Source organism: Ranitomeya variabilis, chromosome 1 (assembly GCF_051348905.1).
Source record: "Ranitomeya variabilis isolate aRanVar5 chromosome 1, aRanVar5.hap1, whole genome shotgun sequence".
NCBI lineage: Eukaryota > Metazoa > Chordata > Amphibia > Anura > Dendrobatidae > Ranitomeya > Ranitomeya variabilis.
The window spans coordinates 101,064,999-101,137,087 of NC_135232.1; the positions used below are offsets into that span (position 1 = coordinate 101,064,999).

Sequence of the window (72,089 nt, forward strand, 5' to 3'; positions counted from 1 at the left end):
ATGGAGCATCATGTGGGGACATTATACAGTATGGAGCATCATGTGTGGCCGTTATACAGTATTGAGCATCATGTGCGGTCATTATACAGTATGGAGCATCATGTGTGGCCATTATACAGTATGGAGCATCATGTGTGGCCATTATACAGTATGGAGCATCATGTTTGGCCATATTTTTTTGTTTATAATTATTGTTTATGAAAGTGTGATCAGCAGTGCTAAATGGGTGTGGTAGGGAAATGGATATGGGTGTGACTAGTTGTGAAATAGGTGTGGTCAGAGGCGTGGCCTAACATTCACCGCAGCACGCTAAGTGCGCCGCAAACTTTGTCCCTCTTTCACTTCTTTAAAAGTTGGGAGGTATGCAAAGGTGAATAAAAAATTGTAAAATTATAAAGCAAAAGAGAAAAATTGCAGGAAAAATTATTTGAGAGCACCAAAGTTACACTTAGAACCCATAGTTACAAAAAAAAGTTGCATCGAAAGGGTTAATAAAAGAAAAATGCTTAAACAAGATTAAAAAAAAGAGTCCTGATTTTTATGTTTTCTCAAATAAATTACTCAAAATAAGCTGTAAGTTTTATGTTCGAGAAAAAAAAGACATTTTCTCCGTAAATCGGACCACAAATGCCGCGTGTAGACGAAATGTGCACAGTGCGCTCCACAGGGCGCAGAGGACTACTAGGAGGACCCGTCCAATGACGTAACCTAGGTGGGAGGGGTGTACATGGAAGTGGGCGGGTGTATTGGACCATACATAAGTGGGCGTGGCCTAGTAATGTTTACCTCGGCGGCTTCCCCCTGTAGTAGGCGGAGTTATTCACATGTCTCACGCAGTGTATGCTGCGCTCTGGCTCCGCCCCTTCGGGGGACGGACGTTGTGAGGGGTTGAGTCTCCGGCAGGAAATTCCGGACCCGGCGCTCGGTTGTTGTGGCCGGTTTGCCCCGGGGCTCCCCGTGATGGAGCTGAGGTACTGGGGTAGTGACTGGGGGTTGCCCTCCGTGCATCCCGAATGCCTGGTTGTGCTGGTAAGAGCGGCGTGACCCAGCAGATGTTGCAGTGCCTGCAGTGGACAGGTGCACCCATAATCATTGTGCGATGCTCTGCACCCCCGCCTGATGTGCAATGCTCTGCACCCATAATCATTGTGCGATGCTCTGCACCCCCGCCTGACGTGCAATGCTCTGCACCCCCCTCCTGATGTGCAGTGCTCTGCACCCCCAACTAATGTGCAATGCTCTGCACCCATAATCATTGTGCGATGCTCTGCACCCCCGCCTGATGTGTAATGCTCTGCACCCATAATCATTGTGCGATGCTCTGCACCCCCGCCTGATGTGTAATGCTCTGCACCCATAATCATTGTGCGATGCTCTGCACCCCCGCCTGATGTGCAATGCTCTGCACCCATAATCATTGTGCGATGCTCTGCACCCCCGCCTGATGTGCAATGCTCTGCACCCATAATCATTGTGCGATGCTCTGCACCCCTGCATGATGTGCAATGCCCTGCACCCATAATCATTGTGCAATGCTCTGCACCCCCCTCCTGATGTGCAATGCTCTGCACCCCCCGCCTGATGTGCAATGCTCTGCACCCATAATTGTGCGATGCTCTGCACCCCCCGCCTGATGTGCAATGCTCTGCACCCATAATCATTGTGCGATGCTCTGCACCCCTGCATGATGTGCAATGCCCTGCACCCATAATCATTGTGCAATGCTCTGCACCCCCCTCCTGATGTGCAATGCTCTGCACCCCCCGCCTGATGTGCAATGCTCTGCACCCATAATTGTGCGATGCTCTGCACCCCCCGCCTGATGTGCAATGCTCTGCACCCCAACTAATGTGCAATGCCCTGCGCCCCCTCCTGATGTGCAATGCTCTGCACCCTCCGCCTGATGTGCAATGCTCTGCACTCCACTCCTGATGTGCAGTGCTCTGCGCCCCCCTCCTGATGTGCAATGCTCTGCGCCCCCCTCCTGATGTGCAATACTCTGTGCCCCCTCCTGATGTGCAATGCTCTGCACCCCCCCGCCTAATGTGTAATACTCTGCACCCCCAACTAATGTGCAATGCTCTGCTCCCCCCGCCTGATGTGCAATGCTCTGTATCACTGTGTTCTAGATGGAGGGATCTCAAATGTTCGTGTCTTGAAGGTTTATAATTTCTTCTGCCCTGAGAACAGAGTTCTATTACACAAGCAGATAAAACAATGGTTACGCTTTAAACGATTATCTAATTTGTATTTCATAAATCAAATATACGCTGCTCAAAAAATAAAGGGAACACTAAAATCCCACTGAATGAAATGTTCCAGTGGCAAATCTTTATTCATTACATAGTGGAATGCGTTGAGAACAATAAAACATAAAAATGATCAATGTAAATCAAAATATCCCACGGAGGTCTGGATTTGTAATGATCCTCAAAATCAAAGTGAAAAATCAAATTAAAGGCTGATCCAACTTCAGTGGAAATGCCTCAAGACAAGGAAATGATGCTCAGTAGTGTGTGTGGCTTCTATGACCTCTCTTCCACATCTGGGCATACTCCTGATGAGACGGCAGATGTTCTCATGAGGGATCTCCTCCCAGACCTGGATTAATGCATCCACCAACTCCTGGACAGTCTGTGGTGCAACGTGACGTTGGTGGATGGTGCGAGACATGATGTCCCAGATGTGCTCTATTGGATTCACGTGTGGGGAACGGGCGGGTCAGTCCATAGCATCAATGCCTTCATCGTGCAGGAACTGCTGACACACTCCAGCCACATGAGGTCTAGCATTGTTATGCATCAGAAGGAACCCAGGGCCAATCGCACCTGCATATGGTCTCACAAGAGGTCTTAGGCCATGTGCACACTTTGCGGTGTGCTCTGCGGGTTTATCCCACAGCGGAATTGATAAATCTGCAGGGCAAAACCGCTGCGGTTATCCCTGCAGATTTATCGCGGTTTCCGCTGCGGTATTACTCCTGTACTATTGATGCTGCATATGCGGCAATATGCAGCATCAATAGTAATGATAAAAATAAAAAAATTGGCTATACTCACCCTCTGACGTCGCGATCTCTTCGGCGCTGCACTCGGCGGTCCGATTCCAAAGCTGCTGTGCCGAGAAGGACCTTCGTGACGTCACGGTCATGTGACCGCGGCGTCGTCACGGTCATGTGACTGCGACGTCACCGCAGGTCCTGCTCGCACAGCAAACCGAAGACCGGACGGCCGCGGGCAGCGCTGAGAGGTGAGTATAGCATCATTTTTTATTTTAATTCTTTTTTTTTTTTTTACACTATTTAGGCTTCCCAGGGCCTGGAGGAGTCTCCTCTCCTCCACCCCGGGTAGCAACCGTGCATTATCCGCTTACTTCCCGCAAAGTGGGCACAGCCCCATGCGGGAAGTAAGCGGTTCAATGCATTTCTATGGGTGCAGAATCGCTGCGATTCTGCACAAAGAAGTGACATGCTGCGGGTTTTAAACCGCTGCGTTTCTGCGCGGTTTTTCCCGCAGCATGTGCACAGCGGTTTGCGGTTTCCATAGGGTTTACATGTTAATGGAAACGCTATGGAAACTGCTGCGGACCCGCAGCATCAAAATCGCCGCGGATCCGCGGTAAAACACGCGAAGTGTGAACATGGCCTTAGGATCTCATCCCGGTACCTACTGGCAGTCAGAGTACCTATGGCTAGGGCATGGCGGGCTGTGCGACCCTCCAAAGAAATTCCTCCCCACACCATTACTGATCCACTGCCAAACCGGTCATGCTGGATGATGTTGCAGGCAGCAGAATGTTCTCTACGGCGTCTCCAGACTCTGTCACGTCTGTCACATGTGCTCAGTGTGAACCTGCTCTCATCCGTGAAGAGCACAGGGCACCAATGTCGAATTTGCTAATCTTGGTCTTCTCTGGTAAATGCCAATATTCATTCACTCACTTGTGGTCGTCGGTCCCTCATACCATCCTCGTGGAGTCTGTTTCTGACAGTTTGAGCAGACACATGGATGTTGGTGGTCTGCTGGGGCTCATTTTGCAGGGTTCTGGCACTGCTCCTATTCCTCCTTGCACAAAGGAGGAGAAAGCGGTCCTGCTGCTGGGTTTTTGCCCTCCTACGGCCCTCTCCACGTCTCCTGGCGTACTGGTCTGTCTCCTGGTATCTGATCCATGCTTTGGACACTGTGTTGACAGACACAGCTACCCTTCTTGCCATAGCTCGCATTGATGTGCCATCCTGGATGAGCTGCATTACCCGATCAACTTTTGTAGGTTGTAGACACCTCCTCATGCTACTGTACTTTACCTCTAAGGGTGAGAGCAGTGACCAAAGCAACAGCCAAAAAGGATGAGAACAGAGAAATGGTCTGTGGTCACCCAATGCAGATCCACTCCATTATATGGGTTGTCTTGCTGATTGCCTATCATTTCTACCTGTAGTCTGTTCCATATGCACAACACCCGGAGAAATTGATTCACAATCAGTGTTGCTTCAAAACTGGACAGGTTGATTTCACAGAAGTGTGACTGACTTGATGTTACTTTGTGTTAGTTAAGTGCTCCGTTTATTTTTTTGAGTAGTGTACATGAAAATAAGCAACTTTGTGATATATCTTACCGGAGAGATCTGCTTCTTTCTCTCCCAGAACTGATCAGTCAGTATCAATTCTGAGGTAAAGGGCTCATTCTCATTTGCGAGAAAAATGGAAGAGTGCAATCCGATAAAAAATCGGATTGCACTTTGACTAATGTTATTCTACGACTCCCTGCTCATCTGCAATTTTTTTTCTCCTCAGATCAGACTGAAAAAAAAAAAATTGCAGCATGTTGTGATTGCCCATGTATATCGGATGAGACTCGCCAATAGAAGTCAATGGATGTGAGAAAAAAAAAGCACGGCACACGGACCATGTGTGTGTCAACTGATTTATACACACCCATCTCCTAGAAAACGCAACATTTCATCTGCCAAGTACAGTAAATTCATAGTGTGACCTGTCAGAATATAATAGATTACATACAGTAAATACACATAGAATAGATAATAAGATGTCAGTCACATATATTATCAGTGCAGTGCGTGTGTAGTTTAATGTTCATGTATTTAACTAATAGTGATGAGCAAGTATACTCGTTGCTCGGGTTTTCCCGAGCAAGCTCGTACAGTCTCCCGATTATTTGGATGTGCTCAGAGATTTATTTTTTGTTGCCCCAGCTGCATGATTTACAGCTGCTAGCCAGCCTGACAACATGTGGGGGTTGCTAGGGAATCCCCACATGTATTCAAGCTATCTCGCAGCCGTAAATCATTCAGCTGCGGTGAGGAAAACTAAATCTTTGAGCACTCACAAATACTCAGAGACCACCCGAGCGTGCTCGGGGAAACCCGAGCAACGAATATAGTTGCTCATCACTACTAATAATTAACTTAAAGAAAAAAATGGCATTGGTCCTCTGAAAATTTTATTAACCAGCAGAGGGAAAGCAGACAGCTGTAGGCAGATGTTTATAGCCTGGGAAGGGGGTAATAAACATGGAGCTTTTCAGGCTATTAATATCGGCTCACAAATGTATACTTAGCTTTTACTGGTTATTAAAATGGGGGACCCCCCAAAAAATTTTGTGGGGGTCCACCTATAATTAACAATGAGCAATGGCTGGGCAGACAGCTGAAGTCTCATATTAATAGCCTAGGATGGGACCATGGATATTGGCCCCATGCCAGACTAAAAACATCAGCTCTCAGCCGCCCCAGAAATATTGCATCCATAATATGTGCCAATTCTGGCGCTTAGCCTCCACTCTTCCCACTTTCCTTGGTGTGGTGGCAAGTAGGCTAATGGAAGTGGGGTTGATGTCAGCTTTGTATTGCCAGTTGACATCAAGTCCAAGGGTTAGCAATGGAGAGGCATCTATAAGATGCCCCCATTATTAACTCCATAGTCATAAATAAAAAAACCCACCTAGAATAAAGTCCTTTTAATTGAAATAAAGACACTGACACCTGTATTTGAAATCAAAATAAAAAAAACAAAGTTATACTCACCTTTACCCCTAATCCATTAAAGCCCATGTCCCCTGTAAAAAAACAAACAAAAAAACCAGCCATAATCCTCACCTGTCCGAAGAGATGCTAATCTACTGAAGCTCACGTCCCCTGTAAAAGAAAATAATAAACAACCATATTCCTCACCTCTCCAACGAGAAGATAATCCATTTGTCCTGCAAAGACTGTAGCTCTGCTACATCTAGATGCCATGCTGAAAGTTGGCATGATGTGAAAGTTCAGCCTGGCAGCCAGCAGAGACACTGAGCTGCGTGTCATAGCACAGTGTCAGTGTCTCATGGTGATGTGAATAAGGTGAGCGGAGTTCTTAGCCAATGAACTCACTGACGTCATTGCTAGGGAGTGAGAACTTTCAGAGTTATCAAAAGGGTTATTTTCATAATACAGCATATTCCTGGTAAAGGTATGTTCTCATAGACTTTTCTGACTTGGATTCTGAAGTTGTTCCACTTCAAAATTCATGTAAAAAATTTTCAGGAGGATTTGCATTGTTTTCTATTGTGACGTATAGAGCATTTTCAAAGTGGATAACACCTTAAGGGCTCATTTCCACTGGCGAGGAAAACGGACGAGTGCAATCCGATAAAAAATCGGATTGCACTCGGACCAATGTTATTCAATAGGTGTCTTTTCATTTGCGATTTTTTTTCTCAGCCGAAATCGGACTGAGAAAAAAATCGCAGCATGCTGCGATTTGCTGCGAGTCTCGGACGAGACTCGCCAATGCAAGTCAATGGGTGCGAGAGAAAAAACGTACGGAATACGGACCATCCGTATTCCGTCCGTTTTTTACGGATACATCACCATTCTGTGGCCGGGAACACTGTCCATGGTCCTGTAAATGATTGTCTAAAAATAGTTGCAGAGAAAAAAACGGATTGCATACGGATGTCATACGGATGTAAAACGGATGGTGCGATTAAAAATCGCATTGCACTCGCATGACAATCGCATACGCTACATCCCTTTTTTCGGTCCAGATTACGGACCGATTTGTCTCTCGCCAGTGGAAATGAGCCCTTAGAGTGGTCCTCTTACTACTTTTAACCGCTTGGTGTCTTATGAATTCTTCTAAAGAAGATAAAAGACGCTCAAATGCTCGAACATATGAGCAGCAAGTGCAAATCATTTTTATATAGAACCGCCTATGTTCATCCTTTTGAGATTGAAAAATACGTTGTGTATACATACCTTGAGGATTTTTTTTACTGATGCTTTCCCATGTACTACTTTATGGCGCTTCAAAAAGGCAAGAAAATGTAATATACAAAATATAAAAAAACAAAACAGTAGAGATGAGCAAAAGATTGGTGGTGACCCGATCTGACCTATGGTTAATGCTTGTCATGACCCAGTGTGAGGCCCGGAAAGTGACAGACACATCCAGGAGTTGCCAGTCGCAGAAGTGAAGTCCATCCAGCAATAGGACTGAAATAGAGTACCACAAATCTTCCCACTCTTCCCATCTCTATTAAAACTCATGTTAAAAAAAAAAAAAAAAAATCATGAAAAATGTTAAAATTGATGATGCTTTTTAAAAATCCTTTTAAAATTTCGGAAAAGTGGTCACATAAATCCTTGGGAATATGGAAGGGGAATGTGATTTGGTGCTACGGCCGACTTTAGCACTTTTACCTTGTGTTAGGCTGGGCTAACATCAGGTTATTGATCTCTACTCAGTGTGTACAATGGTAAAAGCTGCCAATGTCTCACTTCATGTCCTTAGGTCTCCATAATGACACTTTCATCTTTGGAATTGCAAAAAAAAAGGGATGGAATATCGCAATTTATAATGTAATGCTATACACTGGTATCCAGTAAAACATATACTGCACGGTACGTTTCAATTGTACAATAAGGCTCTATGGGACGGTCTCTTTTTCTGACTTATATGTTGATAGTCGGTCATGAACGTGATGTAACCAAGGTCTAAGTTTTGCTGAATATCCCCTCATGTTTCAATCAGAAGGGTTTGAGACGTTTGTTATCTTGGTTCTCAGTATATTACCACTTTTATAGCTTTTGTTGTTCTCTCAATACCAGTTCTCTCTCATCATTCCCAGTTTAAACACGATGGGGGACAATGTCGTCCTTCCCGGCATGTGAAAAATGTCCAAGAAATCTTGTTTGTGCTGGAAATCATTGTGCACATAGTACGAGCTCCATTTCAGCACTGTGCGGATATGAAAGTGGAAATAAGATAATTGTATTTATCATGTTTGATATTACTGTTGTGTGAATGACGTATCACATGACTATCACAGATAGAACACCTATAGGGCTAATTCAATGTCATCCAAGAAAAAAGTGAAAAGCGGCACTCGCCAGGTACTGCAGTAAAATCCTTTATTCCATCAATGTAGCAAAGAACACGGTAGGCAGGGAATGAGCAAGAGACTGAAGGACGTCGGCCGTTTTGCGCTATCAAGGCGATTGTAGGGGGTCCAAACCGTCATCATGGTAAGAAGCACCTTGATAGCGTGAAACGGCCATTGTCCTTCAGTCTCCCGCTCACTCCCTGCCTACCATGTTCTTTTCTAGACTGATGGAATAAACAATGTTAAGGTACCTTCACACTGAACAACTTAACAACAATATCGCTAGCAATCCGTGACGTTGCAGCGTCCTGGATAGCGATATTGTTGTGTTTGACACGCAGCAACGATCAGGATCCTGCTGTGACATCGTTGGTCGGAGCTAGAAGGCCAGCACCTTATTTCGTCGCTGGATCTCCCGCTGACATCGCTGAATCGGTGTGTGTGACGCGGATTCAGCGATGTCTTCACTGGTAACCAGGGTAAACATCGGGTTACTAAGCGCAGGGCCACGCTTAGTAACCCGATATTTACCCTGGTTACCAGTGTAAATGTAAAAAAAAACAAACACTACATACTTACATTCTGATGTCTGTCGCGTCCCCCGGCGTTCTGCTTCCCTGCACTGTGTCAGCGCCGGCTGGCCGTAAAGCAGGGCACAGCGGTGACGTCACCGCTCTGCTTTACGGCCGGCGCTTACACAGTGCAGGGAAGCGGACGCCGGGGGACACGACAGACATCGGAATGTAAGTATGTAGTGTTTGGTTTTTTTTACATTTACACTGGTAACCAGGGTAAACATCGGGTTACTAAGCGCGGCCCTGCGCTTAGTAACCCGATGTTTACCCTGGTTACCCGGTGACTTCGGCATCGTTGGTCGCTGGAGAGCTGTCTGTGTGACAGCTCTCCAGCGACGCTGCAGCGATCGTCATCGTTGTCTAGATCGCTGCAGCGTCGCTAAATGTGACGGTACCTTTACTGCAGAACCTGGCGAGTGCCGCTTTCTCTAGTCACCTTCCACGACAGCAGCATTGAAGGATGTCTCCCTTCCCTAATGGGGGACAGGAAGCACAAAGAGGTTAAATATCCTCCCCTTCCTGCAACCACCAGTGTTTTTCCTGTCCCCCTATGGGGCATGAAGAGGTCCTGCTGTGGTGCTGCCGTGGCCAGCGACCGGAGTACCCAGTTTTCCATTACCTATTGCCGGGCAGCTGAAGTTCGGGGGCTCCGCTCTCCTTCTTCCATACACTGCTCCCGTCTCCATGTTGCCATGTGACTCGGGACCCTCCTTTACCGCTACTCCCGCGCCCCCTCGGTGGGTAAAGCGGGGCGGTGATGTGCCGCCGGGGTCCTTTCTAGCTCCACGGCTTCCTCCTCTCTTTGTGGCGCGGACAGCGTAGTACACGCGCACTGGAAGTGACGCGATCCCGAACTTCCGGTTTACTTCTATCTAGTCTATATAGTCTTTACTACTATCACCGCTGATCCCACAGGATTCCGCTGCCACATCGGGTGTTTCCGGGGGTCCCCCCCGCACCACCTGCAGACCTTGGTGAGGAGGAGCACGATTAGATGACGCTGAGACCTCGATTATTTAATCCTGGTCGGCGATGCCACCAGGTAAGACCCTCTGTCTGTTAGTGACTGTGGACGGACAGACAGACCATGGACGGTGATAAAATTCCCCTCTCTGCCTCTGCTGAGCTCAGCGTCCTCCCTCCTACTGTAAGTAGTGGATGAAGGTCCTTTTCCCCTAGGTGGTTTAATAGGCTTAGCCCCCCCCCCCCCTTCTCTCTCTTTCTCTTAGGGAGACAAGGCCCCTGCCCCTAGAAGGGAAAAAACGTCCAGTCGCAAGTGTGGTGTATGTGCTGCCAGGCTTCCTTCCACATACATCAAGAAACTTTGCCAATCCTGCACTGATGAGGTGTTACGGGCCGAACAACCATCCCTGCTTGATAGTATCAAGTCCCTCATTAAACAATAGGTTCAGTCCTCGGTATCGGCCCTGTCCCATACCTTATTACCACAGCCCCCTCCAAAAAAGAGGAAATTAGCAGCTGTGGAGTCTGATTCAGATTCTGGTGAATTATACAATTCAAACTCAGAGGATATATGGGAGAATGAGGGCTCCACTTCCACCCCCAAAGATGATACTAAAATATATTTTTTTTCCTGAGGACATACATGACTTAATTAGAATGGTGAGGGGTACAATGGGGGTAGAGGAAGAGGAGGTGAAACAATCCATGCAGGACGAAATGTTTGGGGGCCTCAAACCTAGGAAGCTAAAAGGATTTCCCGTGCATGAAAATGTGCAGGGCCTCATTCTTCACGAATAGGAATCTCCGGAGAAGGGACTTAGTTTCCCTCTGAATTAAAAAATCGCTTCTCATTAGATGGAGATATTTCCCTTTGGGATACTCCTAAGGTAGATGTGCAGGTGTCTAGAGTGACAAAAAAGACAGCCCTCCCATTTGAGAACTCCTCTCAACTCAGGGACCCCATGGATTGCAAAATTGAAAGCCTGCTAAGGAAATCCTGGGATACCTCCACTAACCTCCTAAAAACAAACATAGCATCTACCTGTATGGCTAGATCACTGTTTCACTGGCTCCGAACCCTGAAGGATCACCTAACCCAGGGTACTTTTAGGGAGGTGATTCTGGATTCCCTTCCCCTTCTCCAGAAGGCGATGAGGTTCCTGGCCGATGCCTCGGCGGAATCAGTTCGGGTGGCAGCCAATTCCGCTGTCCTCTCTAACTCAGCTAGGAGGGCCCTATGTTTGAAATCCTGGAGTGGCGACATCACATCAAAAGCGAAACTTTGTGCCATTCCATTTCAGGGTCATTATTTGTTTGGTCCAGCCCCCGACGATATCTTAGTGAAGGCTACGGACAAAAAGAAGGCACTTGCAGAACAAAGGAAGCCCAAAAAAACGTTTTTTTCGTTCCCCCAAGATCAGAATTCCCAAAGGGAATTCAAGGGGAAAGGCAAAACAGGCCGCTGGAGTTATCCCAAAGGGGGGAAGGGCAGGAATAGCCTTGTCCCAAAACACCAGCAAACTCCTGATAAACATTGACTACTCTCGGCCTGTGGGGGTCGACTCTCGAACTTCGTCCACCAATGGAGGACCATCTCCTCAAACCAGTGGGTGCTCCGAACAATCCAGTATGGATTAAAACTAGAATTTGAGAGTCCTCCCCCTCAGTGCCTAAGGATCACCTCGTTGCAGGATCTCCATTCCCGGAACGCACTATTTTCGGGTATTCAGGATTTACTACAGGCAGGCGCAATCTCTCCTGTACCGCTACAAGAGACAGGCAAAGGCCATTATTCTCATCTCTTCTTGATCAGAAAACCTTCAGGGAAGCACAGGATCATCATCAACCTCGAGCCTCTAAATCGAGTGATCACATACAGGAGATTCAAGATGGAATCAATCAAGTCGGCAATTCCCCTTATTGCCCAGAATTGGGTGATGGCTACAATAGATTTGAGGGATGCTTATTACCGTGTTACCATTCCTCAAAAGTTCCAGAAATTTCTCAGATTTGCAATTGCCCAGGATTATCAAATCAGCCATTACCAATTCAACGTCCTCCCGTTTGGCATCTCGTCAGCACCTCGAGTGTTCACAAAAACCATGACGGAAGCGGTGATCTTCATTCAATATCAGGGGATTTGTATAATACCATATCTGTCGCCCCAACGGTCTCCCGTCTAAACTCCGATGTGACAAAAACTCTAGAGATCCTGGAAACCTTAGGTTGGATCCCGAACCTGGAGAAGTCAGACCTTCTTCCCTTAACAAAAAAAAATTTCTGGGGGTCCTGCTAAATTCAGAAGTAAGGAAATCCTTCCTGCCAAGAGAACATCGGCTCGATCTGGTACAGAAGATCTCAGAATACAGAGTCCTGAAGGCCCCCACCCTTCGGCAATCTATGTCTATCCTGGGTTTCTTAACGTCCTGCATTCAGATGGTACCCTGGGCCCAAGCCCATACAAGAGCACTTCAGACTCATGTACTCTCATCCTGGGACAGACAGCAGAACTCCCTATCCAAAAAAGTTCCTCATCACAATCACGTCAAGTTATCCCTGACATGGTGGCAATGCCGCAAAAATCTCCAAAAAGGGGTCAACTGGGACCAGCTTCCCCTAAAGATACTCACATCAGATGCCAGTCGAAGGGGATTGGGAGCTGTAGTGGAAAAGACCCACTTCCAGGGAATATGGTCTCCAGACATCAGAGCCAGCTCATCAAACTTCAGAGAGCTGAAGGCGGTAGAACAGGCACTGAATGCTGCATCGACCCTCCTCCGGTCACCATGTGCGAATATATTCTGACAATATGACCATGGTAGGGTACCTCCGTCACCAAGGGGGTACGAGATACGCAAAACTAAAAATTGGTTGCTGCAAGAATTTTTTCCTGGGCAGAAAAACACCTATCCATCACAGCGGTCCATCTAAATGGATCCGCCAACACCCAGGCAGATTTCCTCAGCAGGAAGGACGTACATCCGGGGGAATGGTGCCTAGACCAGGAGGTTTTCCTCTCCCTAGTAAAGCGATGGGGGACCCCGGATGTGGATTTATTCGCCAACAGCCGGAATGCAAAAGTAGGAACATATTTCTCCCTGAACGCCACGGATGGAGCGCGGGATGTAGATGCCTTTTCCCACCCCTGGAGGTTCAACCGCGCCTACGCCTTCCCTCCAATCCCGATTCTGGCAAGGACAATACAGAAAATTCAATCCGATGGGGTTACTACGATTCTGATCGCCCCCATGTGGCCAGGAAGGAGCTGGTACAGTGCCCTGATGAACATGACCCAGGAGAGTCCACTACCATTACCTCAAAAGGACGACCTCCTTCGTCAAGGTCCCCTGTTACATCCGAATTTACACAGGTTGAACCTGGCGGCCTTGCTACTGAAGCCAAAATAGTAAAAGCAAGGGGTCTGTCTGATGAAGTGATTCAAATGCTTCAAAAGAGCAGAAAACCAGTGACTAATGCCATTTATGGCAAGGTATGGAAAAAATTCACATTGTGGTGTTCCCCGAACACTCCAAATCCGTTCCATCCAAATGTTGCACAAATACTTGATTTCCTGCAGAAAGGCCTTGATGTAGGACTCAATCCTAGCACCTTAAAGGTTCAGGTTTCAGCTGTTAGTTCCTTTTTCGACCAGAACTTAGCTAGGCACCATTGGGTAAAACGCTTCATGGCATCAGCTATTAGAATCCGTCCCAGAATTCATAATCACACCTCCCCTTGGACCTTAATTTGGTTCTTAATAGCTTAACCCAAAACCCATTTGAGCCATTGTCAGAAGCTAGTTTGAAGATTCTTAGGCCATGTTCACACAATGCGTTTTTTACCGCGGAACCGCAGCGATTTTGCCGCTGCGGGTCCGCAGCTGTTTTCCATGCAGGGTACAGTACAATGTAACCCTATGGAAAACAGGAAACGCTGTGCACATGATGCAGAAATTCACTAAAAAAGCCGCGCTGAATAGCTGCGGTAAAAAAGAAGGACCATGTCACTTCTTTGTGCGGAACTGCAGCGGTTCTGCACCCATAGACCTCCATTGTGAGGTCAAACCCGCAGTAAAACCCGCAGATCAAAAATATATCTGCGGGTTTTATTGCGGTTATGGGTGGAGAAACCGCTGCAGCAGGAAGTGCGGGGAAGCGGGCGGAAGTGCGTGGGCGGAGTGTGTTGTGTTCCTGTATCCCGAAGAGACATGGAGGCATACCGTCGCATGGGGATCGATGTCGGCTGTTTGATAGATTTGGTGTGTGTGTGTGTGTGTCCCCATGCGACGCTAGTGCCACCATTGTGCTAAGTCGCCGTATGGGACTACTACTCCCATCCGGTATTAGGATGGGAGAGTTGTCCCTGTGTCCGGCGACTTAGCACAGTTGTAAAGTTACACAAAACACACACAATACACATACATGACACACAGTACATACAACATATAACACAGAGTATATACTCACCAACAGCACACTGGTAGGCGAAGCCCTCGATCCCCTAGAAAAAATCCCAAAATAAAAAATCAAATTCATACTCCCTGTCCGCAGAATCCATAAACCGAGTGTCCCACGCCGATCGGCTGCTCTCCGGCGATACACTGCCAGGAGCGAAGCTCCTAGCAGTGTATCGCGTACTGTTCCGGAGTTCAATGGCTCCGGCGTCTCGGTTAACGGCACTACAGGTGCGTTGAACTTTCCCACGCAGCACTGCCGTTAAGCGAGAGAGCCGGGGTCAATGACCGCCGGTAAACTCGCTCGCGCATGCGCAGTGACACACCGACAGGAACTATGGCTCCTGTCAGTGTGTTGCTGCAGCCGTGGAGAGCAGACATATCTCTGGATGTGTCTGTTCTCCATGGAAGATCTTCGTGGGACCCTCGATGGATTTCTGCAGACAGGGCCAGGGAGTGTGAATTTGTTTTTTTTTATTTTGCGTCTTTTTCAGGTCGAGGGTCTTCAGGACAGATTGAGCGTACAATAAAATATGGTCAAAAAGTGGGTGTCTTTATTTCATTAAAATATTTTTTTTCTAGTGTTTGTGGTTTTTTTTTAACCCTTTCATTGGATTAATAATGGATATGCGTCTTATTGACGCCTCTCCATTATTAACCGGGCTTAATGCCACCTTACAATAGCAAGGTGGCATTAACCCCTCATTAACCCATATCCCACCGCTACAGGGAGTGGGAAGAGAGGGGCTAAGTGCCGGAATTGGCACATCATTTTGATGCGCCTTTTCTGGGGCGGCTGCGGGCTTATATTTGTAGCCGGGGGGGGGGGCAAATATCCATGGCCCCTTTCCTAGGCTATGAATATAAGCCCACGGCTGTCTGCGTAGCCTTTCTGGCCTAAAAATATAGGGGGACCCTATGTCATTTTTTTTGTGGGGGGGGTCCCCCTATATTTTTTTTTAAATCATTTTAATAGCATTAATAATGGATAGGCGTCTTATTGACGCCTCTCCATTATTAACCGGGATTAATGCCACCTTACAATAGCAAAAATATGTGCAACTGAAATACGTGGCACTTAAATACGTGATACGTGGCACTGAAATACGTGATACGTGGCACTGAAATACGTGGCACTGAAATACGTGGCACTGAAATACGTGGCACTGAAATACGTGGCACTGAAATACGTGGCACTGAAATACGTGGCACTGAAATACGTGATACGTGGCACTGAAACACGTGGCACTGAAATACGTGATACGTGGCACTGAAATACGTGGCACTGAAATACGTGGCACTGAAATACGTGGCACTGAAATACGTGGCACTGAAATACGTGGCACTGAAATACGTGGCACTGAAATACGTGGCACTGAAATATGTGATACGTGGCACTTAAATACGTGGCACTGAAATACGTGGCACTGAAATACGTGATATGTGGCACTTAAATACGTTGCACTGAAATACGTGGCACTGAAATATCTGATACGTGGCACTTAAATACGTGGCACTAAGGCTACGTTCACATTTGCGTTGTGCGCCGCAGCGTCGGCGACGCAACGCACAACGCAAACAAAAACGCAGCAAAACGCATGCACAACGCTGCGTTTTGCGCCGCATGCGTCCTTTTTTTAATTGATTTTGGACGCAGCAAAAATGCAACTTGCTGCGTCCTCTGCGCCCGGACGCGTGCGCCGCAGTGACGCATGCGGCGCAAAACGCAAGTGCGACGCATCTCCATGCGCCCCCATATTAAATATAGGGGCGCATGACGCATGCGGCGCCCGACGCTGCGGCGCAGACCGCAAATGTGAACGTAGACTTAAATAGCTGGATAGAGCTGGATCCGCGGGCTGTGATCTGGCCTACGCTCAGCACTCTGCGGAGCGCTGTCATTCAAAACACGTCCACTCATTTTGGTGTTTAGTCCCAAAATGGAGGATGGAAGAAGAAAAGGGTTGGACAAGGAAATGACATAATTTCTTTTTTTTTTTTTTCCCCACTGCAGTTAAAGCTTTATTTGTGTCAAACACAGACAATCTGCAGAGAAAACTGCATAAAAAACCGCACTAAAAACCGCATCAAAAAACGCACCAAAAACGCACCAAAAACCGCACCTGCGTTTTCTGCCAAGAGCTGCGGTTTTTAGTGCAGAAAAAACAGCAGGGAAATCAGGAACGTGTGAACATGGCCTAACTCTTAAAACTGTCTTTTTACTGGCAATTCCTTCCACTAGACGGATAGAACTACAGGCCCTGTCTCTGCAGGAGCCTTACTTAACTGTAAGGGTATGTGCACACGTCAGGATTTCTTGCAGAAATTTCCTGAAGAAAACCGGAAATTTTCTGCAAGAAATCTGCATATTTTTTTTTGCGTTTTTTTTGCGTTTTTTTTTTTAGCATTTTGCAAGCGTAATTAGTGTTTGACAAGTGTGACCAACTTTTTACTATAGATGCTGCCTATGCAGCATCAATAGTAAAAGATAGAATGTTTAAAAATAATAAAAAAAATTAAAAAAATGGTTATACCCATCTGCAGACAGCCGATCTCCTCAGCGGCTTCCGTTCCTATAGATGGTGTGTGTATGCAGGACCTTCGATGACGTTGCGGTCACGTGACCGCGACGTCATCGCAGGTCCTTCACACACACCATCTATAGGAACGGAAGCGGCAGCATGCACCGCTGAGAGGCGGGAAGACTCCGGGGGCCATCGAAGGTGAGTATATGACTATTTTTTATTTTAATTCTTTTTTTTTTACCAATTATACGGTGCCCAGTCCGTGGAGGAGAGTCTCCTCTCCTCCACCCTGGGTACCAACCGCACATGATCTGCTTACTTCCCGCATGGTGGGCATAGCCACATGCGGAAAGTAAGCAGATCAATGCATTCATAGGTGTGCGGAATCCCCGCAATTCCACAAATTTAATGAACATGTTGCTTTTTTTTCCGTGATGCGATTTTTTTTTCGCGGAAAAAAATGCAACATTTGCACAAGAAATGCGGAATACACTGAAAATAATGGGAGGCATATGTTTGCGTTTTTTTCGCGTTTTTATCACGTTTTTATAGCGAAAAAACGCGAATAATACTGAACGTGTGCACATGGCCTAACAGATAGTATTATCCTCCGTCTAGACCCCACTTTCATGCCAAAAGTAACCTCAGAGTTCCACAGAGGGCAGGACATAGTGTTGCTCTCATTTTGCCCAAATCCTTCCAATATAAAAGAAGAATCCTTCCACACCCTTGATGTCCGAAGGGTAGTTCTCTATTACCTCCAACAGACTGAAAGCTGGAGGATTGATCGGAATTTGTTCTTTCAACACTCCGGAAGAAACAAAGGCAAGAAGGCGGCAAAAAACACGATCACTAATTGGATCAAGCATGCCATATCTCTCGCATACTCATCTCCTCCGTCATCATTGAAGGCCCATTCTATACGTTTGGTATCGACATCATGGGCGGAGAGAGGAGACGCATCTACGGAGCAGATATACAGAGCCGCCACATGGTCTTCAGTCCATACGTTCACCAGGCACTACAGACTGGATTTTAATAGGGATTTAACATTCGGCAGATGAGTTCTGCAGCCTGTTGTTCCTCCCTAAGAAATTAGTTTGTTGGTATTACTCCGATGCTGCTGTTGTGGAAGGTGACTGGACAAAATAGAATTAGTCTTACCGGGAATTCGGTTTCTAGGAACCTTCCACGACAGCACTAATTTCCCTCCCTACCTGATATTCTTATTGGATGATTCCTGCACTTGAGTGGTAACTTCATGCTACTGTGTCCAGAAAAAACACTGGTGGTTGCAGGAAGGGGAGGGGTATTTAACCTCTTTGTGTTTCCTGTCCCCCGTTAGGGCGGGGAGACATCCTCCGATGCTGCTGTCGTGGAAGGTACCTAGAAACCGAATTACCTGTAAGACTAATTCTATTTTTCGTTTTTTTCTTGGATGACATTGAATTATTTCTAACCCGAGCACCACCAATAGTTTCTGTACTGAACTGCTCCACATGTGGAGATCATTTATGCCATCATTAGGAAGGACTGGTGCCGAAATAGCTCCACTTGAATCTATGATGGTCTATAGTGCTGTTCACCCTATGGCCACAAAATAATCACAGAGACAAGTCCGTTTTTTATTTGAATCTCAGATAAAAATTACCCATATAAGTATGTAGAAAATCGGTGACAGCACATGGATGGTGTCGGTGCAATCAGTGTGCTGTCTGATTTAACATCGCAATGAATAGCGGGCGCTTTTTCAGTTGTTTTATTTATTCTTCATTTGTCACTGAGGAAACTCAGAAAAAGGGAACACAAACAATGCAGAACTAATAAGCACACCAATGAATACAACAGGATAAATTATAACTATTTAGTATACATTTTATTATATCAGTGAAACTCTGATCCAAAACACTAATGAATAATGGTTTGTAATAACACAGCAGGCCTAAGACTTTGTTCACATATCACTTTTGATTCCTGCTTTATCTATCTTGGAAGCATAAAACCATTCAAGGGGTTTTTCACTACTAGGACCACCTCTTCTTGACCTAACTGTTTAGCCCCAATAAAATAATGAAGCTTACGTTCGCCTCCCATGCTGGCGCCATTCTGTGGTGTCGGCACTCGCGGTCTCGGGGCTCTCTTGTGGTTGCATGACGCGTAGTGCCCCGTGTCCAATCAGCGCTGGCGTCACTGTCGCCTCCTTCTGTCGAATAGAACATGACGAGGAAGTCCGGGCTGCAGCTGATTTCTGGCTTCCTTTTCATGTTCAAAATGTTGGAAGGTGGAGACAGTGACGCCAGCATTGGTTGGGCACTACCGCACGAGAGCCCCGGGATGAGTGAGTGCCGACACCGCTGGAACAGCACCGACACCGCTGGAACAGCACTGACATGGGAGGTAAATATAGGCTTTATTATTTTTTCGTGGCCAAATATTTAGGTCAAGAAGGTTTTGTCCTAGTAGTAGACAACACCTTTAGTAAAGCAGTTATAGTATCCAGCCATTTGAAGGGGTTTAATTTTACCTAAACTATCATAACTTCCTATAAAATTGTCCAACAAATCCCCCACATTAGTCGCTGTATTTCAGGGGTGCTAGCCGGGCCTATACCTCACTGTAGAGGAAATAGTATTGTAGGTTGTTTGGTAAAATTCTTGCAAGGTGTCACAAGTTATCAAATGTACGACCTCTGTGTATCCATGAAGTCCTGGCTCATAAGACATGTCGTGTCCAGCACATGTGCAGTGTGTGAGTGGACAGGCAGCACCTTGCTTCACGGCGTATACACTGGATAATTCTGGGGCTCATTTGCAATCAGGTAGTGTACGACTAGTGAGATTGTGGACCCCCAACATGATAATTTACAGGTAAAGCAAGCGACTTTATTAATGTATTTTTTTTTATATAGGGCTTATTCACACATCAGTATTTTACATCCGCATTTGTATGCCAAAAACAGGAGTGCCACTTACAGAGGGAAGCTGTAATTGAAAGATTGACACCTGTTCTGTGTTTTGCAGACTGCCCTGGTTTTGGCTTACAAGTACTGGTGAAATACGGATCAAAAATACTGATGTGTGAATAAAGCCGTATACTGTAAGTGACTTCTTCACAAACCACTGAATAACGTTTTGGCAGCTGTTCAGGGGCTTGTTATTTGATGACAGACTCCCTTGGGTGATCAAAATATTTCTCACCTATCCACAAATGTTTCTACCACCAAACATTTACTAAGACATGAGGACGTGCAGTTCTGGTTGCGTCATGGTGGGTTTGCAGCGTTACACCAACATTGCGTCCTCTCCATTGCACTGCAAGCGTTAAGGCTGCATTCACACATTCATGTTTTGCTTTCTGATCTATGAACTAGCCACGGGTCTCTGACAGCCTCACAGGCATATATGGAGCTGTCACGTTCCTGTCAGGAGACCCTTGGCCAGTCTGTGCATTGTGGTCTATACTTTGGCATCGAAACATAGATGTGTGAATCCAGTCTTCGCCTGCGGGGAGCTGCAGTGTGGCCCCAGCCATGTGAGTCCAGCTGCAGTTTCCGGTACAGCCAGGAATGCCTCTTTGTAGGGTATGAAGCAGGTTGGTGGTCCCAGAGTTCGGACCCTTACTGACAGTTTAGGACATATACACCATCACTTGGTGAGATGTGAATCGCTCTTCGGGTAGGTTCATATGTATATAAAGTCATTCAGAGTTTGTTCCAGAAAACTCGGACTATTCTTTTCTGACTTGCCATCCATGTGCAGCTCTTGTACAGTCCGTTATTTACAGCTTCATTACTCATTTCCAGGACCATTTAGTTTCCTATGCTGCAGAACTGCAATGTGGCCATAAAGATCGGATGCTATACTGTGGCTCCGTATGACATCCAATTTTTATTTTTTTTTACACACAGATTTGGTGAGGGAAAATATCTGTCACCTGCACTGCCCCATTGAATAACATTGCTCCGACTGCTGTCCGTTTTTGTTTTTTTCTTTACGGACTGAAAATACATTCGTGTGAATGAGCCCTTTAAGCTATTGACTGATTAAATATCTTTCTTTCATTTCGTTCTTAAGGCTTCCATATGTTTCGGGGGCGACTTCCACCCATGGGCTGCCTGTTGCCCTCTGTGCTGTGTTTTCTGCTCTTATTTCTGTGAATTTTAATCATAAACATATTTGTTTTCTTAACTGTTATTTTGCTTTTGTTTTTTAGGCCTATGCAAAATTTGCTTGTACCCCACTAATATTAAATCCTGTGGATTATACCTGGGCAGGCTCACAAGGTATTTCTATATTTCTGACCATACTTGGTTTTGTGTATTGCATATTCTTAGGCTTCTTTCACACTTGCGTCGGTACGGGGCCGTCGTAATGCGTCGGCCCGACGTGCCAACGCACGTTGTGAAAATTGTGCACAACGTGGGCAGTTCATGCAGTTTTTCAACGCATCCGCTGCCCAGTCTATGTCCCGGGGATGAGGGGGCGGAGTTCCGGCCGCGGCTTACAAAAAAGTTACATTGAACTTTTTTTTGTGACGACGGTCCGCCAAAACACAACGGATCCAGTGCACGACGGACACGACGTGTGGCCATCCGTCGCGATCCGTCGGCAATACAAGTCTATGGGCAAAAAATGCATCCTGCGGGCACATTTGCAGGATCCGTTTTTTGTCCAAAACGACGAATTGCGACGGATGCCACACAACGCAAGTGTGAAAGTAGCCTTAAAGAGAACATGTCAAGTGATTCCTTTTCCCTGAAAAATATGGGCTTCGAGAATTACAGGCATGCTCCCTAATTGGAGATATCGAAGTCTTACGCCTAGCTGGGCTAGATTGACGGTTCTCTTATCACACATAGGTGGAGACCTGTCTACGAAGCAGAGCCAGGTGGGGAGAAACCAGAGGGGACTCATCCCACGGACTATTCTCATTTCCCCCTCTTGTTTATACTACAGTGGGTACGGAAAGTATTCAGACCCCTTTTAAATTTTTCACTCTTTGTTTCATTGCAGCCATTTGGTAAATTCAAAAAAGTTCATTTTTTTCTCATTAATGCACACTCTGCACCCCATGTTGACTGAAAAAAAACAGAAATGTAGAAACTTTTGCAAATTTGTTAAACGAAAACTGAAATATCACATGGTCATAAGTATTCAGACCCTTTGCTCAGTATTGAGTAGAAGCACCCTTTGAGCTAGTACAGCCATGAGTCTTCCTGGGAATGATGCAACAAGCTTTTCACACCTGGATTTGGGGATCCTCTGCCATTCTTCCTTGCAGATCCTCTCCAGTTCCGACAGGTTGGATGGTGAACGTTGGTGGACAGTCGTTTTCAGGTCTCTCCAGAGATGCTTAATTGGGTTTAGGTCAGGGCTCTGGCTGGACCAGACAAGAATGGTCACAGAGTTGTTCTGATGCCACTCCTTTGTTATTTTAGCTGTGTGCTTAGGGTCACTGTCTTGATGGAAGGTGAACCTTCAGCCAAGTCTGAGGTCCAGAGCACTCTGAAAGAGGTTTTCATCCAGGACATCTCTGTACTTGGCCGCAATCATGTTTTCTTCAATGACAATCAGTCATCCTGTCCCTGCAGCTGAAAAACACCCCCAATAGCATGATGCTGCCACCACCATGTTTCACTGTTGGGATTGTATTGGGCAGGTGATGAGCAGTGCCTGGTTTTCTCCACACATACTGCTTAGAATTATCACCGAAAAGGTCTATCTTCATCTCATCAGACCAGAGAATCTTATTTCTCATAGTCTGCGAGTCCTTCATGTGTTTTTTAGCAAACTCTATGTGGGCTTTCATATGCCTTGCACTGAGGAGAGGCTTCCGTCGGGCCACTCTGCCATAAAGGCCTGACTGGTGGAGGGCTGCAGTGATGGTTAACTTTATGGAACTTTCTCCCATCTCCCTACTGCATCTCTGGAGCTCAGCCACAGTGATCTTGGGGTTCTTCTTTACTTCTCTCACCAAGGCTCTACTCCCACGATTGCTCAGTTTGACTGGATGGCCAGGTCTAGGAAGACTTCTGGTGGTCCCAAACTTCTTCTATTTAAGGATTATGGAGGCCACTGTGCTCTTAGGAACCTTGAGTACTGCAGAAATTCTTTTGTAACCTTGGCCCAGATCTGTGCCTTGCCACAATTCTGTCTCTGAGCTCCTTGGCCGGTTCCTTTGACCTCATGATTCTCATTTTGTCTGACATGCACTGTGAGCTGTGAGATCTTATATAGACACGTGTGTGCCTTTCCAAATCAAGTTCTATCAGTTTAATTAAACACAGCTGGACTCCAATGAAGGAGTAGAACCATCTCAAGGAGGATCACAAGGAAATGGACAGCACGTGAAATAAATATGAGTGCATGAGCAAAGGGTCTGATTACTTATGGCTGTGTGATATTTCAGTTTTTCTCTTTCAATAAACTTGCAAAAATTTCTACTTTTCTGTTTTTTCAGTTAAGATGGGGTGCAGAGTGTACATTAATGAGAAAAAAATGAACTTTTTTGAATTTACCAAATGGCTGCAATGAAACAAAGAGTGAAAAATTTAAAGGGGTCTGAATACTTTCCGTACCCACTGTGTGTTTCTCTAAAAAAAATTGCACAGAGAGAACCTTGAACAGTACCAAAATGTACTTTCTCTTGCTTTATAGATGTTAATGAGTCACTAAGTTATGTCTTTACAAAAGAATGAACATGAAGCAGGTTGGGGACCAGATTGGTTTTATTTTAACCCTTTAATACAAATGAGAATACCAGTACACCATTACTGTGGTCAGCAGGTATGGAGGGGGCTTAACCCCTTTCTGACCTCGGACGGGATAGTACGTCCGAGGTCAGATCCCCTGCTTTGATGCAGGGCTCCGCGGTGAGCCCGCATCAAAGCCGGGACATGTCAGCTGTTTTGAACAGCTGACATGTGCCCGCAATAGCGGCGGGTGAAATTGCGATTCACCCGCCGCTATTAACTAGTTAAATGCCGCTGTCAAACGCAGACAGCGGCATTTAATTGGCGCTTCCGGCCAGGTGTCCGGAAATGATTGCATCGCCGACCCCCCCGTCACATGATCGGAGGTCGGCGATGCTTCTGAATAGTAACCATAGAGGTCCTTGAGACCTCTATGGTTACTAATCCCCGGCAGCTGTGAGCGCCACCCTGTGGTCGGCGCTCACAGCACACCTGCATTTCTGCTACATAGCAGCGAACATCAGATCGCTGCTATGTAGCAGAGCCGATTGTGTTGTGCCAGCTTCTAGCCTCCCATGGAGGCTATTGAAGCATGGCAAAAGTAAAAAAAAATGTGAAAAAAATAAAAAATATATAAAAGTTTAAATCACCCCCCTTTCGCCCCATTCAAAATAAATCAATAAAAAAATAATCAAACCTACACATATTTGGAAATATTGACCAAGAGGAAAGAGTGACCGGCACTGAAAGCACTATGTAACCAGTTTACACAGCTGCGGACATCAGTCCTCTAGGCAGGGCGGGATGCGCTTACTGTGAAGGTAGGGAGGTGCTGTCTTTACAAAGGCAACATATCCAGATGAAAGTCAAAGAAAAAAGAAGGTAGCACTCACCCAAAATCTTCAAATGTGAAAGTCCTTTATTCCATAAATAACGAAGTTCCAGACATGGTGCCGTGCAGGTTAGGGCATAATGTTAAGAGAGGGAGCGTGTGGAGACAAGACTGACGACGGCCGTTTCGCGCACAGGCGCTTCTACGGGTCCAAGTCACTTGGACCCGTAGAAGCGCCTGTGCGCGAAACGGCCGTCGTCAGTCTTGTCTCCACACGCTCCCTCTCTTAACATTATGCCCTAACCTGCACCGCACCATGTCTGGAACTTCGTTATTTATGGAATAAAGGACTTTCACATTTGAAGATTTTGGGTGAGTGCTACCTTCTTTTTTCTTTGACTTTCATCTACACATATTTGGTATCGCCGCGTTCTATCAATAAAAAAAAAAAAGCATTAACCTGATCACTAAACGGCGTAACGAGAAAAAAATTCGAAACGCCAGAATTACATTTTTTTGGTCGCCACGACATTGCATTAAAATGCAATAACCGGCGATCAAAAGAACGTATCTGCACCGAAATGGTATCAGTAAAAACGCCAGCTCGGCACGCAAGAAATAAGCCCTCAACCGACCCCCAGATCATGAAAAATGGAGACGCTACGAGTATCGGAAAATGGCGTTTTTTTTGTTGGTTTTTTTAGCAGAGTTTGGAATTTTTTTTTCACCATTTAGATAAAAAATAACCTAGTCATGTTAGGTCTCCGTGGACTGAATCCCACCTGGCACACACCGCCGCCTGCATACCACCTGGTAAGCGCTGTACATTTACCGGTATTTACTATGTGGAGGGTTATTTGGTCCCTCCCAGGGTTAACGTAGCGCGCACTTTCTGGTTGTTTCCTCATTATTTCTCTGCATACTGAACACTCTGTCAAAGCGGTGCTGTTTGCCAGTGGGGACTCACTCTAGTTTTTACCATCCGTTTCCTTTGTATGACTAACATGTATTTATGCATTGTCTGTTAAATTAATAAAATATATTTATATTATTCTTTTGCTCTGGTATACTCCTTTTTCCCTATGGTTCTTATGGAGCTAATTTGCCCTTGGGGCTTTGGGTTTTTTCGGTGCTATTTAGTGCTTTAAATCTCCCAGTTAATATGTTGCCTAGTCTTGTTATCATGTTAGGTGTCTATGAACTCGTACTCGTAGGTCAGTTTTAGCATTTAGTGAACCTAGCAAAAAAGCCAAACAAAAAACAAGTGTGGGACTGCACTTTTTTTGCAATTTCACCGCACTTGGAATTTTTTTCCCGTTTTCTAGTACACGACATGGTAAAACCAATGATGTCGCTCAAAAGTACAACTCGTCCCGCAAAAAATAAGCCCTCACATGGCCAAATTGACGGAAAAATAAAAAAGTTATGGCTCTGGGAAGGAGGGGAGTGAAAAACGAACACGGAAAAACGGAAAATCCCAAGGTCATGAAGGGGTTAAAGGCAGCGTCCACTACAAACAAAGGCAGATGCTGGCCTTGTTACATAGACAGCATGTGTCTCTGTATACTGTAATGCTATGGTATTGTAGTAAATAGAACAAATGATGAAAGGATCGCAGGTTCAGGTCTCCAGGAGACAAATGAATAGGATATAAAAAGTAAAAATTACATTCTCCTACCAGGTTTCCTCCATAAAAAAAAAATAAATCTATATTTGTTATTGTCACACTCCTAAATGTCCGGTCTATCAAAGTATAAAGTAAATTAACACGTATGGTAAATGCAGAAAAGAGGTAAAAAAATAAAAATGCCAGAATTGCTTTTTTATCAACACAGCTACTTGAAAATATTAAAAATATGTAATAAAAAACGATCAAAGCTTTATATTTACCCCAAATTGGTAATACAAAAAAATATGTGTCTCGGAAATCATAATTTATTTTTTTTTTTATACTAATTTTTGAAAATTTTCTTTAAAAAAAACCAAACAAATTACTAAGCAGGTTTGGAATTGTACTGACTTGGAGAATTATGCTTCCAGTTCTTTTTTTACCATACAATGAATGCTGTAAAAACAAACCCCAGAAGCAATGGCAGGATTGCGTTTTCATCAGTGGTTTTTGATGTTACTGCATATGATAAAATGGATGGCGTCATTCAAAACTACAACTACTCTTTAAAAACCACCCTCATTTGGCCATGTCGACTGACAAATAAAAAAGTTATGGCTCCTGGAAGAGGAAAAAATAAAATAGAGCGAAAATGAAATCTCACCCCAGTCATCTAGGGGTTAATATGAGCTTCTGAAAGTTTAAATAAAAACTTCATAGTTTTCATTCTTGCTGCATTTGATCAAAAAATGCGTAAGAAATTTGAGAAAGAAATGTGACTTCTTTAGAGTAATGAAGAACATGTGAAAATGGAATTAACATCACGTTCTAGGGACATTGCACTTGAAGAATGGGCTATTTAATATATATCCAGGTTCTGGATAGCATTACCAGTATATACGGAGATGCCCCCGCTCACATAGACGTGACTTACTGCGGAAAGAACGCTTACTAATAGTTTTCTTTGGGTGATAGGGGATTTGAGGGGATTGTGTAACCTGTTTTACAATTGAGGGGTCTGGTATTTAAACAAAGAACATTAGTTTTGACTTTTGAAACAGATGCCATGAGCATTATCTCAGCATATGCTGTATACACTGATTACACCAGCCTGGCCATTTTGATGTCCTTATCCCAGATTACAAGTCATTGCATATTACTCTCTTGTAATCAAGCATAAAGATGCCTGTATGGCATAGATATCCATTAGACCTTAGTGTTCACATGCTTGATGTGTACCTTTTGAAAATAATAGGAGATACTGTTAAATTTAAAGGGATATTCTGGGGTTACCGGAACAAGTTACCTCCTATCCGCTGGATAGAAGAGAATTGATAAATCAGTGTGTGTTTCTCAGCTAGGACCCCACCAATGGCCATTATGGGGTATTTGTTTTCCCCCACCCTCCCCTGGCTCAAAAAGTTATATGGAGCTGCTGGTTGTGCATGCATCCTGCCGCCACATTTAAGTCTATGGGAATGATCAAGTTGGCCCACCACAGCATTCCACTATATACAGGTATCTCCAGTATAATTTTGGTGTAAATTTATGGTGCATAAGTACGCCAACTAATAGATGGTATAAACTTTAACTAGACAGTCTAAAGTTACAAGAAATTTACCATCCAGTCTATACCACAGTGACAGCTTTGCCGTTTTTTTTTTTAAATTATCGTATATACTCGAGTATAAGCCGACCCCCCCTAATTTTGCCACAGAAAACTGGGAAAACTTATTGACTCGAGTATAAGCCTAGGGTGGGAAATGCAGCAGCTACTGGTAAATTTAAAAAATAGAAATAGATACCAATAAAAGTAAAATTAATTGAGACATCAGTAGGTTGTGTTTTTGAATATCCATATTGAATCAGAAGCCCCATTTAATGCTCCATACAGTTCATGATGGGCCCCATAAGATGCTCGATACAAAATATGCCCCATATAATGGTCCATGAAGTTTATGATGGGCCCCATAAGATGCTCCATACAAAAAATATGCCCCATATTATGCTGCACAAAGGTTAGTAATGGCCCCATAAGATGTTCCATATTAAAATATGGCCCATATAGTGCTGCATAAAAGGTTAATGATGGCCCCATAAGACGCTCCATAGAATAATAAGCCCCATATGCTGCTCCATAAAGGCTGATGGCCTCATAATATGCTCCATAGAATAATATGCCCCATATAACGGAGACCATCTGAGAAGCAGGGACGTGCAGAGACCGCGCCAGAAGGGGGTGAGTATGATGTGACCACTGCGGACTCCTGCCACTCCCCCCTCCCCCGCCGACCCCCTGGGACAATGAATCGAGTATAAGCCAAGAAGGGCACTTTCAGCCTAAAAAATGGGCTTATACTCGAGTATATACGGTAGGTATTTTTTATTAATTTTAAACAATAACTATATGAAAAGAAAATCCAGACACCTATCATCCACAATTATAATTAATATTTCTTGCCACTTCCTATTTTTCCCTAATGTTTTCTGCATATCGTTCTTACACTTTTCCCAAAAAGATGTTGCTTTACTATATACAGTGCGGAAAAAAAGTATTGTCAGCCACCATTTGTGCAAGTTCTCCCACTTAAAAAGATGAGAGAGGCCTGTAATTGACATCATAGGTAGACCACAACTATCAGAGTCAAAATGAGAAAACAAATCCAGAAAATCACCTTGTCTGATTTGGCAAGATTTATTTATTTTTATCCCCATTTTCTCTGGAACCTCAGAATCCTGGATTTTTTGTTTCTGCTAATAAGGCTAAGCTGAATTTGAGAGGAAAGCTGCTAGAAGTGTTTGTAATGAGACTCGGCTTGTGCAGTACTGCCCTTCCTTCCCCCCCCCCCCCCCATACTGACTGCCAGAGACGAGCGCTGAAAGCTGTAGAGTAATCACACTGGGCTCTGCTGTGCTCCAGCACACGTCATCACTCTGCAGTGAGGAGAGCACACTGTCAATGCTATATGGCAGCGTGTTCTTCTTTCTACAATGTGTTGCTGTCTGCTTATGATTGGTCAGTGTTAGAAAGAGGAAGCAGAACATACCTCCAGTGAAATCTCTCTGGTAATTCCATTTGGACTTAACCAAAATTAACTGTCTAAATGCCAAATATTTGCTTGCAACAGGGAGGAAAAAGAAAAAAAATGTTTTATTCTGCTACTATTATATCGTGTGTCCAGTTCAGCATGAAAAATTTGGTGAACGGTGCTTTTTATATCCCGTAAAGATTTAATGTTTTGTTATAGAAATTAATGTATCTGGTATTCTTCATTTAGGTGCAGTGCCCACATTAACATATGAGGACAACGTTATTACCCACCCTGTCAACATTTTAAGCTTTTTTAGAAAACAGGTGAGTTGCTCTCATGTTATTGTATAGGTTGCGCTGATTAGATTTGCAGACTGATTAGTTTTACTGTTCTGCCTTGGTATTTTCATCATAAAATGTCTTTTGTTCTGTTTCACTAACTCGGAAAACTAGACTGATTTGTGGAACTGGACTATCCCTCATCACCGCCATAATCTGATGGTATTAAATTAGAAAGAAGGGTATTTGTAAGGTAGTGGTAATTTTTCATAAAGGGAACTTGTCACCTGCCCTAGTCCTCCAAAACTGCCACCATGTCTTTATTACACCCTATAGCCACTTTATAATAATCCCCTTTTTCGCGGTTAAGTGATGGCTAAATAAAATCCATTTAGAAACTGCTCGCAATAAGCAAATTAGTACGTGACTAGTCAGGGAGGGAGTGTTAGTGCTGTGGAGTCATAGAGGGGATGAATCTGTGCTGCACTTTATGCACATGCTCAGTAGTGACCAGTGCTGTGGAGTCATAGAGGAGATGAATCTGTGCTGCACTTAATGTTCAAGCTCAGTAGTGACCAGTGCTGTGGAGTCAGAGGAGATGATTCTGTGCTGCACTTAATGTACAAGCTCAGTAGTGACCAGTGCTGTGGAGTCATAAAGGAGATGAATCTGTGCGGCACTCTATATACAAGCTCAGTAGTGACCAGTGCTGTGGAGTCATAGAGGAGATGAATCTGTGCTGCACTTAATGTACAAGCTCAGTAGTGACCAGTGCTGTGGAGTCAGAGGAGATGATTCTGTGCTGCACTTTATGTACAAGCTCAGTAGTGACCAGTGCTGTGGAGTCAGAGGAGATGAATCTGTGCGGCACTCTATATACAAGCTCAGTAGTGACCAGTGCTGTGGAGTCATAGAGGAGATGAATCTGTGCTGCACTTTATGTACAAGCTCAGTAGTGACCAGTGCTGTGGAGTCATAGAGGAGATGAATCTGTGCTGCACTTTATGTACAAGCTCAGTAGTGATCAGTGCTGTAGGGGAAAGTGAGATGTGGGAGTTTTGGCTTGCTGACTCCACAGCCTTGGTGCTAAGGGCCCCGGGACTTGTCCTGGTGTGCCAGGTGCTGACTCCGCCCTGACAGTACCTGTTCCTATCATTGAGAACCTAGTATAATGCATGGTCGACAAGTCTTCCACAGCTGGAGACTCTCTCTATAGCTTTTCTGAAAACTGGTTCATTTTAAAAACTGATGTCATTCTTTGAAAGTCATTGAATAAGTTCCCTAATTCTGGACTCAAACTCTGTCTTCTGACTGGAGTTAATTGAGTGTGGCACGGTCATGAAACATCTGTAAGAAGCATTCTTAGAAATGCCAGTCAGCCACCTGACTTTAAGTGGAAAGTTTGGTAATCCACAAAATGTTTAGTAATAACATTTTTGTTCTCATGAATTTCCACTTGCTCTGTTTGCTGAATACTCGTGCAAAAGGAATGTGGATGTGTTGGGATCAAACTAAAGTTACAGTGGAAAAAACATTGGGCTTAAAAAAGGGTTGTCCGGTCAAAAGTTATTAAAAATGCCCTCCATTTAATTTGTAGTAGACCCTGCTGAGTATTGCAGCACACATCCTGTCCTGTTCCCTTATGTTCTCCTGAATTAGAGCTGTTCTGCAGTACCCAGCAGAGGCAGCAACACCTTAATAAAGATGCGCAGTGCAACTCCATTCATTCATACTAAATCAACCCCATCATTTCATGACTTTCCTAGTTAATCTGGTAGCTTCCTGGTTATGTTTCCTTTTATTAGGCCATATACCATAACTAATTTTTATGTTATATCATAACATTAGCTTAAAAATAAATGTAATGTTTTATGTCAGAAAATATAAAAGAGAATTGGCGTTGGCTTAGGAGCCAGCTAAGATTCCAACTGTTGAAAACCATAGATTCCTCGATCAATAGCAGTCAAGGGGTTCTGATAGGTTGCCAATGCAACCAGAAGGCTAACAATTGTGTGCCATGTACATTGACCTGCCAGAGTCTAATAGGCTGCTTAGCAGTAGGTTATAAAAAAAAAAATTGCAGTGAACAAACAAAATAATAAAACATGCTATTTTATGGGGAAAAAAATGACAAAACTGGTATCGCCACTTTGTAATTATCACATTATTTACCCTGTATGATGAACACTGTGAAAAGGAAATTAAAAGCATTACTCAAAATGATGTTTTTTGGTTTATCCCGGCTCCCAAACAAAGAAATTAGAAGTTGCTTTTACCCCTGAAAATGGAAACTACAGCTTGTCATACAAAATACATAAACACAGCTAAATAGAATTTAAAAAAAAAAAATAAGTGTATTTTTCATGCAAAAGTCATAAAACATGCATAAATTTGGTACTTTTGTAATCATACTGATTCATAGAATAAATATAGCACATTGTTTGTGTTGCACAGTGAATGGCATAATTAAAACCTTAAAAAAAAGAGCAATCACGTAGTTACTGTTTTTCCCAATCAAGGGTTAATAGAAGTGGTTCAGTAAGTCATGTGCTGAAAAATAATGCCATGTGAAAAATGCAACTTTTCCTTTTGGCTTTCAGAATAACCCTGTCCTTTAGGGGTTAAATATAAAGAACAGTTGTATTAAAGTATTGACGTCTCCACAGTGTAGATTGTTATAGTCTGGGTATATATTTCACACATGTAAGATCATCTCCAGGAGAACTTAGTTTCAGTCCATTACTTTTATTAGTGACATGTAAATCCCACCTCTCCGCTGACCCCTGAATATATAGCGCACATCTCTATGAGTCCCATATGGGGGACAAAGGTGTCAGTTCAAAGATCTGGCTCCGGAATGCTTGTATCATTTTACTAGGGACTGGCACACACTTCATAACTAGTAAGAAGAAATCAGTCGGATTCCTAAGCTAGAACAGCAGGCCGCAGTAGCTTTTTGTAGAGACGCCCGCATCTCCGGTGGTCTGCTTATCCCACTGAAATTACAAAGCTTAACACCGCTTCCTATTCTGCTGGAGAGAAATGGCAGAATCTGACAAATGAAATAGAAGCAGTTGTATGTGGTTATCTCCTTTATGCCTCTTAATTAATCAGGCGCCTCATAATCCACCCCGCCCCCTCATCACAACCAATGTGAAATACGCTTGTCTTGATGAATCGGGACCCTAATGTTCATGTTTTGATACCTTGACATGTTTATCTACGGTTGGTGAAATAAGTAACGAACACGTCACCAATTTTCTATGTAAATATATTTCTAAAGATGCTATTGACATGAAATTCTCACCAGATGTCAGTAACAACCCATCCAATCCACACAGGCAAAGCCACCATAGATGTCCATAAATTAAGTTAAGTGTAAGATTTCAGAAAGAGGAGTGAAAAGAATTATCAGAAGAGTTTTTCAAGAGCCAAGGACCACCTGTGAAAAGCTGCAGAAAGACCAGGAATCAGCACGTACAATTGTTTCAAAGAAAACTATAAGTACCGTAATGCACTCAACCTCCGTGGCCTGTAGGCAGACTCACCACGCAAGACTCCATTGTTGAACAAAAAGCATGTTCAAGAGCGTTTACAGTTTACTCAACAACATGAGACAAGCCTGTGAAATACTGGGAAAATATAGTCTGGTCAGATGAGACCAAAATTGAACTTTTTGGATACCACAATATGAACTATTTTAGGACACCATACCAACAGTGAAGAATGGAGGCAGGAACATCATGGTGTGGGGCTGTTTTCAGCATACTGCACTGTCAAACTTCATGTGATTGAAGGAAGGATGACTGGACAAATGTACTGAAATATTCTTGATAAAATTCCTCTGCCATCTACCAGGATGATGAACATGAAACAAGGGTGGACATTTCAGCAAAACAAAATGAGCCGAACAGCCATGGAAGCGCTCAGTTGGTTTTATAGAAAGAAACTAAAGCTGATAAAATGGCCCAGCCAATCACCTGACCTGAATCCACCAGAAAATGTATTACAGGAACTAAACCTCAGAGTTCATAGATGGAGCCCACACAAAATTCAGGATTTGAGGAGTGTTTGTGTGGAAGAATTGGCCAAAATCACACCTGAGCAATGCCTGCGTGAATTGTGGGAATGTAGATTCAATGACCGGCGGTGACCTCTATAACATCACCGTTTGTCACTGCAGCTGCGCGCACTTCACCTCATTCTCCCATGGTTTTCAGCCTGGACAGTCACATCATGCCACCACTTAGGTTGTAAACCACATATTATGTGGAACAGTATGGCTCATCTGCACTTCGGACAGGTGAGGGAAATAAATGGTTGTTTATTATTTTGTTCTTTTTACAGGGACAAGGGCTTCAATTTGTTTTTTTTATTTTTAAATAAATGTGTAAAACAGGGTGTTGGTTTTTATTTCAAATAAAGGATTTTATTCTTGCTGTGTGTTTATTTCAATACTTACTATGGGGTTAATAATGGGGGCGTCTTATAGACGCCTCTCCATTACTAACCCCTGGGCTTGATGTCACCTCACAATACAAAGGTGGCATCAACCCCACAAATATTATCCCACTTGCCACCTCCATAGGGCAAGTGGGGAGAGCGAGGCTAAGCCCCAGATTTGGCGCATCTTATGGATGCACCATTTCAAGGGTGGCAAAGGGCTGATGTTGGTAGCCTGGGGGAGGCAATATCTCTGACACCTTCCCAGGCTATGGATATCAACTCACAGCTGTCTGTTTAACCTTTGCTGGTTTGAATTTATAGGGGGACCCTACGCAATTTTTTTTTTTCTGGGGGCTCCCGTAAATTCACCAGTAAAAGCTAAGCAAACAGCTCTGAGCTGTTATTAATTTCCTGGGAACCTTATGGGGTATTGTCCCAGATTATTAACATCAGCCGTGGTCTTTCTTGCTGTTGGTTATAAAAATTGTGCAGCAGCCCACGCCGTTTTTTATAATTCTATATTTTACACAGCATTTTACAATGTTGCAGCCAATGATTGGCTGCAGTGAACACACTGCCATACAGATGGGGCAGGCAGTGTAGAGACTGGCGAGTGATCAGTTTGGGAATGACAGTGACGTAGAGGAACAGTAAAGTGAATATACTGTTCTTATGATTTTTCACTATTTTTGGGCTAATAGGAACAGCATAACTCAGTATTATATAAAATGCAGCAAAATGTTATCACTGATGATGTTTACACGTGTTATTTACAGAAATATAATGCCGATTATGTGTTGTCAGCAAGAGAGGGATCCGACACCCTGGCATACATTGCCCTACTTGAGGAGAAGCTGCTACCGGCAATAGTACGTATTTAGACAATGCTGTAGAAATCTTATTAACCCCATGAATTAAGGCCCCGTCTCACATAGCGAGGTCGCTAGCGAGATCGCTGCTGAGTCACAAGTTTTGTGACGCAACAGCGACCTCAGTAGCGATCTCGCTATGTTTGACACGTACCAGCGATCAGGCCCCTGCTGTGAGATCGCTGGTCGTGTCGGAATGGCCTGGACCTTTTTTTGGTCGTTGAGGTCCCGTTGACATCGCTGAATCGGTGTGTGTGACACGGATTCAGCGATGTCTTCACTGGTAACCAGGGTAAACATCGGGTTACTAAGCGCAGGGCCGCGCTTAGTAACCCGATGTTTACCCTGGTTACCATCGTAAATGTAAAAAAAACCAAACAGTACATACTCACATTCCGGTGTCCGTCAGGTCCCTTGCCGTCCGCTTCCCGCACTGACTGACTGCCGGCCGTAAAGTGAAAGTACAGCACAGCGGTGATGTCACCGCTCTGCTGTTAGGGCCGGCGCTCAGTCAGTGCAGGAAGCGGACGCCGGGGGACGCGAAGGTGAGTATGTAGTGTTTGTTTTTTTACATTTTACACTGGTAACCAGGGTAAACATCGGGTTACTAAGCGCGGCCCTGCGCTTAGCAACCCGATGTTTACCCTGGTTACCCGGGGACCTCGGCATCGTTGGTCGCTGGAGAGCGGTCTGTGTGACAGCTCCCCAGCGACCACACAGCGACAAAACAGCGACGCTGCAGCGATCAGCATCGTTGTCTGTATCGCTGCAGCGTCGCTGTGTGTGACGGGGCCTTTATACTGACAGAGAAGAGGGTATGTAGAGGACCAAGGGGGGAGTGGGATTATCTGGGCCCCTTGCTCTTGTGAAATAAATGTTGTTTAGTACAATATATTAGTAGAAATTGTGCACTGGGAGAGCACTGCTGCTCATGTAGGGTCGGAAAAGTCTGAAAAGTGTCCAATAATAATGATAAGGCTGTCATTGTTTAAAACATGTTAAAGAAATGCTCCTCTAGATGTTTAGCAACTTTTATGTTGTATTCGCTGCAATGGAAAATGTAAAGATCCTTGTGGTGTATTGGATAAGTGTGAACAAATTTGCCAATATATACATGGCAAATGCATAAAGGGTTGGTCCAAAGATACTAAGTTATCCCCTATCCTAAGGACAGAGGATAACTTACTGATTGCTGAGGATGCGACCAGTGGGACCATCAGCTATATTAAAGTGAACCTGTAAGCAGAACTTTGCTAAGTAAACTACAGGGATTGTCAGGTTGGCGTTGTTGCACTGATTACAATGATACCTGGGGTGAAGAAATCTGTCTTGTGGTTCTTGTGAAATTGCAATGAGGCTGCCCCGTACATACATGTTCCACATCATAGAGACAGGGAGAGAGACAGACTGTTTGTGCTTCTGGGCGCCTGTGGGCAGGTCTTTCCTTGGTTTCTCTTGCCTAGAGCAGGAAGATTAGACTCAGCCTACAGTCCCACCCAAGAACATGGGCATCTCATTAAGTAAAAACACGGATTACACAAGAACCACAAGACAGATTTATTCACCCCAAGGATCATTTTAATCAGTGTAACGATGCCAACCTGACAATGCCTGTAGTTTACTTAGCAAAATCCTTCTGACAGGTTCACTTTAAGAACAGGACTCTGAAATCCGGCTCTGCAGAGCACCATTGTGAATGGCTTGGAGGTTGTAGAGTCCTGTTCTTGGAGTAACTTGGGTCTGACCGCTATGTATAGGGAATAACACTATTTTGGGAATAACTCTTTAAGCTAGAATGTTGATGTGGCCTTTTTTTTTTTTTTTAAACATTCCTTTTATTTAGAAAAAATACTTTAAAGCAACTCCATCATTTCTGGTCAGTTACAAAAATGATGCCCTTCTTCTAGGCCCATAGGGCTCACACATAATAAATTGCGTCTACAGAAGGGTCACATACTGTAGTGTCCAGGCAATATCTCCATTTTGACATCATAAAAGGATATTCCAGCAGTTCCTGTATACTCACCAATCTTTTCTAATTTTGTCCCAGCTGCATACGTTTTGGGTTGATTCTGACAATTATTCCAGTGTGACGAGGCCCTGGTACTCTTCACGGACTCCTTTCCCTTTAAGATTTTACTTACCCGGAAAGATGTCAAGAGAAGCTCTGAATAGAATTCTAGTGACCAAGGGACAACCACCACTATACAGCATGAATGAAGTGGAAGCTCAGGTAATTACAGAATGCAGATTGTTAGGATTTTATTGCATTTTATGTCCTAAAAGGTCACTGTCCTTTCCAGTCGCTGGAAAGATGGCATGCTGCCTGATGCTGGGCGCTTTTAATGCTCAATGACTTTTTTTTCCTACGGTCTTCAAAATAAGTGCCAGGATATTACTCGTACTCAAAGGAGCAAAGACCCCAAAAAACGCATTAAAAATGCATGTAATAAAAATGCACTAAAAAAATGCAATAAAAAATAATAATTTACCAAGTAATCTATTTTACCTAATAGGTGCAGAAATTCTGTATATCTGCAACATCAAAAACTCACCAAAAGCTCATCATGGGAACATAGCCTTAAAGTATAACTGTGGTCACAAACAAACCAAGAGAAGGACATAAGTGCTTTTTTCCCAGCCGTGGCATCACTCTTACCCAAGGACTATGTAGCTCAGCGTCATTTGATTGTGGTTTAAAGGGAATCTGTCTCCACTTTTTTTGGCATATCATGTAAAAATATATTTCAATTTAGTGCCAGCTCTGCATTATACAAGCACTTTTTATACCACTTGACTCCCCACCAATGATACATAATTAACGTTTTTATTCCTCTCGCGGTGTATGTAAATCTGCTCGGTCTGATGGGCGGGGCTTATTGTCCGTCTCTCCCCCACTCCTGGCTTGCTCTACGCATTCCTTTCGGGTAATTCTTCCGGGCCATAGAATGTAATGTGGTATGTCAGCGCACGCGCAATATTGATTTTATGCTTTGCCCACAGTTGGGCAAAGCATACTGCGCACGCGCGAGAGGCCATTTGATTGTGCACACGCGGTAACTGTACGCTATCTGTGATGTTCACAGAAACGGATGCATACAGTAAGACGAGGGGTGGGATGGACAATAAGCCCCACCCATCGGACCGGACTGAGCATATTTACATACACCGCGGGAGGAATAAAAACTGTATTTATATATCATTGATGGGGAGTCAAGGGGGAAGAGAACTTGTATAATTTTCACATATTTATTTTCTGATATAAGGCATAAATGAGATTTTACTATGGAGATCTGCCATTATTTACTTTGTCTCTTTACCGCTTTGGTTTGCTAGAAATAATATAGCTGACAAAGTTTTCCACTTTCTGAATCCAGAAACAATAGCAGAGAGAAAGTTCAAATATTCTTAGTGGTTAGAACAAGTAATCGCTTACTGGCAGGGCTCGGGATCTTCTGGAAGACAGACTTATATTTAATCATAGGTTCGTTAGTCTAATCCTCTCTGAGTGTTATAATGTTAACACGTCATTTATCATATGCAAATCTAACTTTCTATTGAAATATTGCCTTTATAACAGTATTGGTCGGCTCAGTGTAAGGTTGGGAGTTACTACTTATTGCCCAATGTTAAACCTCCATTAGCAAAATCTGTTAGGCCTCATGATGGAGTGCCAAGCCCCAAAATCTTTGCGGTTGTTGAATAGAGGCATATTCTATGCCAGAATAGTGTCCTTTTAATTGACACAAGAGTGGCAGGTATATTACTTTTCAGTTTCAGTATATTTGCGGATTTTTCTGTCAGTCGATTTAAGCAGGTTCTGTTTGTTTTGACAGATCTATAAAGATGCCAAGGAATGTCTGAATCTCCTCTCCAACAGACTCGGGACATCGCAGTTCTTTTTTGGAGACTTGTGAGTAGTAGAAAAGGTTATATACGCAAAAAATAGGGCAAAGGATGGTGGATGTGTTTCCATAGAAAACAATCCCATTACTGCTATCTGTGAGATTCGTATTAGTGTCTGCCTTTCCTGTGTCAGCTTCTGTCGCCGGGCGGACCTAGAGTTAACTTCGGTCAGTGTTTGCTCCCTGCTGTGTGACCTGGGTGGGGCTGCAAGCTATTTATGCTCCTGAACTCCTGCTGTCTATTGCCAGTTATATTTTGACTAGCTTCAGTGAAGTTCTGGTTATCCTGATTGTATTAACTATAGACATTCTTGATTTTGACTTCGGCTCGTTTTTTGACTATTCTCGTGTCTTACTATTTTGTTTCTGTACCAACCTCCTGGTTCTGACCCGGCTACCGGATCATTCTCCTGCCTCTGGTCCACTCTTCCGGCCAACAGCCCTTCAGTGGAACCAATCCAGTCAACCTATTTTAAGACTAGATCACTGTACAGCGTGTGGTAGTTCAGTTTACTCAGCGGTAGACAGACTTAGAAAACAGGAACACTGTCTCTTTAAATCTTCTGTTGGTTTATTAGACAGACGACAAAAAACCAACATAAAGGGAAAAAAATACACAGACCTTCGGGCAAAATAGGTAGTCAAAAAAACCAAAATACTGTAACACAATCCATACATTTGCGGGGAGCTGCCCGCTCTGGAGCAAAACTGGTTCAGTCTTTCCTCCTCAGAACACAAACCACAGGATATCCTATCTCCAGCCCCACTAAGGGTATGTGCACACGTTGCAGATTTCCTGCAGAACTGCAGCTTTTTTTCTCTGTCTCCCATGACAGCACTACGGAGACAGGGGATCCGCCCTTCAGGGACAGGAAACCTACAGATAAAAAGGGCAGTACCTCTCCCTCGCATCAGTTGGTTTCCTGTCCCTGACAGGGAACCACTTTTCGGTGGTACCTGTAAGAAGACGCCGTATCCAATGGACCGGGACCGGACAGCCGGGTTCCGGCAGCGAGGAGGCTCCTGCCGCGGCTCGTCCGGTGCCCGAAGCCGCCATCGCTGGAACCGAGGGGTTCTTCAGGGTGTGCGGGGGGAGAATCACCGCCACTCTGAATGAGGAAGGGGCGCTGAGACACCCGGAGCTCCTGTGCCGACAAGCGCACGCTCCGGATGTACAAAGATGGCCGCCGCTCCGGAAATGCGGCAGGACTTCCGGTTCTCCCCGGGGGACGTGACGTAGGACCGGAAGAACGCCGGACGCTGGGAGGTGGCGCCAGATTCAAATAGGGAGATAGTGTGCACACATGGTTGTTGCACTAACTCCCTGGAAACATGGAGGACAGCGATTTGCAGCAGGAACCGGAGCAGCATCCGAGGCAGCAGCACCAGCACCATAGGAAGCAGGCGGACCCTAAGGCCAGGAGAAGTGGGTCTAGCAGCCATTCCACGCAGCACAGCAGATCTGCTGCAGTGATCAACTCTCCTCCTCAAGAGTTTCCTCTACCAGACCCGGGCCCTCTTCCACAACCGTTACCTACGTTCACGTCTGAATGGTGAGTGATCTCTGAGAAAGTTCATGTTTTATAATGGGGTTCCTTCTTCTCCCTTAATAGGGAAAGAAGAGGTTGGAGAAAAAAAAAAATCCTGCCCCACCTGTGACAAAGCTTTGCCGGTAGCCTGGAACAAAAAGCTTTGTAAATCGTGTATTCAACGATTACTATGTGAAGAGACCCCCGATTTCGCATCTTACCTAAAAACGATACTCAGATCTGAGGTTCAGAATGCGCTTATATCTTTCAAAAAAGGGAAAGATAAGAAAAAAGAGACAGTATATTCCCACTCTGACCAGTCTTCATCCGAGGACACAGATTCTAACAACTCTGATTCCTCATTATCTTCCTCCAACGAAGATTCGGGCCGTCACTGTTTCCCACTAGAGGAGGTAGATACTCTAGTAAAAGCAGTTAGAGCTACTATGGGGGTAGAGGATCCCCGTCCCGATAGAACGGCTCAAGACATAATGTTCGGTGGTCTATGGCAGAAAAAGCGGAGAACATTTCCCCTAAATTCCAACGTCCAAACGCTGATTAAAAAAAGAGTGGGAGAAACCTGATAGGAGAAACTCCTCAGTACCCTCGCTTAAAAGGAAGTATCCTTTCGAAGACGAGGCGTCTACTTCCTGGGATAAGGCGCCTAAATTGGATGTCGCGGTAGCCAAGGCTTCGAAAAAATTTGCGCTCCCGTTTGAGGATATGAGGTACCCTTAAGGACCCTTTAGATAAAAAAGCGGATACTTTTCTCAAGGGGGCGTGGGAATCGGCTGGAGGTAGCTTGAGACCTGCGGTTGTTGCGACATGCACCTCCAGATCTTTAATGGTGTGGATTGACCTATTAGAAAAACAGATTAAAGACAGGTCAGGAATAAGTTACTGGATTCAATCCCTGTAATTAGAGCGGCAGCAGCGTTCCTAGCAGATTCTTCAGCGGACTCTGCGCTTAACATCCAAAGCCGCTGCCCTTTCCAATGCAGCCAGAAGAACTTTATGGCTTAAAAGTTGGCTGGGGGATGTCCAGACGAAATTAAAATTATGTTCCATTCCATGTGAGGGAAATTTCTTGTTTGGGGAGACCTTGGATGACATCCTTCAGAAAGCTGGGGACAAAAAGAAAGGTTTTCCAAACCTGGGACCAGCTCCATTCAGACAGTCCTTTCGGAGCCGGAGATTTTTTCACCAAAGACCCCCCAGAGAACAGAGTAAATGGGAAGAAGGAAGGAGAAAAGATAGGGGTTACATTTTTGGCAACACCTTCCGTGACAAAAAACCCTCCAAATGACATTTTCCCTATTGTGGGAGGAAGACTCACTTCATTCCTTCCCGCCTGGAAGAAAATATCCAACAATACCTGGATCCTAAATCTAATTCACCACGGTCTAAAAATAGATTTTATCTCTTTACCCCCTCAAAATTATGTAGTAACAAAGACAAGGTCTTCAGCAGCAGAGCAAGCCGCACTAGAAAAGGAAATTATTTCCCTATTACAAAAATCTGTAATTCAAGAGATCTCCCCTCAAGAAATAGGGAAGGGATTTTACTCCCCGCTATTTCTAGTGCCAAAACCCGACGGCTCTTTTCGAACGATAATAAATCTAAAAAACCTGAACAAATATATGTAAAAAATCAAAAATTCAAAATGGAAACAATAAAGTCTACCATAAAAATCCTCTTTCCGAACTGCTACGTGGTCGTGATAGACCTAACCGACGCATATTATCATGTACCCATCCACAAACAATCTCAGAAATTTCTCAGCATGTCGGTACCCATAGAGGGTCAAGTAAGAAATTTCCAATACAGAGCCCTCCCGTTCGGGATCTCAATTGCTCCGCGAGTGTTTACAAAAATAGTAGCGGAAATGATGGCCCACATAAGGGAACAAAATATATTAATAGTCCCTTACTTGGACGATTTTCTTATTGCAAGTGACTCGGCTCAAAGTTGCAGGGAACAGCGGGACCGATTGATAAATATTCTAATGGACTTGGGTTGGCTCATAAATATAAAAAAATCAAAGTTGGAACCCTGTCAAATTCAGGAGTTTCTGGAACTAACATTAGACTCCCAGGTCCAAGAATGCCGACTCCCAGTGTCCAAAAAAGACAATATAATGACTATGATAGTACGAACTCTACACAACCCCTCCATGACTCTAAGGAAGGGGATGTCGCTACTGGGCTCTCACTCTTCATGTCTGCCAGCAGTACCTTTCGCACAATTCCACACGAGAGAGCTTCAATGGCTTATACTGGAATGGCAGTCAATACTAAAAGACAATTTAGAAGGTCGCATCATTCTAAATTCCTCAGTTATTCATTCCCTTCTCTAGTGGGGAAAGCGCCGAAACCTTTCAAAGGGAATCCCTTGGGTACCAAAAATATCTCGGGTAATAACAACCGATGCGAGTCCCAGGGGGTGGGGGGCTCACATGGAAAACAGGGTGGCTCAGGGAGACTGGACAGTTCAGGAACTATCAGCATCCTCGAACCAAAAAGAACTTTGGGCGGTGTATCGAGCTCTTCTATTTTTTTCTAACCTATATTCGAGGCCATCATGTCCGAATTTTTTCGGACAACAAGGTGACAGTAGCATATATAAACCACCAGGGAGGAAGAAGGTCTCGATCACTGAGTTCCTCTGCCAAAATTATCAGTCTTGCAGAAGAAAATCTACTATCCCTTTCGGCACTACATATTCAGGGGTCACACAACGAAAAGGCAGATTACTTGAGTCGGACTCAGTTAAAACAAGGCGAGTGGTCCCTAAACCAATCCATCTACAACCAGATTACGGAGATGTGGGGAACCCCAACAATAGATTTATTCGCCAATTCCAAAAACAAAAAAGTAAACATGTTTTGCTCACTAAACCCGGAAGGGAACCCCCAGGCTCTGGATGCTTTTCTGATTCCATGGACCCACAAACTAACATGTGCTTTTCCTCCAATTGTTCTGATCCCGGCAGTCATTCGGAAAGTCAGAGAGGACAAAACAAAAATGATCCTTATAGCCCCATTCTGGCCAAAATGGACATGGTTTTCCTGGCTAAGGATGCTATCGGTCTCAGACCCATGGATCCTACCGAATATACCAGACCTACTACAGCAAGGGCCGATCTTCCACCCACAGGAGACGAACTTACATTTAACAGCCTGGATTTTGAACGGAGACTATTGAAACACAGGGGGTTTTCGGACAACTTAGTAGCCACGTTGTTAAAAAGTAGAAAACCTATTACTACTAAAGCATATGGGAAAACATGGAAAAAATTCTTATCCGTCTCCAAAGTAAAAGTCCAGGATGGGCCTTCTATTGATAAAATAGTTAAATTCCTACAAAAAGGTCTGGAACAGGGGTTGGCGGTTAGTACTCTGAAGGTACAAATAGCAGCTCTGGGAGCACTCTATAATCAAAATATTGCAGCCAATCCATGGGTAGTAAGACTTATTAAAGCTTTAACCAGGTCAAAACCTCTAGTTACTCAAAAACTGCCCTCATGGGACCTAAACTTAGTTCTCTCTGCACTAATGGTCCTCCATTCGAAGCCATAAACACAATTTCCATTAAAACACTATCACTTAAGACTATTCTTCTGGTAGCTTTAACATCTGCGCGCAGAATAAGTGACATTCAAGACCTGTCCTCTAACCCACCTTTTACAAAAATATTAGATGACAGAGTCACTCTTAAACCCGACCCGGCCTATTTGCCAAAAGTGGCATCAAAATTTCATAGGTCACAAGAAGTATCCCTGCCGTTCTTTTGCCCAGACCCTAAAAATGAGAGAGCGAAATTTCCATAATTTAGATGTCAGAAGATGTCTAGTCCAATATTTAGATTCCACCAGGGAGTATAGGAAGGAAGGCTCTTTATTTGTCTGTTTTCAGGGTCCCAGAAAAGGATTCCGTGCATCCAAAGGTACCTTGGCAAGGTGGATAAAGGAGGCAATAGCCTTGGCAAATTCATCCACGGGGAATACGATCCCGGATGGTATAAAAGCGCATTCCACAAGGGCAGTAGCTACCTCATGGGCTGAGAGGTCAGATGTATCAATTGAGCAAATCTGCAAAGCGGCCACCTGGTCATCACCATCAACCTTTTTTAGACACTATAGATTAAATCTAGCCTCTGTGTCTGACTTGACCTTCGGGCGAAGGGTTCTCGAGGCTGTGGTCCCTCCCTAAGCTTAATCTCTGTAATTCTCTCCGTAGTGCTGTCATGGGAGACCGAGAAAGTCAGTTACTCACCGATAACGGTGTTTCTCGGAGCCCATGACAGCACTCTCTTATTCCCTCCCATCACGAGTGCGGTGAGCACTTTTCTTATATATACCTTATCTAATATAATATAGGCACGGTGTTCCTCTAATAAGCAATGTTATAATATTTTTTTTCTGTTGTAACTAACCTGGAGGTCCTCCAATGCTCTGTAAACCAACTGATGCGAGGGAGAGGTACCGCCCTTTTTATCTGTAGGTTTCCTGTCCCTGAAGGGCGGATCCCCTCTCTCCGTAGTGCTGTCATGGGCTCCGAGAAACACCGTTATCGGTGAGTAACTATGACTTTTCCATAAGAAACGCTGCATATCTGCAAGTGATCTACAGTACAATGTAAATCAATAGCAAAAAAAAAATGCTGTGCTAATGGTGCGGAAAAATCTGCACTGAAAATGCAGCAGATTCAAAAAAGGAGCATGTCACTTCTTTTGTGCAGTTCTGCTGCGGTTCTGCACCCATTCCATAATAGAAATCTGCAGGGGTAAAAAAAAAGGAAGAAATCCGCACAAAAATCTGCAACGTGTGCACATACCAAAAAAAGGCGCAGATTCTGTCCTGCGTTTTCTGCCAAGAAATTCAGAATCTGCACAGGAAATTCCACAGGCAAATCTGCAACGTGTGCACATACCCTTAGACTGTCTCTGGAGTCCATGTATTTAAGCCCCAGACCACTCCCTGGGAGGGAGATTAGGTTGACAATCTTCCACCCACTCTATGGTGGTCCACAAATACCCAGCCCATTATGTAAATTCGCTGTTAAACCCTTTCAGCACTAAGGGTACCGTCTCACAGTGGCACTTTTGTCGCTACGACGGTACGATCCGTGACGTTCCAGCGATATCCATACGATATCGCTGTGTCTGACACACAGCAGCGATCAGGGACCCTGCTGAGAATCGTACGTCGTAGCAGATCGTTTGGAACTTTATTTCGTCGCTGGATCTCCCGCTGTCATCGCTGGATTGGTGTGTGTGTGACACAGATCCAGCGATGCGTTCGCTTGTAACCAGGGTAAACATCGGGTTACTAAGCGCAGGGCCGCGCTTAGTAACCCGATGTTTACCCTGGTTACCATCGTAAATGTAAAAAAAAACAAACCGTACATACTCACATTCCGGTGTCTGTCAGGTCCCTAGCCGTCTGCTTCCCGCACTGACTGACTGCCGGCCGGAAAGTAAAAGCAGAGCACAGCGGTGACGTCACTGCTGTGCTCTGCTTTCACTTTACGGCCGGCACTAGCATCTACGGCACTACGGCCTAGCATCGCTTGGAAAACTGATTGACAGGTTGGTCACACTTGTTAAACATAGTGCTTGACAGGTGTGACCAACATTTTACTATTGATGCTGCCTATGCAGCATCAATAGTAAAAGATAGAATGTTAAAAATAATTTAAAAAATGGTTATACTCACCTTCCGCAAACAGCCGATCTCCTCAGCAGCTTCCGTTCCTATAGATGGTGTGTGTGCATGACCTTCGATGACGTCGCGGTCACGTGACCGCGACGTCATCGCGGTCATGTGACCGCGACGTCATCGCAGGTCCTTCACACACACACCATCTATAGGAACGGAAGCGGCCACGTGCACCGCTGAGAGGCGGGAAGGCTCCGGGACCATCAGAGGGTGAGTATATCACGATTTTTTTATTTTAATTCTTTTTTTTTTTTAACAATTATATGGTGCCCAGTCCGTGGAGGAGAGTCTCCTCTCCTCCACCCTGGGTACCAACCGCACATGATCTGCTTACTTCCCGCATGGTGGGCATAGCCCCATGCGGGAAGTAAGTAGATCAATGCATTCCTCGGTGTGCGGAATCCCCGCGATTCAGCAAATTTAATGAACATGCTGCATTTTTTTCTGGAATGCGATTCCGCTCAGGGGAAAAAATGCAGCATGTGCACAAAAAATGCGGATTGCATTCTATTAAATAGGATGCTTAATGTGAGCGTTTTTTTTGCGGTTTTATAGTGTTTTTATAGCGAAAAACCGCGAAAAAAACGTGAAAAATCTGCTACGTGTGCACATAGCCTTACACCGAGCCTGCTTCAGCTCCTGGAAAGGCATCTCAATCTCAGCAGACCATTTAACCATTGTTGATTTTGTCCCTTTAAAGAGATCCATCAAAGGTGCGGCAATTATGGCGAAATTTGGGATAAATCGCCCACAAACTCATAATTCCAAGAAACGCCCACACTTGCTTTAAGGAAAGTTGTGGCCACTTCTGAATTGTCTCAACCTTCTTTATTTGTGGCTTGATTTCGCCTCTCCTGATGACGTAGCCTAAGTACTTTGCCTCTTCCTTTCCTATGGCACATTTTGACGGTGAACCCTGCGTTTCTCAACGCATCCAGGATCACCTATACCTTTGGTAGATGACCCCAGTCATGGCTGAAGACCACAATGTCTTCTAGGTAGGCCGCGGCATACTTCTTATGTAGAGCTAGGATCCGATCCATAGCCCTCTGGAAGATTGCTGGGGCCCCTGAAATCTGAAGGGCATTCTGGTGTATTGTGATCCCCACTGCTGATTCTTGTTGTCCTACTGCTGATCCTTGTGGTTCCTATTGCTGATCCTTGTGGTTCCTATTGCTGATCCTTGTGGTCCCCACTGCTAACCTTTTCCCATGTACCATTTACAACAACTCTTAGTTTTGTGTTCCTTAACCATTTTTTTTACCTTTGCATATACAGTTGAAATGAGAAGTTTACATACACTATATAAAAAGACACATGCTTGTTTTTCTCAATATCTGACATGAAATCAGAATAAACCTTTCATAAGTAATAAAAATTACTTAAAACATTCCCTCTCTCTCATTATTCTGGCATTTTGAAACTATTAATAATTATGGTAATCCTAATTCGCCTAAATCGGGAAAGGTTTATTCTGATCTCATGTCAGATATTGAGAAGAACATGCAGATGTGTCTTTTTATATAGTGCATGTAAACTTCTGGTTTCAACTGTAGTTTGCCCCAGTCCTTGCTTCTGTAGCTTCAGTATAAGGCTGTTTTGCAGTACAGTATTAAATGCCTTTGCAAAGTCCAGATAAATCACATCAGCCACATAACCAACAGCCAGCTTTGCACTTACCTCCTCATAGGAAGCCAACATGGTAGTTAGACACGACTAATTCTTCATGAATCCGTGCTGGTTGTCAGTTATTATATTATTCTCTGCTGATCATCTTTTTATATAATTGCCTTGTAATGTTTTCATTTCCTGTTCTGTCCAGATGTCACCGTATCCCAGAATTCCAATTGGAGGAAGTTCATCGACCGCCATATTGGGACACCCAAGTGATGGGTGTCTCAATATGGAAACTGCTGCTGGTACCAACCTATTGTGCGGTACCACCAGCGGAATACCATCGCACCGCACACACTCTCTCACACACACACACACACACACTCACGCAGCCTCTTGCGTGGTACCATCAGCGGAACACCGTCGTGAACACACTGCCGCCGGAATCAGCCGAATGATTCACTGACTGCTGCCCTCTTTGTACAGGAGCGCCCAGTTTTAATGTGACTGCCGCTATCTGTCTGCACAAAGATGGTGGCTGTCTGATTTACTGCGCCTTCGCGAATTACTCGCAGGTGCAGTGAATCATTCGGCTGATCCCGGTGGCAGATGCGTGACGTGTCTACAGGCAGAGGAAGCCAGTCACATTAAAGCTTTCCTTTCAAAAATCTGTGCAAGGGCACAGTCAAAAGGACTAAATTGGACTGAGTTTGGACGGACTGGCTGGCGGCTCTCACGGCCTAACATGACAGCTTCATATGTTTCTATGTAGCAGATGTCGGGCTGAGGTTTGGAGAGCCGCTTCCAGCCCGAGCATTGTGATCCAATTTATACTGCCATCTGACTGCGCCCTAAAGTTAGGCAATCAATGTTCAAGTCCGTGACAACCCCTTTAAATCTATTATCTAATAAATCCATGCTTTGTGGTGGTAAAGCAAAAAAATGTTTCTTCTATTTCCGACCTGTTTCGAATATATTGTATTTGTAGTATAAAACGGCACATAATACATTGTTTTCACTGTCAGAATAACCCATATATTATTTTATTGCAGGCCTACAACACTAGATGCCTTTGCTTTTGGTTTCCTTGCCCCCCTGTATAAAGCTCGTCTGCTTAAAATCCAGCTACAAGAACATTTAAAGCAGCTTCCCAACTTGTGTGACTTCTGTGACCACATTATCTGCGTCTATTTCACGGAGCATGCGGAAGGTATCTGTACAATTCACCTTAAAAGTACTCAGGTTCTAGAATAGATCAAAGTGGAATACTTATGGTGGTCTCTATTCTTGTGAAAAAGTCACTACCTGGAAGCTACTGCTCTGCAAATCCCTGATCTGTCTTATCACTATCTGTAGTTGGGGCCTGTGGTGAAATGTCTCCCTATAGAGGACTTTCTGTATGCCCCTTTAGGAGGCTAAGTAGGTAGTATTATCGTTGTCGACTAGGGTTGAGCGACCTTTAGTTTTTTAGGGTCGAGTCGGGTTTTGTGAAACCCGACTGTCTTACAAGTCGAGTCGAGTGAAATCGGCCGACCACCGTGAAAAGTCGGGTTTCGGCCGAAACACGAAACCCAATGAAGGAATTTAAATTATTATTTTTTTTATTTTTTTTTCCTCTCTCTCTCTCTCTCTCTCTCTCTCACACTGGATACGTCACACACGTTTTACTCTATTTTCGTGACGTCCGTCGATACGTCATTTTACTGCACAACGACGGACAGCAGAAAACGCTAGTGTGAAAGTAGCCTTAGTAAACTTCTGGAATGTGGTTTTAAGGGGTGCAGTGTTTAGAATGGTGTCACTTTTAGGTACTTTCTTTCATTTAGGCACCCCCCCAAGTCCCTTCATATGGTCCCTAAAAAAATGATTTTGGAAATTTTAATGGAAAAATGAGAAATTGCTGATCATCTTTGAACGCTTGTATCTTCCCAACAAAAAAAGATGTTTAAAAATGATGCTGATATAAAGTAGATATATGGTAAATGTTAGATATTAACTATTTTGTTTAGTATAGTTATCTGATTTACAGGAATAAAATGTAAAGTTTTAAAAATTGTTGTAATTTTTTTTTTTTATATTTTCATAAATATACGCAAATCATATCGACCAAAATTTACCACTAACGTGAAGTACATTTTGTCACCGAAAAACTATCTCAGAATTAGTGGGATCTGTTGAAGCGTTCCAGAGTTATTACCTCATAAAGTGACGTTCGTCAGATTTCAAAAATTTGGCTGTGTCATTAAGGTCAAAATTAGCTTAGTCACTAAGGGGTTAAGTATTGAGAGACCCAGGACTGCATAGGATCTGTAAACACAAAACTGTAGGATATTTTAAATTTAAAGGTTATATCCAGGACTTTACAACAAAATTTCAGCTTACCTGCCTGTTGCCGCTGGCTGTGTTCTTCTCCGGTACAGAACGGTCACAGACCGCTCCTGCCGGGGATTCTGCTGACTCTGCTGACTCGACTGGGCTGGACTTCCGAGGTCATTTTGATTGACAGCCGGCTCCTCCAGTTGGGTAGTGGGGATCCGGCTGTCAATCAGAATGACCTTGGAAGTCCAGCCCAGTCTACAGAGAGGACTGGAAAAGCAGCTTTCCCTTTTTAGACGTGACCTCAACAGAAGCTTCTGAATCCCGGCAGGAGGGTCTGTGACCGCTCTGTGCTGGGGAAGAACAGTGCCGGGCACAATAAGCAGGTAAGCTGCAGTTACCTGCCTGTTAGTGCTTAGATACATCTTTTGTATTTTTCTAAAATCCCGGATACCTTTAAACTATTTGCAAAATTGCTTATTGTTTTTAAAAAAAAAATTGGATACAGTAAAAATAATTGAAAAACTATAAATGCCCATAAGGCTTGTAGAGAGCCATAACTTTGGGCAAAGCCAGAACCTTAAGATTTACACTTGAAATTTCAGATCGCAGATGCTATGCTGGTTCTTACAGTCAAGTTTTGGTCACTTGATGTTAAGCGGTTTGAAAGTATGTGCTGAAAACCTCACATTTCTGCAGTTCTTGTTAACATTGCTAGCACATTTTCCTTCTTCTCTTAGACATTTGCTTTTCTTTTGCTTGCTGCTGTCTTCTTGTTGCCCGTACTAACCCTGTGCATCTCGTGTTTCCACCTGTCTCTTCTTGCTGTCTGTAGGAACCTCTCCTGCTGGCCAGGAACATGTAGATGCAAACTTGCAGAAACTCACTCAACTTGTAAATAAGGAGTCCAACCTAATAGAAAAGGTCATAACTTGCTTTCTTCTTTCTATACCTTCTTGTAACCCATTTCTTGCCAGAAAACTTTCTTACATGTAAAAATATATTTGTCAGTGAACTTTTTATATATCTGCTACGTTAAACATGCATCCACTACTCAACAATGTTTTGCAGGGTAAGTCTGTGAGTAACGTAATCGGGTAACATTCTAAAAACGAGCAATTTATCCCTTTTTAAAAATCTTCTCCATCTTCAAGTAGGGTGGAGTTTTTAATTCCATAATTCACAGGTCATTGCCTAGGTTACTGGCCACCTCTGCATTCTAACAAAGGTGGCCAGTTTCATAGTTGTGGAGTGCAGCGCTTGCATGCTCTTTGTGATACAGCTTGTAAGGACTGCTCTGAGGCTGGCCGGTCTACTGAATCCAGCCATCATCATTGCCCAAGTGGTCCTCTGATGCTGCAGAGGTAAAGCTATTTCTTCTCAATGCAGGACAGTGGTGCGGCCATGCTGCTGGTTCAGGCTGTCAGTCATCCAGAAGCCGACCTCTCCCCGGCAAGCAAAAAGGCAGGGGAGAAGTGCGCTCTGAAGAATGATCATGGGAGCATAAAAACTTTGGAGAAGTGGCAGAAGCTGGTCTTATTGTATCCCCTCACAAGTTCGGAAAAAAAATCCAACAACTTTTTCCATGTCGCAACCAATCGTAGTGCTGCTTTAATTTCTTAAAAAGGAAAAATGGTCAAATTTGAATTAATGGGATAGAAATCCCAATGACACCCCCAATTATGTCAATTATAAGGAAAGAACAGCTGTACAGAACTGATACCATCATGACAGGAGGCCAGACATTTTTCTTTCAGGGGTAATTGATCTTTAACCTCGAGTGCTACAGATCTTGACCTTTGAGAAGCCTATCTTGGGAAAACAAGGTGCAGTAAGATGAATCCTCAAGGATAATGTTTCTGGAGAACTGAATAGCACACATCTGCTAATGCAATTGGAGTTTAGTCACAATTCCCTCCGCGTGGTCATCTGGAAGATAGTTTAATATTTCTGGGAATAAAGTAGGTGTTAAATGGACACAACATCCACTGACTCAGTGAGACCCACTATTATTCCTCGCCCAATCAAGAAATGCTAAAACAAAGGATCCAGGAAAGCCAATGATCTGTCCTTGTGTACATACAATTGGTGATGGGAGTGAACCGTGCAGACAAAGCTCGCGTTATACCTCCAGCATTCCTTCCTGATTATATTTTGCCTTGAGACAAGTCAGATTTTCCAATGACAGAAAAGCAAGATCTTATTTTCTCAATTATCCCAACTTCAGTGGCTAAAAAAGAAAAAAAAACAACAAACCTCTGAATATTTTCTGTAGCTGATGTCATTGCAGGGAAGGTATCCATAAACCGTGTCTGTGTGACCACAAACTCATTGTCTGGGCTGAAAGACATGAATTTCTCATGACCACATGTTAAAGGAACATTGCACATGGTCAAATATATGGCTCTAACGACACTCGACCCGTTCATTTTACAGTGGTCCTGGAAACTGAGATACCAAGAGGTTTTTCAAAGGGTCCTCACACTTTAAGGCTGGCCTTACATATAAGATGGCTTCCACCGAGACCCCTATATACCAGAATGCTCGTGTTCTCAGTAGGAAGAGGGAGTCAGACTTCTCTGGCATTGGCTTATCTCGCTGAAATCCAACTGCCCACTCCTCATCTTCCTGGACATCTGCTATCGGGGGACAGTCAGGAAGACCCCATAAACATGAGAATAATGGGCAGCACTGCTAAAATCAGAGGGCCCAACCGATATAAAAATAATGTGAATGGTCATCTTGTTCTCGGTCATCAGCCCGTGTAAACATGTCACCAGAAGGCTCGCTTATCGGCTGATTGGATCTTTTATAACGACATGAAAATATGTGTTATCGGCAGCATATCGCCCAGGGTAAACAGTGAAAGTGCTGCCGACAAAATGCAATCATTCTATTCCCTTATGGTATCTTTTGTGATTGGGCCTTTAAATGAGATCCGATCCTGTCAGTTGGCTCTCATTTATGGCTGGAACTGGGCCTCGAGCCTCCATCATGCAATAAAGTGGTTACTGCAAATATTCTATCCTTAATATACTGTAGAAAGGCATTGCAGTGGCAGTCCTATGTAAAGCATGTGTTCTGATGGAGCCAGCATACACTCTTCACTTTATGTACAGTACTGATCTGTTGTGTCTCCTTGTTGCAGATGGATAACAATCTCCGGCGGAGCCCTCAGAACCGTCCAAAGACCATGACAACACTACAACCCTCATCTTCTGCTGAACCTCGCCATTCCAGCCAGCTGCTCACGCCATGAACAATCACGTGCTTCCCAGTTACAGTCAGGACTTCAGTGTTACGTCCGCTCTGCCTTGTGACAATTGTGACAGCTGCTTTTTTTTTTTTTTTTTTTCAAAATCCTTTGACGAAGTGCAATAAACTGATGACAAATCCTCCGTTTGTACCAATATAGCATATTTAACTTTGGAAACATAGTAGTAAAGTATCATATAAATCTTCCGGACATCCATGAGAAGTCAACTGCTGTGTTACAAGCCGCCCTATGTCTGCTTTCAGTATTCAGAGTTTCCATGAATTTTTAAGGGAAAAAAAATATTTATTTCTCAATAATGGCTTTCTTTCAACAGGTTATCCAGTTTTTGCTTGATGCTCAGAAATTTATACCGAGTATAAGACACACTTTTTTTTCCCCAAAATTTTTTAGAGGGAAATGGGGGTGCATCTTATATTCCGTATGTACATACCAGGAGTATGGTGACAGCAGGAGTCAGACGATAATGCCGGCCCTGGGCTGGGTAGAGGGGGTGTTCGGTAGTCCGATGCTGCAGGGCGATGATCTGACTCCCATACCAGGCTGGTTTGGTGGTGCTGGGGCTTCGTGAGATTTTGTGGTAGCTCGAAGCCCCCGCACTTCCAGTGCTGCAATATGCTACCACCAGCACTACCGATCCCTGGTAAGCTGAATTCAGACTGTAAAATGAAACCCCCATTTGACGTATTCATTTTTTTTGCCTATTTTCCTTCTAAAAAATTTGGGGTGCGTCTTATGGTCCGGTGCATCTTATAGTCCGAAAAATACGGTATTTGCCGGCATGAGAACCCTGTTGATCTAAAATTGTTAAAAGATGTGAGAAACTGGAGAAACCCGTTCTGCGTAAATCATCAGAACCCCCATAGTACAGTAATTCTGGTCATTTAGAAGGGCTCTGCAGATAATAGAACATATCCAATACTAGAATAATACCGTGCAATGTTATATACTGCCCCCAGGTGTAAATATAAGTACAGACCTATGGGAATGAGAGGCGACAGTTACCACCTTTTGATAATCTGGATTTTTTATGGCATTCCCTGTGAAACTACGCGATTATTTTGTAATGACGCAGTTTATTAAGCATTTCTTATATAACTACATGATACGGCTGAATGTCTTACTCTATACGGTATTCAATATAGTATCTCCGATATAGTTTATTCTTTTAGAAAAAGAGTTTTGTGCATGGGGCTAGTGTAATAATGATTTCATTATATGCATATTTTGCTAAAGTAATATATATATATATATACAGCAGCGAATGATAATGTATAACTATTTTAATATTGCATATTCAAGATACAGATTGTTTGGGTGGAAGGGTGGGTGATATATTATATTTTTCAGTATACTATATTTATGCATAGGTTTTACTGTTATTGAACCTTTCAGCTGTCATTTAGGTTATATGGTTTTTGTGATTTTTTTTTTTTTGCTTTTTTCAGGCATTCGTTCTTTTAAACTATAAGTCTGGGTAGGTTTTCAAGTGGCATGTGCCTGTTGGTAGATTGTAGACTGAGGGTATGTATAGTTAAAACACATGGCTTATATATGCTTCACCTGGTTTTGCTGCAAAATTTCAGCAAATTATGATTGCTCTCACTACTTGTTCTAGTTGAAATGGAACAATACATCATGTAATAAAATTTAACCTAAAAAGAAACCGGTAACGCCCCCTCCTGGGATAGGCAGCTCACTGTATATTGACTTTGTACATAGAGAGCATGGTGTGGGCGGGGTTAGCTTTCTCAGCTCTGCTTCATTCTAAATTTAAAAGCTCTGATTGTGTCATAATGGCTGAACCCAGTAATCTGAGTGATACATCGTTGGATTCTGCGTCTTTTTACCAACATTACGCTTCTCTTAGATAAGGTAGCAATAACCTGCTGACACATTCCCTTTAAAAAATGGTAGAGGAGTTTGTATGTTCTCCCCATGTTTGTGTGGGTTTCCTCCGGGTTCTCCGGTTTCCTCCCATATTCCAAAGACATACTGATAGGGAATTTAGATTCTGAGCCACATTGGGGACAGTGATGATAATTTGTGCCAAAAAACTGTAAAGCGCTGCAGAATATGTTGGCGCTATATAAATAAAGAGATTATTATTATTATTACTATTCTTATATTGTCCAGCTCAATCTAAGTTTACAAATCACTTCTTTATATAATTGCAATTAGCATCCTCATTTTTTTGAGCCATTTAGTGATTCACCAATGCTTTTCGAATTCTACCTGTTTCTTAATAAGGACTTAAAAATCCTCCAGAAAATTGACAAAAAAATCACAGAGAAAAAAGCAGAGATGGTTACCTGCTGAAGCCTCCAAACAAATGCACCAGCAGAGCGCATCGGACCCGATTAATGATGGCACCAACACAGGTGCAAAAAATACTGATGAAACAACCACTTTCAATCCAGTGTTGCTTATCTTTTTGTGCACTAATACCAAACAACCAATACATCGGTATTTTTTGCACCTGTGTTTTTGCCATCATTAATCGGGTCCGATGCGCTCTGCTGGTGCATTTATTTGGAGGCTTCAGCAGGTACCGTATTTTTTGGCATATAAGACGCACTTTTTCCCCCCAAAAAAAGGGGGGAAAATGGGGGGTGCGTCTTATATTCGCAATGCAGGCTTACCGTGGACCGTGGCGGCAGAGGTGTGGCGGCAGAGGTGTGGAGATGAGGAGGCGCAGTGAGCGGGGTCCCTTTCCCCGGTGAGGGGATGCAGCAGCCCCGGTAATGCAGCAGAGCCGGGTGAATCCTGTTGTTATCGGTGCGCGCGGCCATCTTCCTGAGGCCGCGCGTTTGCAGATGGAGCTCTGCTGCCCGGGGCTTCAGGAAAATGGCCGCGGGATGCCGCGCGTGCGCAGATGGGGATCGCGGCGGCCATTTTCCTGAAGCCCCGGGCAGCAGAGCTCCATCTGCGAACGCGCGGCCTCAGGAAGATGGCCGCGCGCACCGGTAACAGGATTCACCCAGCCCTGCTGCATTACCGGGGCTGCTGCATCACCTCACCGGGGAAAGGGACCCCGCTCACTGCGCCTCCTCATCTCCACACCTCTGCCACCACGGTAACAACAGGATTCACCCGGCTCTGCTGCATTACCGGGGCTGCTGCATCACCTCACCAGGGAAAGGGACCCCGCTCACTGTGCCTCCTCGTCTCCACACCTCTGCCACCACGGTAACAACAGGATTCACCCGGCTCTGCAGCATTACCGGGCTGCTGCATCACCTCACCGGGGAAAGGGACCCCTCTCACGCCATACCTCTCACTGTGCCTCCTCATCCCAACACCTCTGCCGGTAACCACTGCTGCCACCCTCCTATGGACACCAGGCCGTGGCATCGCCCACCTAAGCAGGAAGGGACCCTGCTCAGGTGCACGCCGTACCGCCTCACCCCACCTCTGCCGACACCATGCCTCCTGTGACCCTGCTCTGCCACCACCAGCCCACAGGTAAGATACTGTAAATTCGGACAATAAGACGGACCCCCATCTTATAAAAAAATCTTTTTTTCTGCAATTTTCACCCCAAATTTGGGGTGCGTCTTATGGTCCGGTGCGTCTTATATGCCGAAAAATACGGTAATCATCTCTGCTTTTTTCTCTGTGATTTTTTTTGTCAATTTTCTGGAGGATTTTTAAGTCCTCTTTGTGCGTCTGTGAGCTTTTACTCAATGTTTAGCGTTAGGACCGGCAAAAATGTAAGGACCCTTGACGTAGGTTGCCGGCTTACGTATTGAGGCCCCAATATAAACTAATACCTTACATACATTGATATGTGGTTTTTTTGCACTTTATCTTGCAGGGTGCAGTCGGACCAAGATGGCTCTGTAAACTGTAGGCCTCTATTCACACAGCATGCATTTTGTGGCACTGGGCGGCCCGACTGTGTGTGCGTTAGTAATAGGCTGTATACCAGATGCTCTGCATTGCTTGTGTGAACAATGCCACATACAGACTATTATCACTTATCTCTTTGTGCATTAATGCCAAACAACCAATACTGGATTGAAAGTGGTTGTTTCATCGGTATTTTTTGCACCTGTGTTGTTGCCATCATTAATCGGGTCCGATGTGCTATGCTGGTGCATTTGTTTGGAGGCTTCAGCAGGTAACCATCTCTGCTTTTTTCTCTGTTTCTTAATAAGTTGTTTGAGTGGCGTTGGATTGTACTTAATTGTACTTAAATAAAGAAGTGATTTTTACTCTTGGACTCTGCTGGACAATATCTACACACTTTGAAATGCTTTATATATGTAATGACTCGGTGAGAATATGGTGCTTCACAAAAGCACTAGCTCATAGGCTGTTCAAAGGTTATTTTTGTCACTTTGCCAGTTGCTATTATTGATGTCCTAATTTTTCTTAGTGCCTTTTTTTTAGATGGCTGAAATTAAAGATTTCTGTTTCATGTGAAAAATGGTTTTAATTTTGACTAGGTGTTTTTCAAATACTTTCTTATACATTTATTATTATTATTATTATTATTATTATTATTATTATTAAAAGTAATGTTTAGTGTGTAGTTTATACCTACATTTGGGAACCGCTGGATCCAATAACACACTTAACCCTTTTTCATTCGTGCTTAGGTTTCAGCGTCTTGCTTTGATATTTGCTCATTGGTTTTATTTTGTGTTTTGATAGCCATAAGCTTCTCTGTATAATTTATGTAAGGTTATATCCTTTGATATAGTATATTGACGTAACGTCTTCTTTTCTTTTTAATTAATATTATATGCTAATGTCCTATTTATGATTACTTATGTGAAGATACTATTTGACTTAAAGGTGTTGTCCAGTCCAAAATGAAACGTCTGCAGTGACTTTGTGACTGCAGACTTGTCAGTCCTCCCAGTGTATGCACTGTTCGCTGCGATGATTCGGCATTGTCTGGCCCGAGAATGGCGGTCAAGCAGGTGATATGCGTACGCTCGGATAGGGTGGGGCGCATCCTCGCTCCATACACTTGTATGGAGCGAGGCCTCGTCCACTAGATGGGATCTGCCATGGCAGACAACAGCGAATCCTTGCAGCGTACAGTGCATATGCTGGGAGGATCCACAAGTCTGCAGTCACACAGCGTGATAGCAGACTTTTTATTTTCAACTGGACAACCCTTTTACATTTCCCTTCTTATGAAAATTCTTTGTCAATAAAAATTCCCAAAACAAAACGAGTTATTTAGTTCAATATTGCAGTTCAATATGCAAGTCACATGAGGATTATACATAGAGAAGTAACAGAACAGTGCAAATTGAACAGAAATATTGGTTGTACAATCAGTAAAAATAAAGTCTGCAGCAGTAAAAGGAAAAATGTTATTAAAGGGATTCTGCCACCAGATGTTTGCTCTGAATCTGAGAGCAGTCTGACTTAGGTGCAGAGACTGTGATTCTAGTGATGTGTCACTAACTGATCTGCATGCAGTAATTTTGACAAAACCACTGTTTTCTCTGCTACAAGTCTGAGTTTTCTGAATGCGGAGATCTGTATTACCCAATTCACACCACTGATTGGCAGCTTTCTGTGTATACTGTGCATAGGCAGAAAGCTGCTAATCAATGTTGTAGGCAGGACTATATGACACAAGACAGCTTGTCTTGTGCTGATAATCTCCTAATGATAAAACACTATCAATTTTATTGAAACTACAACATACAGCCTAGTAAGTGACAGATCACTTGAACCAGTAACATTATTAAACCACACCTCCCTTATGTTGTGACTGTACAACCCCTTTAAACCAAAAAACACTTGACAGTTAATGATTAGAGATGGGCTGACACCTGGATGTTGGGCTCCAGCGGGTTCGGCTGAACAGTTACAAAAAGTTCAGCTTCGGGTACCAGAATAGTGCCCAGACCCGAACCCGGACCCCATTCACTTGGGGGGCCCGAACATCCAGTGTTTGCCACCCTGTCATGTGCATGACAGCCCGGCAAACACGGCTTCTGATCGGTGGTGAAATCATCCCCAGCAGCCGAACCCGAACAGGGCCACGGACTTCCCGGTGAAGTCCGTGTTGAGTGTCCGTGCCCGAACAATAGGTGTTCGGTATGGATGCCAAAGTTTACTGTTCAGGTTCGCCCATTTTTGTTAATGATGCAAGGCTTAACTATATCAGAAAATTATGTTTAAAGGAAACTTATCAGGTCTTTAGATGTATTTAAACTACACCCTTGACCTTTTAGAACTTTATTCAGTTAGCCCAGAGACGTATGTATCCTTGTATGGACCTTCACATACAAGTGCTTCTCACTAAATTAGAATATCATCAAAAAGTTAATTTATTTCAGTTCTTCAATACAAAAAGTGAAACTCGTATATTATATAGAGTCATTACAAACAGTGATCCATTTCAAGTGTTTATTTCTGTTAATGTCGATGATTATGGCTTACAGCCAATGAAAACCCAAATGTCATTATCTCAGTAAACTAGAATACTTAACAAAAAACATCTGCCACAAAAGGTCATTGCTAAAGAAGCTGGATGTTCACAGAGTGCTGTTTCCAAGCATCTAAATGGAAAGTTGAGTGGAGGGAAAAAGTGTGGTAGAAAAAGGTGCGCAAGCAAGCGGTTAACCACAGCCTTGAAAGGATTGTTAAGAAAAAAATTATGGGAGATTCACAAGGAGTGGACTGCTCCTGGAGTCATTGCTTCAAGAGCCATCACACACAGAGGTATCCAGGACATGGGCTACAAGTGTCGCATTCCTTGTGTCAAGCCACTCATGACCAATAGACAACGCCAGAAGCATCTTACCTGGGCCAAGGAGAAAAAGAACTGGACTGCTGCTCAGTGGTGCAAGGTGTTTTCAGATGAAAGTAAATTTTTCATTTCATTTGGAAATCAATGTCCCAGAGTCTGGAGGAAGAGTGGAGAGGCCACAATCCAAGATGCCTGAGGTCTAGAGTGAAGTTTCCACAATCAGTGATGGTTTGGGGAGCCAAGTCATCTGCTGATGTAGGTCCACTGTGTTTTATCAAGACCACAGTCAGCGCAGCCGTCTACCAGGAAATTTTAGAGCACTTCATGCTTCCCTCTGCCGACAAGCTTTTTGGAGATGGAAATTTCATTCTCCAGCAGGACTTGGCACCTGTCCACACTGCCAAAAGTGCCAATACCTGGTTTAAAAACAACAGTATCGCAGTGCTTGTCCAGCAAACTCGCCTGACCTTAACCGTATTGTCAAGAGGAAGATGAGACACCAAACCCAACAATGCTATCAAAGCAACCTGGGCTTTCATAACACAGCAGTGCCACAGACTGATCCCCATCCATGCCATGCCGCATTGATGCAATAATTGATGCAGAAGGAGCCCTGAACATACGTTTCAGAAGGCCAACATTCCAATTTTAACCCCCAAGGGTGGTTTGCACGTTAATGACCGGGCCAATTTTTACAATTCTGATCACTGTCCCTTTATGAGGTTATAACTCTGGAACGCTTCAACGGATCCTGATGATTCTGAGATTGTTTTCTCATGACATATTGTACTTCATGATAGTGGTAAAATTTCTTTGATATTACCTGCGTTTATTTGTGAAAAAAAATGGAAATTTGGCGAAAATGTTGAAAATTTTGAAATTTTCCAACTTTGAATTTTTATGCCCTTAAATCACAGGGATATGTCACACAAAATACTTAAGTAAGATTTCCCACATGTCTACTTTACATCAGCACAATTTTGGAACCAAAAATTTTTTTAGGGAGATTTAAGGGTTAAAATTTGACCAGCAATTTCTCATTTTACAACACCATTTTTTTTAGGGACTACATCACATTTGAAGTCACTTTGAGGGGTCTATATGATAGAAAATACCCAATACCCATTCTAAAAACTGCACCCCTCAAGGTGCTCAAAACCACATTCAAGAAGTTTATTAACCCTTCAGGTGTTTCACAGGAAGTTTTGGAATGTTTAAAAAAAATGAACATTTAACTTTTTTTCACAAAAAATTTACTTCAGCTCCAATTTGTTTTATTTTACCAAGGGTAACAGGAGAATTTGGACCCCAAAAGTTGTTGTACAACTTGTTCTGAGTATGCTGATAGCCCATATGTGGGGGTAAACCAATGTTTGGGCGCATGGCAGAGCTCGGAAGGGAAGGAGCGCCATTTGACTTTTCAATGCAAGATTGCCGAATTGAGATAGGACGCCATGTCGCGTTTGGAGAGCCCCTGATGGGCCTAAATATTGAAACCCCCCACAACTGACATCATTTTGGAAAGTAGACCCCTCTAAGGAACTTATCTAGATGTGTGGTGAGCACTTTGACCCACCAAGTGCTTCACAGAAGTTTATAATGTAGAGCCGTAAAAATAAAAAATCATATTTTTGCACAAAATTTATCTTTTCTCCCCCAATTTTTTTTTTCCCAAAGGTAACAGAAGAACTTGGACCTCAAAATTTGTTGTGCAATTTGTCCTGAGTACGCTGATACCCCATATGTTGGGGTAAACCACTGTTTGGGCACATGGCAAAGCTCGGAAGGGAAGGAGCGCCATTTGACTTTTCAATGCAAAATTGACTGGAATTGAGATGGGACGCCATGTTGCGTTTGGAGAGCCCCTGATGTGCCTAAACATTGAAATCCCCCACAAGTGACACCATTTTGGAAAATAGACCCCCTAACGAATTTGTCTAGATGTGTGGTGAGCACTTTGACCCACCAAGTGCTTCACTACAATTTAGAACGCAGAGCCGTAAAAATAAATTTTATTTTTTTTCGCAAAAATTATTTTTTAGCCCCCAGTTTTGTATTTTCCCAAGGGTAATGGGAGAAATTGGACCCCAAAAGTTATCCAATTTGTTCTGAGTACGCTGATACCCCATATTTGGGGGTAACCACCGTTTGGGCGTATGGCAGAGATCGGAAGGGAAGGAGCGCCGTTTGGAATGCAGACTTAGATGGATTGGTCTGCAGGCGTCACGTTGCATTTGCAGAGCCCCTGATGTACCTAAACAGTAGAAACCCCCCACAATGACCCCATATTGGAAACTAGACCCCTCAAGGAACTTATCTAGATGTGTTGTGAGAACTTTGAACCCCCAAGTGTTTCACTACAGTTTATAACGCAGGGCCGTGAAAATAAAAAATTATTTTTTTTCCACAAAAATTATTTTTTAGCCCCCAGTTTTGTATTTTCCCAAGGGTAACTAGAGAAATTGGACCCCAATAGTTGTCCAATTTGTCCTGAGTGCGCAGATACCCCATATGTTGGGGTAAACTCCTGTTTTGGAGCACAGGAGAGCTCGGAAGGGAAGGAGCACGGTTTTACTTTTTCAACGCAGAATTGTCTGGAATTGAGATCAGACGCCATGTCGCATTTGGAGAACCCCTGATGTGCCTAAACAGTGGAAACCCCCCAATTATAACTGAAACCCTAACCCAAACACACCCCTAATCCCAACCATAACCCTAACCACACCCCTAACCCCAACACACCCCTAATCCCAACCCTAACCAAACCCTTAACTCCAATACACCCCTTACCCTAATCCCAACCATAACCCTAACCACACCTCTAACCCTGACACATCCCTAATCCCAACCGTAAATGTAATCCTAACTTTGGCCCCAGCCCTAACTTTAGCCCCAACCCTAACTGTATCCCCAACCCTAACTGTAACCGTAACTTTAACCCCAACCCTAACCCTAAGTTTAGCCCCAACCTTATCCCTAATGGGAAAATGGAAATAAATACTTTTTTTTTAATTTTAGTATTTTTCCCTAACTAAGCGGGTGATGAAGGGAGGTTTGATTTACTTTTATAGCAGGTTTTTTATTGGGTTTTTTTGATTGGCAGCTGTCACACACTAAAAGACGCTTTTTTATTGCAAAAAAGTTTTTGCTTCTCCACATTTTGAGAGCTATAATTTTTTCTATATTTTGGTCCATAGAGTCATGTAAGGTCTTGTTTTTTGCGGGACGTTTTTAATTGGTACCATTTTCGGGCACGTGACATTTTTTGATCGCTTTTTATTCCAATTTTTGTGAGGCAGAATGACCAAATACCAGCTATTCATGAATTTCTTTTTTTGGGGGGGGGGGCGTTTATACCGTTCCACGTTTGATAAAATTGATAAAACCGTTTCATTCTTCGGGTCAGTGCGATTACATTGATACCTTATTTATAGTTTTTTTATGTTTTGCCGCTTTTATACGATAAAAACTAATTTATATAAAAATAATAATTTTTTCATCGCTTTATTCTGAGGACTATAACTTTTTTATTTTTTCGCTCATGATGCTGTGTGGCAGCTTGTTTTTTGCGGGACAAGATGACGTTTTCAGCGGTGCCATGATTATTTATATCCGCCTTTTTGATCGCGTGTTAATCCACTTTTTGTTGGGCGGTATGATAATAAAGCGTGTTTTTTATTTTTTTTATTTTTACGGTGCTCACTGAAGGGGTTAGCTAGTGGGACAGTTTTATAGGTTGGGTCGTTACGGACGCGGCGATACTAAATGTGTACTTTTATTGTTGTTTTTAATTTAGATAAATGTATTTATTGGAACAATATTTTTTTTTCATTATGTAGGAATTTTATTTTGTTTTTATAAATGCACTTTTTTTTTTTTACTTTGTCCCAGGGTGGGACATCACTAGATATTGTCAGATCACTGATCTGACACTTTGCAAAGCACTGTGTCAGATCAGCGATCTGACAGGCAGTGCTCCAGACTTGCCGGCGCCTGCTCCGAACAGGTGCTTGCAAGCCACCTCCCTGACGGACCCGGAAGGAGCCCCGCAACCATTTTGGATCCGGGGCCTGCAGGAGGGAGGACGTAGGAGACCCTCTGAACAACGCGATCACATCCGAGGGTCTCGGGGAAGCACATAGGGAGCCCCTCCCTTCCCTGTGCTGCCGGAATGCTGCGATCATGTTTGATCACAGTGTTCCGGGGGTTAATGTGCCGGGAGCCATCCGTGACCGCTCCTGGCACATGGTGCCGGATGTCAGCTGTAATAATCAGCTGAAACCCGGCGTCGATCGGACGCGCTCCCCCTGTGAGCGCGGCCAATCGTCTATGACGTACTATCCCGTCCCTGGGAATTAAGTCCCAGGTCACCTCAACGGGATAGTGCGTCATATGGGATTAAGGGGTTAAAATCATTTTTCAATCTGGTGTTATAAAGTTTTCTAATTTACTAAGATAATGACTTGGGTTTTCATTGGCTGTAATCCATAATCATCAACATTAACAGGAATAAATATTTGAAATAGATCACTCTGTTTGTAATGACTCTATATAATATATGAGTTTCACTTTTTGTATTGAAGCACTGAAATAAATGAACTTTTTGATGATATTCTAATTTAGTGAGAACCACTTGTATTTACATATGTCAAGGAAAACAGCCGGGGAATTTCAAAGATCCCACCTGTGCCACCAATTGTGAAGGATAACAGATGGGGGAATACCTCAGATATCCCCTGGCAGCCACCAATACATGGAACATTATATATATATATATATATATATATATATATATATATATATATATATATATATATATATATATATATATATATTACACAGTATATACACACTCCAATACAGTCACCACCACGCTCCACAATAACCACGAAAACTAGCTGCCACCACTGATCGTTTTTACAAGCCAATTGATTGGACACCTGTTTGTGGTAACTTAGTGCTTCACAAGGCTTCAGGAATGCGGTTTATAGAGCAAGAGAAAAGCTATTACATTTTACATATTTCATCTGAAAAGTAGGCAGTGTTTATAAAAATATACAAAAAAAATTACGAAACGGGAGCAAAACAATAAAATAAAAAGACTAAACAAAAGAAATGTACTAAACCTGATGACTCTGGAATAGCTTTGACTTATGAAGGGGGGCTCTTGTTTTTTTTAAACAATGTACAAATACAGCGAACTGTATCTCCCTGTACTGACACCGAATACAATATGGCATTTGCTTTTCTTAAAAGTCAGGTTCATATAACTCCCCTTTGTGAGCTCATATGGAGGCTGGTCATAATATGTGGCTAGGTCTTTAGAAAACAATGGGATGCCCAACTTTCAAGCTATTTTTGCCTCTGGAGGTCCCAGGCGGGAGATATTAATGTCATATTTCCCATGATGATTTTTTGCTTCCCATTGCTAGGAAACATGGAATATATATTATCATCTGTCAGATTTTAATTTGGGACTTACAGTGATATGAGTAAATGTGTTACATTCGCCACTTCGTCTTGACGCGCCAAAAATATATCCCATAATTATCAGCTCTATGCCTCCCACAAAAAAACAAATAGTCATAACTGGACATCGGAGACAGGGTGTCTGACTGTAATTGTCCATTGATGCTTTGAACAGAGGAAGCCATTACCTCTGAAGGTGCTAGATTTATCACTTCTTCGCCTCTTGAATATACGGATGCCATACTTTGCGTCTGCCCCCCCCCCCCCCCCCCCGCAGATATCCTGCTTCAATTACCTGTTTACAGCAGTAGTTCATAGTTCAATATAGAATGAAGTTCCAGCTCTTTGTCACTTCCCATGCTATAATTAAGCCATGTTTTAATCTGCAATATGAGTTTTCCCCCCTAAAGAGATTGCTTTATAGATTTTACAATTACATCTATGGCTGGGTGATTGAAACTTTGTGAACCCTCGAGAATTTTCCATATTTCTGCATCAAAGTTTCACACAATTCCTATAAACTAGATTGAGAACCAAATCACACAAAGGAGTAAAAAATGTTAGACGCTGTCATTTTTTATTGAGGAAAATGAGCCAACATAACAAGTCCCATGTCTGATGAGGAAAGTGGCCACTATATTGAGCACTTAAATTCTATTGCCCTCTTGTCCACATCCGGTCCTCTATTTCTTGCAGTCCGGCCCGGACCGACATGGACAGCAAAAGAGCTGGAAAACAAATGCTGCAGCTCGCGCTTATCTCAGTGCGCATGACTGATCGCTGCTTCCCACCTGCAGCAAACCAAGAGAATTCATCCTTGAGATGCCAGGCCACAGTAAGGTCCCTGCTGCCACCAAACCAAAAACCTAATAAGTAGTGGTGGGTTCAAGATAAGCATCTATTTAAAGTTTAAATTAGAAACACATTAAATGGCCACGATCTACAGGTCCTTCTCAAAAAATTAGCATATAGTGTTAAATTTCATTATTTACCATAATGTAATGATTACAATTAAACTTTCATATATTATAGATTCATTATCCACCAACTGAAATTTGTCAGGTCTTTTATTGTTTTAATACTGATGATTTTGGCATACAACTCCTGATAACCCAAAAAACCTGTCTCAATAAATTAGCATATCAAGAAAAGGTTCTCTAAACGACCTATTACCCTAATCTTCTGAATCAACTAATTAACTCTAAACACATGCAAAAGATACCTGAGGCTTTTAAAAACTCCCTGCCTGGTTCATTACTCAAAACCCCCATCATGGGTAAGACTAGCGACCTGACAGATGTCAAGAAGGCCATCATTGACACCCTCAAGCAAGAGGGTAAGACCCAGAAAGAAATTTCTCAACAAATAGGCTGTTCCCAGAGTGCTGTATCAAGGCACCTCAATGGTAAGTCTGTTGGAAGGAAACAATGTGGCAGAAAACGCTGTACAACGAGAAGAGGTGACCGGACCCTGAGGAAGATTGTGGAGAAGGACCGATTCCAGACCTTGGGGAACCTGAGGAAGCAGTGGACTGAGTCTGGTGTGGAAACATCCAGAGCCACCGTGCACAGGCGTGTGCAGGAAATGGGCTACAGGTGCCGCATTCCCCAGGTAAAGCCACTTTTTTTCTACAGAGAAGCAGCACTGGACTGTTGCTAAGTGGTCCCAAGTACTTTTTTCTGATGAAAGCAAATTTTGCATGTCATTCGGAAATCAAGGTGCCAGAGTCTGGAGGAAGACTGGGGAGAAGGAAATGCCAAAATGCCTGAAGTCCAGTGTCAAGTACCCACAGTCAGTGATGGTGTGGGGTGCCATGTCAGCTGCTGGTGTTGGTCCACTGTGTTTCATCAAGGGCAGGGTCAATGCAGCTAGCTATCAGGAGATTTTGGAGCACTTCATGCTTCCATCGGCTGAAATGCTTTATGGAGATGAAGATTTCATTTTTCAGCACGACCTGGCACCTGCTCACAGTGCCAAAACCACTGGTAAATGGTTTACTGACCATGGTATTTCTGTGCTCAATTGGCCTGCCAACTCTCCTGACCTGAACCCCATAGAGAATCTGTGGGATATTGTGAAGAGAAAGTTGAGAGACGCAAGACCCAACACTCTGGATGAGCTTAAGGCCGCTATTGAAGCATCCTGGGCCTCCATAACATCTCAGCAGTGTCACAGGCTGATTGCCTCCATGCCGCGCCGCATTGAAGCAGTCATTTCTGCCAAAGGATTCCCGACCAAGTATTGAGTGCATAACTGAACATTATTATTTGATGCTTTTTTTGTTTGTTATTAAAAAACACTTTTATTTGATTGGCCGGGTGAAATATGCTAATTTATTGAGACAGGTTTTTTGGGTTATCAGGAGTTGTATGCCAAAATCATCAGTATTAAAACAATAAAAGACCTGACAAATTTCAGTTGGTGGATAATGAATCTATAATATATGAAAGTTTAATTGTAATCATTACATTATGGTAAATAATGAAATTTAACACTATATGCTAATTTTTTGAGAAGGACCTGTATTTCCCCCTGGCCCAGAGTTTGGTTGTTTGATTCTGGAACAGAATGAAGCTTCATGCCATAGAGGGGGACACAAAACTGTATGGGGGCCTCAGCTCAGAGGGAGATATACTTTATGGGGGGGGACAGAGAGGGAGATTATACTAAATTGGCGCTAAATACAGAGCTATATTGTACAGGAGCCTCCAGAGGAAGTTATACTTTATGGGGGACATTTTACTGTATTAGGACGAGAATGGAAGACGTTATACTGTATGGTTGACAGAATTGGGGGACTTTATACTGTATGGTTTGAGGATTGGAGGCGGAGCTGGGGTTGAGCCTGGAAGGAGTCTCAAGGGGGCTCGAAAATGTTACCTGTATGGGGCCCTGAAATTCCTGGTGGCAGTCCTGGTAACACCATAGGGAAACTGATTGCTTCCAAGTATTCTGCGAGAGATTGCTCTTGGAGAAAAAAACAAATGCAGAAAGTGCACAACTTTGCATTGGTTTCGTTTAGCTCAGGTTTAAAAAAGGTCTGACCAGTCACAAGTGATGTATAGAAATCCAGCATAATTATCATAAATCATATTTACAATAACGAAATCAAGGAGAACATGATGAATGTAATGTTAGAATATAAAGTATTGCTTCCTCAGCTGAGGTCATCACTCCATGCTATAAATTTGCACAAATAGATTCTTGAAATTATTTTATTCCTGTGGGGAATGAATTTCTAAAATGAAATCACTATGAGCTACATCAAAGGTGAAATCAGTAAATGCATGAAATACAGCAAGTTAAAATATATACCATAAGTTGGAGAATCTCCATAGCTACGCATAATGCAGTAAATACAATAAGATTAAAGATGTTTAGATAAAATAGTAACATGGTGATGTGATTTCCAACATAAGCCAGCATGAATATATGAAGGACAGATCTTCCGGTACTTTCTTTTGTGAAGACATGGGAGGAATTCATTTAAAAGTATACATTGTTAGATTAAAGGGTTCCAACGCAGAAGCCGCCTGAATTGGTGAGAAATTGAGTCACTTGTCTTGAATGTTGTTCAAAGTAACCTGTCAGCATGTTTTTTTTCATATGGAAGTCATGGTATGGCTGTATAGATGTATATGAAGTTGTTCAGAAGCACTTCCAGTCTAATGTGTTATAGATTATATGCTAGATTTCTCAGGCTCCTCAGATCTCTAAAAAAAAGTATTATGTTTATTAGGGGACAAGCGCCTATTCAGAAGGATTATAGTAAGTTTATTATACTTCTAGATGGTGGCCCGATTCTAACGCATCGGGGATTCTAGAATATGTATGTACGTCGCGCTGTGAGTGGGGGTTAAATTCCGCGCCAATATCGCTGATAGGTCGCGCCCGGCTGGCCGATCAGCGAAGCGTGGTTCAAATCTGGCGCCAATTTGCGGCCTGACTGCGCCTGTCGCTGATTGGTCACGGCCGGCAGGACACGACCAATGACCAAAGCAGTGTTTAAATACCATGCCAATATTGCTGATTGGTCGCGGCCGGCTGTGAGCTACCAATCACTGAAGCTGTGTTTAAATCCAGAGCCAATATCGCTGATTGGTCGTGGCCAGCCGGGAACGACCAATGAGAGAAGTGGTGTTTAAATACCGCGCCAATATCACTGATTGGTCGCGGCTGGCCGTGAGCTACCAATCACTGAAGCGGTGTTTAAATCCCGTGCCAATATCGCTGATGGGTCGCGGCTGGCCGGGCGAGACCAATCAGCGAAGTGTGGTTTAAATCCCGTGTCAATTCGTAGCTGGACTGCGTCTCACTGGTCGCAGGATGTCGGGGGTTCGGGGCACTGGATGTCGGGGGTTCGCGGTGCAGGATACAGTACAGCCACGTAGTATATAGCAGCCACGTAGTATATAGCAGCCACATAGTATATAGCACAGCCCGTAGTATATAGTACAGCCACGTAGTTTATAGCATAGCCACGTATATAGCACAGCCATGTTGTATATAGCAGCCACGTAGGGTATAGCACAGCCCGTAGTATATACAGTAGTACAGCCACGTAGTATATATCACAGCCATGTAGTATATAGCAGCCACATAGTATATAGCACAGCCACGTAGTATATAGCAGCCACGTAGTATATAGCACAGCCATGTAGTATATAGCAGCCACATAGTATGTAGCAGCCACATAGTATATAGCAGCCACGTAGTATATAGCAGCGACATAGTGAATAACAGCCCAGACAGTATATAACACTGCCCACGTAGTATATATCAGTCACGCAGTATATAACATAGTCCACATAGTATACAGCAGTGCAGGCACCATATCTCTGTTAAAAAAAAAAGAATTAAAACAAAAGATAGTTATATACTCACCCTCTGGCGTCCACCGATGCGCGCGAGCGGCGATGCTGCCGCCAGCTTCCGTTCCCAGAGATGCATTGCGAAATTACCCAGATGACTTAGCGGTCTCGCGAGGACTATGGGCTGTGTATTATACTATATGGAGGATGATGGGGAATGTATTATGCTATATGGAAGGCTATGGGGCACATTATCTTACATGGAGGGCTAGGGGGTGTGCATTATACTATATGGAGGACTATGGGATGTGCATTATAGAATATGGAAGACTATGTGGTGTATTTTAGTAAACAAGCAAAATGCTGCCTATTCATCGAGTTATTGGATGGTTTGCCTGGGCAAAAATTGTTCTCAGTAGCACATCACCTGGTGAAAACTGCAGATGTGCTGCTGATAATATGATGCTGTATAGGGACAGATTGATCTATTAGTGATCGTTCTGTCCCCATCGTTATTCCTCAGCAGGTGTAAAGAGGCCAGGAAACAAGCATCGAGCGATTCAATATTGTCAATCACACTCGTTTAGCGGCCTGAACTCAGTGCATATAAAAACAACCAAAATGTTTCTGTATGATGGAGCAATATATTAGTATTTAGGGCCCCATTTTAAACTCTTGCCCTGGGCCCCACTTTGTCTAAAATCAGCCATATGAAGGAGTAGCCAAATAGGCGAAGGAGCAGCCTCTTCCTTCTGTCTTTCCATTTCCTAAGTTAAGGAGCAGTCGCTTACTTCTGTCTGTCAGCATCTGGTAGGTTAAGGAGCAGTTGCTGCCTTCTTTATATCTATATCTGGTAGCCTTCTTCTTACCGCCATGTTGTGGATGAGTTGTCCAGATGGTGACATAGCAAGTATGACTGATAGAAGTCCTTCAATTTCAGACTTTAATACAGTAACTTGCTTTGTTGATACAGAGGAAAGTTAAAAATAGCCCTGAGGACTCGTTAATAGATAATCCTCATATCAAGGAAAAAAAAAAATTCCTTCCTGATCTTAAATATGGCAATCAGAATAAATCCCTGGATGTTTGGTGCTCAAATCTACTGTATGTGGATGATACGTGGTAGAAGTTTAACAAGGTGGCACAGGGTGGTAGTCATGGATGAGTTCACTAAGCAACAGCCAGTGAGCACCTCGGCACCTTGTACATGAAAAGCTAAAGTCCCTTTTGCTGCATGTGCAGCATGCACCACATCACACTCACAGGTTCTGTCAGATTCCTGTCACAACTCTCGGGTATACTGCTGCGGGGAGAGCTGCGCACCACAGCAAGGGAGCTGAGAGCAGAACGGCGGGGAACTCACCGGGTAGCAAACAGGACCTGAACCACGTGACAGGGAAGGAGGAGGTTGAGGGCGGGGCCAGATGTCGGGGTGCAGAGGAGATGATGTACACTGGAGAGTAGTTAACTTTGCTAAGATCAAACCAGGAGATAATGAGGTAACCAAGGGTGAGGCGGAGGGATAGTCAGAAAGGGAGCCAGAGGTCAGAAAACCAGCAGAACAAACAAGCAGAGTAACGCACAGAGCGCAAGGAAAACAAATGAAAGCCGAGCGCACACTCAAGGGGTCAGACACACAAACTAAACAAAAGTATAGCTGACAGGGAATCCTAGTCCGGAGTGTGTATAAATACCCCTCCCAGATCCAAAGAGAGGTTAGCAACATTAATCCTGAGAGAGCAGGACATGAACTATGTCCTATACCATGACAATTCCCCTCAGCTGTTGCCATGCTGGCTCCACATTCATGAGCTCCGCAAATCACTTCAGAGACCAGGTCTTTTTCCAAAAGTTGAACTTTACTAGACAACAACATATTCATCTCACAGACAGCACCGTTCAGACACAGAGACATTTTCTTTTCTGCATTCTTCACATCAGCAGCACAGTTCACACAGGGCAATGTTTCCTGTACTTTCCCTTCCTCTTCCATACAGGCAGACTCTAGTGTCTCTGCCATTTCTCTCTTTACTCTCGTCGCTCACGGCCGTACCTCTAGCCAGACTCTGTCCTG

At 43.7% G+C, this 72,089-nt stretch overlaps 1 protein-coding gene across 2 annotated transcripts; it reads left to right on the plus strand.

The window, feature by feature from the left end:
• The first annotated feature begins 818 nt into the window (after positions 1-818).
• On the plus strand, positions 819-53,135 carry MTX3 (metaxin 3). Of its 2 annotated transcripts, XM_077286771.1 has the most exons (9): positions 862-1,029; positions 21,111-21,180; positions 29,309-29,385; positions 34,563-34,655; positions 36,706-36,888; positions 38,492-38,568; positions 48,474-48,631; positions 50,573-50,661; positions 52,886-53,135. In XM_077286771.1, exons 1-9 carry the CDS (start codon positions 961-963, stop codon positions 52,994-52,996), a joined length of 927 nt encoding a protein of 308 aa, XP_077142886.1. In that variant the 5' UTR covers positions 862-960; the 3' UTR covers positions 52,997-53,135. The 2 variants fall into 2 exon arrangements, with proteins under 2 accessions (XP_077142897.1, XP_077142886.1); XM_077286782.1 differs by lacking the exon at positions 50,573-50,661 and having other exon boundaries at positions 819-1,029.
• The last annotated feature ends 18,954 nt before the right edge of the window (positions 53,136-72,089 follow it).

What these genes read in the sequence shown, in the direction of transcription:
- MTX3 (XM_077286771.1), top strand. Translation starts at nt 961, where the DNA reads ATGGAGCTGAGGTACTGGGGTAGTGACTGGGGGTTGCCCTCCGTGCAT. An exon ending in CCGAATGCCTGGTTGTGCTG is followed by an intron (nt 1,030 to 21,110) that starts GTAAGAGCGGCG and finishes TTTGTTTTTTAG; the next exon opens with GCCTATGCAAAATTTGCTTG. An exon ending in AGTCCAACCTAATAGAAAAG is followed by an intron (nt 50,662 to 52,885) that starts GTCATAACTTGC and finishes TCCTTGTTGCAG; the next exon opens with ATGGATAACAATCTCCGGCG.